This window comes from Cololabis saira, chromosome 8, assembly GCF_033807715.1.
Source record: "Cololabis saira isolate AMF1-May2022 chromosome 8, fColSai1.1, whole genome shotgun sequence".
Classification (NCBI taxonomy): Eukaryota; Metazoa; Chordata; class Actinopteri; order Beloniformes; family Belonidae; genus Cololabis; species Cololabis saira.
Window position 1 is genome coordinate 9,106,261 of NC_084594.1, and position 72,089 is coordinate 9,178,349.

Consider the following 72,089-nt stretch of genomic DNA (forward strand, 5'->3'; position numbering starts at 1 on the left):
TAAAAAAGTGAGAGGTGCAGCAGAGTGAGGCAACATGAATATTAAAGAGGGGTGCTGGATGATTTATTTATATTTTGATGATTTATTTTTATATTGCACGTGATTGGTTACTCTGAGACTTTGTTATTTGTGAGAGTTCATCAGAGCAACCGCTTGCGGGAAGAAACTGTCCCTGTGTCTGGAAGTCCTGGTGCACAAAGCTCTGTAGCGCCGTCCAGAGGGGAGGAGTTGGAACAGGCGGTGTCCCGGGTGTGAGGGGTCAGCAGAGATTCGACCTGCCCGTTTCCTGGTCCTGGACCGGTACAGGTCGTCGATAGATGGGAGGTTAGTCCCAACTATCCTCTCTGCAGAATATATTCATTGTAGTAAGTGGAGGATTAGCAAACCCTCCTTTGATTGTTTTTTTCAATTATTTTAAATTATTTTTCTTATCTCTAAGAAAAATAGACTCCAACAAAATGGCTAAAAAGATTTGTGACAATATATCTTGTTTTCTGCTTTTTTGATGCATGCCTCAGTCCTTGCTCCTCTTTTTGGCACTTTTGTTTGCCTGATTTAAAAAAAATACTGTGATACTTTTATAGTTTGCACTTTATAAAACCCCCTGTTTTGTCTTTTATTTCAATATATAGTTAATGTTTTTTTTCTATAAGCTTGTTTCATTGTGTTCAATAAAAAAAAAGAGCTCCGGGAGACGGCGTCAGAACCGACGAGACATCCGACTGAAGTTCCTCTCTGCTGCTTTAAATACAGATATTTTTTTTAATGTAACATTTCCAGTCTGCAGAAACAGATTTATTAAGTTTAGTTTGTGCCAGTAACGATAGTTGTTTTACAAAGCACATTTAAAGGTCAGTGAACATAAACGCACAAAGCAAAAGAAGAGGGGCGAGCAGAAAGGTTCACTAATACAGGTGTGAGATAGAAGTTCAGCAATAAAAATAGTTCCTAAAAGAAATAAATATGGGGTGACAATAATCAACCGGGTTAAAAGATGGGGAGAAGAAACAAGTCCTCAGCTGTGATTTAAATGTTTGACTGACAGTAGAAGTTGGCAGCTGTAAATCTCCACAATAAACTAACATCGACAATTCTGTGCTCAGTGGGAATCCCACTGGAGGAAACCATTAAAAATAATGATGTATATTGTCTTTTTCTGGAACGAACAGAGGCGTATTTTCACTAGAAAGGATACATTTAGGTTTGGCAATGGTCATTTGTTGCATCTTTGTGTTAAGTTTAAAGTTATGTTGTAATGACTGAATATTTGACTGATTTGGCCGTTTCTCAGAATGTTTACCATTAAATCTAAGAAAGGAAGAAAAAGCCTCCAGCAGTGGGAGTTTACCGGGGTGGTCGATGAGTCCTCCCGACTGGTTTCAGTAAAAATGTGAGGAAGATTTCTTCTCACCTTTAACTCTTGAAACGTCACTTCTGGTCTAAAAACAGAAGAAAAGTGTTGATGTTTCTGCTCAGGATTTGCTGCTTTAAAGAGAAGGAAAACCACTGAGTTCAACAAGCGAAAACCACAAACAGGGTTTTATTTTTTTTTTTTTTTTCATGTTGGTGTTTTGTGTTTTCATCTAACAGCTAAACTTCTGCAAATTTATAACATTAATGTTTAAAAAAAATCCATCATTGGTTAATTTGAAGTTCAGAAACATTCCTGGAGCTCCAACAGGTCTAATAATCGTGCAACCGGTCAAGTCGGAGAATAAATTACTACGACTCATTTCATTTGTATAAAGTTCGCATTTTGTCTAACTTGTCAAACTAATTTTCTTTTTTTCTGTAACATGTTTTATAATTGTTTGAAATTCGCTTCGTTGTTGACAAATTAAGAGAGTTGAGAGAAAAAAAATGCTGCTTGGAAAAACCTGTGACCACTAGTTGTTGGGCAACTATGAAAGTTTTATATTTGTTTTAAAAAGATACTTTTAATTTTTATGGAGGGCTGCAACTCTGGCGAGTCGGGAGTTTTTGTACATACAGATGTAAAGTGAAGAGGCCCATGTACTGTATGACGGTTGTACAAGTATTTTGCTATTAAAGCAGATGTCTTACTAAATGCAGAGATGATTGAACTCTTTGTGAGGTCGGAACATTTAACAAACGAATGTTTTTGTTCAGGAGTTTCAGCAGGAAGATGAATTTGACACAACTGACGTTTGAAAACGTGTCGGACGGCCAGTACTGGAGTTGAGGGGGATGAGGGGGGATGGCATCCCCCCTGAAATAAAAACGGTCAAAATCATCCCCCCTGTAAAACTGCCATCCTGCCTTTCCATCCCCTATGTCATTTCATCAATGAATGTGGTTTTACTGCTATTTCAACATTTAGAGTCATCACCAGAAAAATAACTTATTTGACCATTTTCACCTGTTTCAAGTAAATTTTCACTTGAAATAAGTAGAAAAATCTGCCAGTGGGACAAGAAAAAAAATCTTGTTCCACTGGCAGATTTTTCTACTTATTTTAAGTGAAAATCTACTTGAAACAGGTGAAAATTGTTGTTTTTTCCAGTGATGAGTCTTGTTTTAAGTGTAATGAGATTTTTTTTTTTACTAAAATGAGACATTTTAACTAGAAATAAGAAATATTCTTGTTAAGATTTTGAGTTTTTGCAGTGATCCATTTTACTTATCCTGTGAAGGACAGAGTCATATTGATAAGTTCAGAAAAGTGTTTTTTATTGTTGTGTTTTGATGTATTTGATGTAAGCCCAGTGGATATTTAAAGCTTACAGAAGCTGCATTTAACTGCTGCTATGTCATTCCTGCAGTATTTCTGCAGGTGTTTTGGTCACTGCTATTATTTTTAATATACAGTGGTGGACAGTAACGGAGTAAATTTACTTGAGTACTGTACTTAAGTACATATCCAGAGGATTTGTACTTTACTTGAGTATTAGATTTCTTTGGTACTTATTACTCTTACTTGAATACATTTCCAAGACAAATATTTTTACTTTTACTCAAGTAAATTTCTAGGAAGGCTGAAAAGTACTCGTTACTTTCAGGTCTGCTCTTTTTTCTTCTTCCCTAAAATCCTATTGGACACAAGCTGTTTTTGTCAAAGGAGGAGACCTATCACAGTGCACGCTCTCCACTGGGATGTACGTAAAGCGGAAATACATCAAGCCTCCTCAAAACGATACCGCCAAAGTAGCCTGCGTTTGTCAAGACAGAGCCGCAACAAGTCAAGACAGAGCCGCAACAATGGCTACGCCTGCGTCAGGAGAAGAAAGACAATCCGCTGAGTCGTCTGAGTCTGATAATGAGCCGGACTCGGAGCAGGGACTTTCACAAAATCCTTGGCCGTATCTTAACTCAATGTTTGAGTTCGACCGAGTAAAAAACGAGGGCACAGACAAACCACAGACAAAATAAAAAAATTTAATTAAATTAAAATTAAATTTAAATTTAAAAATATAGTAATTTACTGATGTGGAAAATAAGAAATTTACTCTTACTCTTACTTAAAGTAAATTTAAAAGCATTTACTTTTGGATACTTAAGTACCTTTAAAAGCAAGTACTTTTCTATTCTTACTCGAGTAATATTTTGACTGAGCTACTTTTACTTGTAACGGAGTAAATTTTGACCAGTAGTATTTGTACTCTTACTCAAGTACTGGGGTCGAGTACTCTGTCCACCTCTGGTAATATATTATATTATTTGTAATCAGCACAAATTATCTGTCCCCATATGATAAAATCCACCATCCCCCCTGATTTTTTTTTTACAACTCGAGTACTGCATGTAAATGTAAATGTACTTTATTTATATAGCACCTTACATCAACTTAGAGGTGAACCAAAGTGCTTTACATAACATACTGTAATGTCCCTCATTGACTGACACGGAGGCGTTAGCCAAGTTAACGTCGGTTTATTGTGGGTTTTACACAGGTTACTGACGGCCGTAACCTACATCAAAAACAAACCTAAACTGAGCACAGCACAACAGCAACACAGCGACCGTTACACCCCTTAATTACCGGAACAGTCAAACTTCCCCCAGCCCCGAGGCGTTCACTGACGCTCTGGGAAAAACAACACTCAACTAAACTCAACAGAACAGACAGCAACATTAACAGTTCGTTACATTACCCCCCCTTCTCAAAGTCCCTCGTCCCCGAGGGGACAAACAAAGTCTCTCAAATGTCTAGGCGGTCTGCGGTTTCTACGGGGCCGCCCCCGACCTGGAGAAGGGAAAACAGAAGACAGGTTAGTGTTTGAGGCAGGCACAGGGTCAAGGGGCAACAGTCCATTCTGGGGCAGGGTGGACGGGGTACTCAAGTCTGTAGGGGGCCCCTGGGATGGGGTCAGCACAACGGTAGGGGCTCCACCTACTCCAGGACCCGGCTCTGACAAGGTGGCCGTCCCCCGGTAGGGGGCCAGCCTATCCCGATGTAGAGCAACTTTTCTTCCCCTAGGTGGCAGCTGGACTCTGTAGACGACTTCGCCCATTCTCTCTAGGACTCTACAAGGTCCCAACCAGTCACTGTCCAACTTTGGGCACCTGCCTTTTTTTCTTTGCGGGTTGAACACCCAGACCAACTCCCCGGCTGCGAAATGCCGGCCCTTGCTCTGCAGGTCATAGTTCCTTTTTTGTTTCACCCCTGCGCTCCGCAGCTGGGCCCTGGCAAAGTCATGGGCGGACTCCAAGCGGTCCTGAAGTTTCCTGGCATAATCGGGTCCCGGGGGATCAGCAGGGGAGTCGGGTGGCTTGCCCTGCATCATTTCAGCCGGAGTCCGGATCTCCCTGCCTAGCATGAGGAGGGCAGGGGAGCAGGAAGTGGAGTCTTGTACCGCAGACCGGTATGCCATGAGCACAAGGGGGACATGGTTATCCCAGTCCTGTTGATGCTTAGCTGTCACTATTTCCAACTGCTGTGCTAGTGTGCGGTTAAATCTCTCCACTAGTCCATCACTCTGAGGGTGGAGGGGCGTGGTGCGAGTCTTGTGGGAGCCAAGTTTTTCGCACATGGCCGCAAACACACGGGACTCAAAGTTCCTGCCTTGATCCGTGTGAATTACTTCAGCCGCTCCAAACCGGCTGAACATCCCCTCCACCAGGGAATCCGCTATGGTCACCGCCTCCTGGTTCGGCAAACAGTACGCCTCAGGCCACTTAGTGAAATAGTCCATGGCAGTCAGGATGTAGCGGTTCCCTCTCTCTGTGCGGGGAAATGGCCCAAGAATGTCAATCCCCACCCTCTCCATGGGACCGCCCACTGGAAACTGCTGGAGTTGAGCATGAGATCTGTCCGTGGGGCCCTTCTTGGCTGTGCAGCTGTCGCATTGGCGGCAATAATCTTCCACGTCCCGTCTATGTTGGCCCCAGTAAAACCCCTGACGGAGGCGGCGGAGTGTCTTACCGACCCCGAAGTGGCCGGATCCTGGACCTCCGTGCACCGCCTGGAGCACCACCCCCCGTAGGGACTTTGGCACCACCACCTGCCACCGTGTCTCTCCTGTAGCTGGTTCCTTCCACCCCCTTTGGAGTATCCCTCCATGCAGCCGCAGGGCTTCAAACATCGACCAGAGTCCCTTAGTGGCACGAGAGCACATGCCGACCTCTTGCCATGAGGGTCTGTGTTGTGTTGCCACCCATGTAAGCACTGGTCTGATGTCGCTGTCCTCCTCCTGCTTGTGTCCCCACTCAGCTGTTTCTACAGTTATCAGTCCCCGCTCAGACGACAGTCCCTCTGGCCCCCCCGCTGCGCATATGACCTCGGTTTGTAGCCGCCCGTCCTCCCGGGTCTCCCTTTTCTCGCAGTAGTGGCAGCCATCGACGATGCAGGGCCGGCGAGAAAGCGCGTCCGCGTTTCCATGCTGTGTGCCTGGTCTGTGGACCACGGTGAAGTCATACGCCTGCAGTTCTTCAATCCAGCGTGCTAGCTGGCCCTCCGGCTCTTTAAAGGTCATGAGCCACTGCAAGGCCGAGTGGTCAGTCCTGACTGTGAAATGGAGCCCCCCGAGGTAATATTTGAAGTGACGGATGGCGCTGACCACGGCGAGCAGCTCCCGCCTGGTGACACAGTATCAACGTTCAGCACTGTTGAATTTCCTGCTGTGATATGCCTTCAGGTGTCCCCTGTGACAACACAGCCCCCGAGCCGACACCGCTGGCATCCGTGTCAAGGATGAAAGGTAAGGCAGGGTCAGGTGGGGCAAGAACCGGGGCTTCCACCAGGGCCCTCTGCAGTGAGGTGAATGCTACATGGCACTCCTCTGACCAGACGAAGACCTCCCCCTTCTGTAGTAGCCGGAACAGAGGTGCAGCAATGCAGGAGAACCCCTTCACAAATCTCCTGTAATAGGAGGACAGTCCCAGGAAGCTCTTTAGATCCCGCACGGAGTTGGGGGTGGGCCAGTCCTTCACAGCTTGCACCTTGTCCGCCATGGTGCTGACCCCACCGCCCCCAAGTCCGTGGCCCAGGAATGAGATCTCCCGTCTCATAAACTGGCACTTCTGGGGATGCAGTTTCAATCCCGCTGCCGCCACCCTCTCCAACACCCGCCTGAGGGCCCCGAGGGCTGACTCGAACGACTCCCCATGAACAAGAATGTCGTCCAGATACACAACGCACTCCTGGCAGGGAATACCAGCAAGCACCTTGTCCATGAGTCTCTCAAATGTGGCGGAAGCATTGCAGAGGCCAAACGGAAGGACCCTGAACTGCCACAAACCCCCGTTGGTGATGAAGGCTGTCTTACGTCTGGCATCTGGGGCAAGGGGGACCTGCCAGTATCCGCTACGGAGGTCGAGTGCAGAGAACCAGGAAGACCCCGCTATCGTGTCCAGGGCCTCGTCGATACGTGGGAGGGGGTAGGGGTCCTTTCTGGTCACTTTGTTGAGGGGTCTAAAATCCACACAGAACCTCCAGTTACCCTGTGTCTTCTTGGGGACCATGACGACAGGGGAAGCCCAAGGGCTGGTGGACGGCTCAATGAGTCCAGCCCGTCGCATGTCCTGCAGGGCCTTGTCTGCCACTGCCTGCCGGGCCAGGGGGAGGCGCCGAGGTCTCATCCTAATGGGCGGCGCATCTCCCGTTTCAATGTGGTGTTGGATGAGATCTGTTCGTCCCACATCATCCTCTGACAGCGAAAAGCAGTCTCTGCACTCCAGTAGGAGCTGCCACAACAGTTCCTGTTCACTGAGAGTCAGTCCATCACGATTTTTCTGCCAGACCTCCCTCACCGCCAGAACTCTGTCCCCCCTGTCAGGCAGTGTCGCAGCTGTGGGGGGTGGTCCATCAGGTGGGGTGGAGAGTGGTGTGGGTGGTTCATTACCGTTCATGCAGTTGGTGACTGTGAGCATGGTATGTGGGTGTGGCTCTGTGTCGGGCAGGTTGAGGGGTGGTGTAGGCAGTCTGTCAGGTGGGGTGGGGCAGGCAGCCATGTGGGTTGTTGTCTCAGCCGGTAGTGCTGCAATGGTGTGGGCCGCCGAGCAGCCCGGCTTTGTCGGCCGCCGAGACATCTGGACAACGTGCCCATCCGGAAATGTGAGTGTTCCCCTCTTGGGGTCAATGACACAGTCCAATGACTTAAGGATGTCCAGCCCCAGTATGCAGTCTTCCAGATCTGCAACCCACACTGGGCAGTGAACCTTCTTTTTTCCTAACCCCAGAGTCACCACTGCCTCACCCACCATGGGCGCCCGCTCCCCAGTAACCGTCTGTAGTTTCACTACGGTAGGAAAAACTGTCGTGCCCTGCCCCACCACATCTGGTCTTACCAGTGTTGCTGAAGACCCCGTGTCCACCAGTGCAGAACAGAATGTCCCCTCAACAGTCATTATGGCATACCAGCAATCCCCTACCCAGGTCCGCCCCAGCATCACAAGTCGCTCCAGCTGACCAGCCGTGTCAACTGCCGGCCACAACACTCCTCCTGGATTGAGGGGCGCTGCATCCCCGTCTATGTTGGGTCGGGACACCGTCCCAGGGGTCCGCATCGTCCCGTTTATGCGGTCCCCGTGTCGTTTCCCTGCTTCGCGGACACCTGGGGGCACTCCCGGATCAAGTGGCCAGGCTGCCCACAACCCCAGCAGGTCCTCAGCCGCGGTCTAGACTGCCGTCCTCCTTGCAGTGAGGCTGCCCGGACTAGCTGTGTCAGTTCCTCTGCCCAGGCAGGTGTTGTCGTGTCCAGTGCAGCCCCACTTGTAGCCCTCACCTTTGGTGAATTGTCTATGATGGTCCCCAGGGGCCCAGCACACAGCATCTCTCTCTCTGAGGCCAGCTCCAAAGCCTCCAGGAGAGACCTGGGGTGAGCCAGCAGCGTCTGGACACGCAGGTCGGTCGGCAGCAGTGCTTGGAGGAAGTGGTCTCGGGCTAATTCACTCTGTATGGCTGGGGGCATATGGCCGTAGGTGCGGTGAACCAGCCCCTCAATGTCGTTGGCGAGATCCCTCAGCGGCTCTCCGGGTCGTCGTTGTCGGCTGCACAGTTCAGAGCGGAGAAGGCTAGCCGCTGTGCATAGTCCAAAGCGCCTTTTTAACGCTCCTACTAATGCATCATAATCACTCCTATCATCAGGGCTTAATAGCAGCAGGCTTGACAGTGCATCACCGGTCAGACACATCGCCAGCCGGAGGGCTTTTACTTCAGTGGACCACTTGCCGGCCCGAGCTAGCAGTTCGAACTGAGCATGGAAAGCCTCCCAATCAGCCTTGCCATCGTACCTGGGGGTCTTCATGGAGGGCAGCACCAGCTCACCACGTGGCTCCCTATTCAAAGTCTCTGCTGCCGCCGTACCCCTATGCATGTCAAGTCCACCTTCAGGGCGGCTAGCCCGGCCAAAGCCCGCCTCAGCAGCCATTGTAGCAGTCATTCTCCTCACCCGCTCTCTGTCCTCAGGCACTCCCCAAGCCCCAGCAGTGGTGTACTGATCCAGCTCGTCAGCACACTCCTCCTTCTTAATTTTTGGACGGACCGTCGGCAGCATCCTCTCCCTGTTGTCCGTTGCGGCTAAATTAGCTGTTGTGCCGACACTGAGGCGACCTCTTTTGCTTACTTTTCTTCTGACACCAGTGTAATGTCCCTCATTGACTGACACGGAGGCGTTAGCCAAGTTAACGTCGGTTTATTGTGGGTTTTACACAGGTTACTGACGGCCGTAACTTACATCAAAAACAAACCTAAACTGAGCACAGCACAACAGCAACACAGCGACCGTTACACCCCTTAATTACCGGAACAGTCAAACTTCCCCCAGCCCCGAGGCATTCACTGACGCTCTGGGAAAAACAACACTCAACTAAACTCAACAGAACAGACAGCAACATTAACAGTTCGTTACAATACAACAAAATAAAACAAGAATAAAACATATGAACATATAAAACATCAAGTATAAAAAAGTGTTGCCACACTACTGGGTATTAAAAGCCACCCTGAATAAATAAGTTTTCATTTTAGATTTAAAAAGTAATGTAAAAAAAGTAAGTAAAAGTAATGTAACTCCCCAAGCCTACAAATCCGTGACACCGCCGTCAGCTCGGCTTGGTGGTGAGAGAGCCCCGTGCTAAAGGCTGATTTATGGTTCCACGTTACACCGACGCAGAGCCTACGGCGTAGGTTACGCAGCGTCGGTTTAACGCGGAACCATAAATCAGGCTTAACGGCAGTGGCCCTGGGCTGTATTTACTTAGTATTTACTTACTTCGCTTCGGACACACAGCTGACCGCCACCATAGACGTATTAAAGCCTTATAGCCTATATTTATGACCGCCACCATAGACATATATAAAGCTTTATATATCTATGACCGCCACCAGCACAGGAGTCCCGGTGTTTTGCCAAAAAGTGATTCCTGCCAGAATCTGATTTCTTCTGATTTCTGGCCGCGGGAGCGCGCACAGCAGCCGCGGGAGCGCGCACAGCAGCCCGTTGAGCGATAGCGCTAAAACGTCAGATTTTCAGATTATGAAGCTCAAGAATGAGATCAAGTCATATTTAGGCAGAAACAAGTTTTCATTAACTGTATTTGGCCTTCAATCAATTTTTGGCAGGTGAAAATGCCTATTTTGTGTTGTAATGGTCAATGACGTGACCTATATTTTCTGAAAAACTGATTTTTTTTCAATTAAAAAAAGGTTTAAATGGATAAAAAAATACCATATATGACCGACCTGTCCCACATATGGACTCACTTGAATTTTACAAAAAATACTAGTTATTTGTGATTTTGTTGTTGTTTTAAGCGTCAAAATGACATGTGGTGCGACCGTCCGACCATGACTCTTGTTTTGAAAACTTTTTTGAAATCACTCTAAATGTATTTAAATCAATCTTCTGCCCTATCTGGCATGATTTCACAAGTGTCTTGTAGTCCTGTGTAAGATCGCAACACATTTGTATTTATATTTCCATCATAATATACAAACAAAGTTTGACTGATGCCCATTTTATGAAATATCATGTGGGTTACCAAAAAAACAACAATTTTTTCATGTGAAGATGTTAAGGAAATTAATTTATTTTAATATGAATCATGGTTGCACCACATGACCTTTTTTAAGGCTAGTGCCAATTCATCTTGACAAAAAACTCAATTTAAAAATTGTCTATGAATGTATGTGTACACAAGATTTTTAATGTTTGAACTACTGCAATAGATATTCTTTTTTATTATTTTAAAATTGACCTGTTGAAAATCCTTATTCGTCATTGACCCTTATATATTCTAAAGTGAAACATTTTAACATGGGAGACGATGGAGATGGACTCTCTTTTGCACCCTCTAGCGGCCAGATGAGGAACTGGAACGAATCTTAGTTCTGCATTCGGTTCAACCCGAAAATTGGATGAAGTGCGCTCGCTAACGGTTGCTAGGCAACGGTTAGTTACGTTCGGAATAAACAAACGTCACCGTTTGTGCTTTGATGCGTCAAAGCGTTTGGAGATTATGTGCAACACAGTCGAGTTTAAAACTTAGCAGTTGGTATTTCTGACAGAATATCAAGCATAATCACAAAAGCCTTTCTGGAAAAACATCCCAGCTATTATTGCTAAAAAAATCATCTGAAGTAGCTTTGGATTTCCTTCCAAGTCTTCTCCTGCGACAACCATCACCAGGTTTTTCCTTACATACGCCATGGAGGGAATAGCAGCAGAAGAGTTATTGATCCTCATCAGGGACACAGTCAAACCTGAGCTGCCAGTCTTTTTGAACGCAGTTATTGCACACGACTGGCCTTGGTTGGCCCCCGATAACTGTGATGATCCCAGTGAAAACATGCTGGAAGAGCTGAAGCTCAACCTGACTGGATTCATTACTGCAGCTATTTTGGAGAAAGTAGCAGACAAGTGCGACGTAACTAACAAAGACATCCAGGACGTCAAAAAACAGCTCCACTCTGAAGTCCCTGACATTATAACACAGCTGATCTTCAGCCATGTGCAGGAGACATTTAAATCTCCCGTTAAGTGTTATCAGGACCTGGAAGCTCTCATCGTAGACCAGTTCACTGACTCTTACAGTTTTGATGAAACCATCCAACAGTCATCTGGCACGATAATAGACTTCATAATGATACTGTGTGGACTTAAAGCGTCCTGCAGTGAAGAAGCTGACGTCCCTCCTTCAACAGAGGACACTGATGAAGCTGCTGAAGTCGTCACTTGCAAGGGAGAACAACAGGAAAAAGTGATGAAAAACACCTGGACTGATCCTTCTCTCACAATGTTTTCTGACGTGCCGTCGGTCAATCCTGAGATGTCTGCACCTGAGGAGCACGGGCCAACAGCTGAGAAAGAACCTGTATCCCCACCGACTGCACTCAAAGAAGGTGTTGTAGATGAGGAGGATTCAGAAATCACTGTTGAACAGACAATAAAGGGAATAACGTCGTCAGAGATTGTGGACATCATCTCAGACGACGTCAGACCGAGACTCCTCAGCTTCTTGAACACGGTCATCACACACAACTGTCCAAGGTTGGTCCCCAACAACCATGATGATCGTGGAAAAAGCCTGCTGGAAAAGCTGAAGTGGGACCTGACAGTTTACATCATAGCTGCAGTTCTGCAGAAATATCTGATCAGATTTGCCTTATCAAAGGAGAGGATCGAAGCCGTCACACAAGAGCTCCGGCCAGAGATCTCAGGCATCATCAGAGACTTAATCATCAAACACGTAGAGGAGAGAGGTTCATCTTCCCCTCACGGTCATCAGAACCGTGCTGCACGTTTGGTCGACCAGATCACTGACCCCAGTTTTGATGATGCAGTTGAACAATCATCTGATGTGATAATACAATTCATACAGATGATATGCAAGCTTCAGCTACAGTCCCGTAAAGCAGCTGTGGACACCAAAGGACCTGCTGGAGCAGTTAAAGAGAGAGCAGGAGAACTGATGAAAAGGATAAAGAACGTCTTCACTAATCCTATTTCTACAGTGTTTCCTAAAACGCCGGCAGTCGTCATAGAGACGTCTGCACCTGAGGTACAAATGACATCTGTGGAAGATGCAGAACCTCATGGATCTGGACCCTCAACTGCACTTGCAGCTTGTGAGGAATCAACATCGCTCTCTCAAGTAGAGCATTTTGCAGCTTGTGAGGAATCAACATCGCTCTCTCAAGTAGAGCATTTTGCAGCTTGTGAGGAATCAACATCGCTCTCTCAAGTAGAGCATTTTGCAGCTTGTGAGGAATCAACATCACTCTCTCAAGTAGAGCATTTTGCAGCTTGTGAGGAATCAACATCGCTCTCTCAAGTAGAGCATTTTGCAGCTTGTGAGGAATCAACATCGCTCTCTCAAGTAGAGCATTTTGCAGCTTGTGAGGAATCAACATCGCTCTCTAAAGTAGAGCATTTTGCAGCTTGTGAGGAATCAACATCACTCTCTCAAGTAGAGCATTTTGCAGCTTGTGAGGAATCAACATCGCTCTCTCAAGTAGAGCATTTTGCAGCTTGTGAGGAATCAACATCGCTCTCCCAAGTAGAGCATTTTGCAGCTTGTGAGGAATCAACATCGCTCTCTCATGTGGAGCATTTTGCAGCTTGCAAAGATTCACCATGGATCACACCTGAGGAAGACTTTGACTTTGAAGAGACGTCCTCAGAGTCCACCCAGTCAGATGACTCAGACACCTTCACATGGGAGGACGAAGAGGAGCTGGACAGTCGCAAAGTTGCTACCAGCTCAGTTGTCGAAGCCCTGATAGAGCGAGCTGTTAAAATAGCACAGCTGCCATGCAGTCCGGAGGATTTTCAAGCCATCCATAACTGGCTTTTGGAGAAAATATGGACTCAAGTTAAAGGAGAAGACTTTGACATCAGCCAAGAAAAGATAAAGAAAATCCACAAGAAAATTTTCAAAGACATCTGTAAGAAATACGGCTGTCCAAAGAAGCTGGTGCTGGATCTACTTTCAGTAGAAGACTTCAGGCTGCTCAACATCACCATCTCCTCCTTCAGAGAGATAATCATCTCCAAGAGACGTAACTCACTGAAAGTGTTGTTCTCGTCCACCTTCTCCGGGCTCCTCAACATCCCAAGAAAGATGTTGAGGACACTGACACAATGTGTGAACCCACACGTTGCACACTGACCTGGAGAGTTAGTGAAACACTCGTCTGCATCAGATGCTGCAGTGGACAATAGGATCCATTACTGTTTGTTTTATTCACATATATATGACAGAAGAGCAGAGGACTCTGGTGAGACCAGCAGACTGGATTCATTACTGCAGCTATTTTGGAGAAAGTAGCAGACAAGTGCGACGTAACTAACAAAGACATCCAGGACGTTAAAAAACAGCTCCACTCTGAGGTCCCTGACATTATAACACAGCTGATCTTCAGCCATGTGCAGGAGAAATTTAAATCTCCCGTTAAGTGTTATCAGGACCTGGAAGCTCTCATCGTAGACCAGTTCACTGACTCTTACAGTTTTGATGAAACCCTCCAACAGTCATCTGGCACGATAATAGACTTCATAATGATACTGTGTGGACTTAAAGCGTCCTGCAGTGAAGAAGCTGACGTCCCTCCTTCAACAGAAGACACTGATGAAGCTGCTGAAGTCGTCACTTGCCAGGGAGAACAACAGGAAAAAGTCATGAAAAACACTGATCCTTCTCCCACAATGTTTTCTGACGTGCTGTCAGTCAATCCTGAGATGTCTGCACCTGAGGAGCACGGGCCAACAGCTGAGAAAGAACCTGTATCCCCACCGACTGCACTCAAACAAGGTGTTGTAGATGAGGAGGATTCAGAAATCACTGTTGAACAGACAATAAAGGGAATAACGTCGTCAGAGATTGTGGACATCGTCTCAGACGACGTCAGACCGAGACTCCTCAGCTTCTTGAACACGGTCATCACACACAACTGTCCATGGTTGGTCCCCAACAACCATGATGATCGTGGAAAAAGCCTGCTGAAAAAGCTGAAGTGGGACCTGACAGTTTACATCATAGCTGCAGCTTTGCAGAAATATCTGATCAGATTTGCCTTATCAAAGGAGAGGATCGAAGCCGTCACACAAGAGCTCCGGCCAGAGATCTCAGGCATCATCAGAGACTTAATCATCAAACACGTAGAGGAGAGAGGTTCATCTTCCCCTCACGGTCATCAGAACCGTGCTGCACGTTTGCTCGACCGGATCACTGACCCCAGTTTTGATGATGCAGTTGAACAATCATCTGATGTAATTATACAATTCATACAGATGATATGCAAACTTCAGCTACAGTCCCGTAAAGCAGCTGTGGACACCAAAGGACCTGCTGGAGCAGTTAAAGAGAGAGCAGGAGAACTGATGAAAAGGATAAAGAACGTCTTCACTAATCCTATTTCTACAGTGTTTCCTAAAACGCCGGCAGTCGTCATAGAGACGTCTGCACCTGAGGTACAAAGGACATCTGTGGAAGATGCAGAACCTCATGAATCTGGACCCTCAACTGCACTTGCAGCTTGTGAGGAATCAACATCGCTCTCTCAAGTAGAGCATTTTGCAGCTTGTGAGGAATCAACATCGCTCTCTCAAGTAGAGCATTTTGCAGCTTGTGAGGAATCAACATCGCTCTCTCAAGTAGAGCATTTTGCAGCTTGTGAGGAATCAACATCGCTCTCTCAAGTAGAGCATTTTGCAGCTTGTGAGGAATCAACATCGCTCTCTCAAGTAGAGCATTTTGCAGCTTGTGAGGAATCAACATCGCTCTATCAAGTAGAGCATTTTGCAGCTTGTGACGAATCAGCATCGCTCTCTCATGTGGAGCATTTTGCAGCTTGCAAAGATTCACCATGGATCACACCTGAGGAAGACTTTGACTTTGAAGAGACGTCCTCAGAGTCCACCCAGTCAGATGACTCAGACAGCTTCACATGGGAGGAAGAAGAGGAGCTGGACAGTCGCAGAGTTGCTGCCAGCTCAGTTGTCGAGGCCCTGATAGAGCAAGCTGTTAAAATAGCACCGCTGCCATGCAGTCCGGAGGATTTTCAAGCCATCCATAACTAGCTTTTGGAGAAAATATGGACTCAAGTTAAAGGAGAAGACTTTGACATCGGGGGGGGGGGGGGGGGGGGGGATTGTGGCTAGGGCGTCTCCGGGTCTCCCGGGGGAGGGCTGGGCCGTGGACGTGGGGGTCCCGCTCGGAGGGCCCGGCCCTGCCTGGGTGGGGGGTGGCTGTCTGCGCTGGGGGAGCATTGCTGCCTCGGTGTTCCGTCGCTGGGCGGGGGCCGCATGCCACTGCGTCTGTGGGGACTCCGTGACCTTTGGGGTGTCCGCCGGGGTGGCCCCGAGAGGGGGTGGGGCCGGGTCCGGGGATCGGACTTCCCCTGGCCGGGGGGTGCGCGGGCGGGTGCGGCGGCGGGGTGGCACCATTCCCAGGTGTCTATGTCTTATGTTGTCAGTATGAATGGGAGGATGTTGGACCGTTTCCCCCTCCGTCTGGGGGCTCCGGCGGCGCCGGGGGCGCCCGTGGAGGTACGGTGGGGCCCTGGCCCGGCTCGGAGGGCCGGCCCCCGTCCACTGGATGGCCGGTGGGGGGGCGCGGGTGTCTTACCAGGGCCGGCTTTTCTGGTCCTGCTTCCTGGCTGCGGCCTCTTCTCCCCCTCCTTCCCCCCCTTACACGATTCATACGCACATAGGCGAAGGGGCGGGGGGTCCGGGGCGTGGGGGGCATTGTCACGGTTTTAACAGCACTGTAGACACTGCACATTCAACACTTATTAAATACATTTGACAAGGACATTTAGTTCGGGAGGGGGGGGGGTCGGTGTCAAATTGATACCTTGTCCTCCCCCTCCCTGTTTTTATGGCATTAATCACATGCACTCAACACCAGGGGCGGGAGGGGGGCCCACATCACCCGCGTTCCCTCGCCGGCCTGGGACAGGTGGGTCGGGATACCCGGGCCTGGCGGGGCTCGCCGTGCAACCTGGGGTGCCTTCTGGCGGCGCTGGACCCCCCCGGGGAGGGGGAAACGGTGCGTGATTGTATGTCTGTGTCGGTGAGAATGCGGTATGGAAGGGTCCTGCCATGGAGGATTTGGGCCTCCATTGGCAGGACATCATAATGTCATAATTTATTAATATTATGTCATACAAAGATGGTTATTAATATTATTATTATTATTATATTACTACTATTATTATTATTATTATTATTATTATTATTGTGATAGTATATTATATTATTATTAGTATAGATATCGGATAGGTGAATGGATGAATGAATGGGATGCCTGGGTCTGGGGCCCTCCGTTGTCGGGCCTGCGCGGGTGTCGCCCTGTTGGGGGGTTCCCTCTCTCCGGGCCCGTCTCCGGTCCCCCCCGCTGCCTCCGCGGCGGGGCGCCCCTCTGGTCTTGGAGGGCCACTTTCGTGGGGGTGGGTGCTCCTGCCCGCGTCGGCGGCCGGGGCGGCTCTGTCTCTCCGGGCAGGCTGGCCCCCTGCCGGGTGGGGGTCGTGTCCGGCCCAGACCAGGTGGCCGGGGATTGTCTGGGTCACGGTCCGCCGCAGCGGGATCCCTGGCTGCTTCTTTTTTTTTCTTTTTTCTTTTTGTCCATCGTTCCCATAGTTTCTTGTGCAGGCCCCCTTTTTTTTTTTCCATTTGTGCATGTTTGCAGGCCAGAGGTTCAGGAGCTGCGTGCTGGCCTGCGGTCCCGGTCCCCCACCCCCGCCTCTGGTCATCCCGCTGCTTCTTCCACCTGCCTGCATGGATGTCTGCTTTTCTGCTGACGTCCCCGACCCCCCCAGTCTGGCCTTCGGCAGGAGGGTCCCCCTTTATGAGCCTGGTCCTGCTCAAGGTTTCTTCCCTCCTAAAGGGGAGTTTTTCTTGCCACTGTTTAGCTTAAGGCTTTTCTCCCACTATGGGAGTTTTTACCTGCCATTGTTTATGTAATAATTGCTCGGGGATTTATGTTCATGTTCTGGGTCTCTGGAAAGATCCTAGAGACAACTTTTGTTGTATTAGATGCTACACAAATAAAATTGAATTGAATTAAATTGAATTGTTTACCTCTTTCTTTGAGGGGAAAAGCTAAATCAGAAAATCCAGGTCACACAAAAGTTCAATTTGTGTTTAAGGTGTGTTAAAACAATGCTGCTACCAACAGTCTTACTGGATTAGATGATGACGATGTGTCTTTCACCGAAAAAGTCATATGTATCCATTAAATGTGGCAGAGGTTTTAATTGTTGGGGTTTTGCATGAAAGTTAGACTTTAATAACAAAATACTGCAGGTGAAAGTGATCGGACTGCAGGGGTTTTGACTGCTTTTCTTTGCTCACCTTAAAAGTAAGAACTTGAAAACAAATTGTGTCTAAAGTTATATGACTGAAAAGATGAAACCGGGATCCTCTGTGAAAAACTGAGTTGTTTTGTACTCCACCTGACAAGTTCAGAAGAGATCTGCATGCATTTTAAAGTGAATAATGATGAGGAGGCTTAGTGATTAGCACTGTTGTCTCACAGCAAGAAGGTTTCTGCTTCAACTCCCTGCAGGAGTCTTTCAGTGTGGCGTTGGAATGATCTCTGTACTTGTGTAGGATTTCTCCAGACACTCTGGTCTTCTTCCTGCAGTTCAAAAACATGCATGTCAGGTTAATTGATTATTCTAAATCTAATAAGAGGAATGACTGTCAAGACATGCTGCTTGGTCGATGCTCGTGTCTCCAATTCTACTGTGGCGATCCCTCCATCAAGGGAGAGGCATAGTTGAAATGGGATTACTTCAGTGAGTTTGTTTGTTCAGATGTGTCCCTGCATCTTGTTTAAGCTGTACGGGTCCAACAGATCTTTATGATTCTGAATTGGAGTAAGCAGCGAGGGATGGATATTGATGAATGTTTGGTGCCTCTAAAACACTGCACAAATTTGGACACTAGATGTCACTGGTAACTAACTTATCAGGTTGCTTTGAGGCCTTGATGACAGTGGAGGGATTTGAACCCACGCCTCTTCCGAGACTGGAGCCTAATTCCAGCACCTTGGACCGCTCGGACACACTACCACCAACTGTTGTAGGAAAACTGACTTGTTTTCACTTCATTTAAGTTTTACTTGTACGCAACAATTCACTACAGTCATGTCAAGCCACCATCCACTCATCCATTCATTAACTTCCACTTCTATTGGATCAGTACTTAAACAACCTGCGTGAAGCTGGCCCCCCACCCCACGCAAAATTCAGTGAAAATATTCTCAATCGTTTGTGCTGCGTTAGTGCTGGTTTGTGCAGAAAGACATTTCTTTTGTGCTGCTTTAGTTTTGAAGATATAACGGGTTAATTATGACACGATGACGTCACGCAGTCCCCCAACTTTGTCCAAAATTAACCAAAATGGTCTAGTTTGTTAGTGCTGTGTTAGTGCTGGTTTGTGCAGAGAAAAAAATTGTTTGTGCTGCTTTAGTTTTGAAGATATAACCGGTTTATGACACAATGACGTCACCGCAGGTTTTGAGAACCATTTAAAAACAATTTTAATATTTTAGAGCTAAAGAACAAAGACCTCCCGATGGTTTACGGTACAAACGCAAGTTTTTCCCGCACAAAAAAGATACAAACATTGTTGAAATGTATACAAAAAACTTTATTGAACATTGAGTTGATAAACAGAGCAAAAGCTGGATGATGACGTTGTCTATGAATTTATCATGAGACCACAACACAGTTCTTAAAACAATACAAAAGCTTTATATCTATGATTAATTATTTGTCCGGTTTTCTGTCTGATGGAATGTTGCACATTTGACAAAAAATAAAAGAAACCATTTCGGGGGTTGCATGAATTTTGTTGGATCTTTAAAAATTATGGTATAGCCTCTGTATATCAAAAACCAAAGCACAGTAGCGAAACTCCTTGAAATTGTGTTCAGCTAAAACAAAAATAGATCTCCTCTTACATTCTTCCTTTTTCATGAATGAAATCATTTCATTCACGAGAACGACGCTCCCTGCACCGCTTCACTTATTTTGGACAAAGTCGGGGGGCTGCGTGAACTTTGAATGACCTTTGAAAAATAACATATCTTCAAAACTAAAGCAGCACAAACGACATTTCTTTCTGTACAAACCAGCACTAACGCAGCACAAACGGTTGAGAATATTTTCACTGAATTTTGCGTGGGGTGGGGGGCCAGCTTCACCCAGGTTGGTGCTGGTGCTGCTGCATATCATGTAAAGATGTTATAAATGTGTTATAAACATGTTATAAACTAGTAAATAACTGAACCTACGCCCCCTTTGTGTTATAAACATGAAATAAATGTGTTATAAACTAGTAAATAACTTAACCTACCCCCTTTGTGTTATAAATATGTTATAAAAATATTATAAATTAGTAAATAACTGAAAAGACCCCCCCTTGTGTTATAAACATATCATATAAATATTATAAATTAGTAAATAACTGAAAAGACCCCCCCCTTTGTGTTATAAACATGTAATAAAAATATTATAAATTAGTCAATAACTGAAAAGACCCCCCTTGTGTTATAAACATGTAATAAATGTGTTATAAACATGTTATAAACATATTATAAATTAGTAAATAACTGAAAAGACCCCCCCTTTGTGTTATAAACATGTAATAAAAATATTATAAATTAGTAAATAACTGAAAAGACCCCCCCCCCTTTGTGTTATAAACATATACAAATATTATAAATTAGTAAATAACTGAAAAGACCCCCCCCTTTGTGTTATAAACATATAAAAATATTATAAATTAGTAAATAACTGAAAAGACCCCCCCCCCCTTTGTGTTATAAACATATTATAAAAATATTATAAATTAGTAAATAACTGAAAAGACCCCCCCCCCCCCCCTTTGTGTTATAAACATGTAATACATGGGTTATAAACATGTTATAAATTAGTAAATAACTGAAAAGACCCCCCCTTTGTGTTATAAACATGTTATAACACAACATGTTTATAACACCCCCCTTTGCAAACAAATGCTACTTTTGAGCAGGTTTTCTTCACAGAGTCGGTAACAGACTCCAACCCTGAACTCCAATCTCCACCCTAAACCCTCAAGCCCTGAACCCTCACAGACTTTAGTGACGTCAGCTGGAAGTGATCAAGTGTGAGAGGGTGTGAGGGCTCCAAATGGTAGAAATAGGAACGGGACAGCACTTAGCAGAAACCGGAAACACGTCAAATCAAGATTTTACCTACCGGTATTATAAGTTTGGGAATGATCATCCTACGGATGTTTGAAAACAAAGTGGTAGCCTATATAAAGGAGCATAAAATTCAACAAAGAACACAATCTAAACATGCGCACTGAACAATATGTATTTCCTTGTTAATGCAGTCTATTTCTTTCAATCTACCCATACCAGCGCATCCAGTATGCCAGGCTCAATCGCAGAGTAATTTCATTTTTGTAAGAACGTGTAAACTGATGGTATCCTGAGTTAAATATTCCAGCTGTGTTATGACCATCTAAGATTACTTTCCATTTTGAGCATGATGTCATTTCATTTTTGTAAGAGACCGTATAAATTGATGGTAACCTGAGCTAAATATTTCAGTTATATTATTACTATTTACTGCAACGTTTTTGTTCAACTTTCTGAAATTGTTTAAATTTTGTGGTAATAAAATAAATGACTAACCAAATTACTGCCTGACTTGTTTGTGTTGGATATAAAACTATCTTGCTAGTATTTACATGTATGCATTTATGTTAACATAGGGAATCTTAATTCAAACACTGTACTCAGATTAAAGAAAAGCAAGTCTTGTTTATTCAACACCAGGGGTCCGTTTCACAAAGCAGGTTTAGTGAAAACTCGGAGTCTGTTAACCCTGAAATGAGGGAAACTCTGAGTTTTCGGTTTCACAAAGGGAGGTAACTCAAACCAGAGAAAGAGGAGTAACTCTAGCCTGTTTCACAAAGAGAGGTAATTTAAGCTCTCGGTCAGTTACCGTAGTAACAGACGCTCTGAACCTAACCTGGTCGGGACCAGGTTTATCTCAATGAACCTGGAGTTTCTCTGCGTCTCCGCCTCTTTCAGAGCCGCACACACATTTCATTTCCTCATTCATTCAGTCAGCAGGCGAGTTTTGGTGAAGTTCTGCCGTCTGTCATTAAAAACAGAGTCAGTATATATATTAGAAGTCCATTGTCACGAACATGGCATGTCCTTTTGATGAAGACACAATTGATGAAGGTGCAGCATTAATGCGCAGAGAATTAAAAATTCTTTGGGAGATGGTTATCAGACCGCGTAATACATGTACATTATACATAGTCTCATTACAGGCAAAGAGCAATATCCTTTATTTGTTATAATTTTGATGATTGAATTGTTTAATGATTTCATAATATATTCTAATTTTTTTAGATTTTTTATTTGGGGTTTTCATAAACTGTGAGCCATAGGCTAATCATCAAAATTATAACAAATAAAGGCTTGAAATATCTCACTTTGCATGTAGTGGGAAATAATATTTGTTTCACCTTAAGTTGAATTTACTAAGAATGAAGTTTTGCAATATATTCAAATTTTCCGACCTCCACCTGTATATTATTACATGAATAAATAAGAGAATAATATGTTTCTGTATTGGTTCAATACGGAACGCAACTTTTGATTCCCAATTACGGAACAATTCCGTATTTCAAGGGACGAGTGGCAAGCCTACATAAACCTGTCCAAGCCATCAAGGAGTTCCACAGGATTGCAGGTGAATGATGTAGAGATCTGTTAAATTAATTTTATATTATTCTGTGCTGCGGTGTTACTCTTTTTTCGAAAAACATGTTCAAATTCGCCGTATGCGCGCATTAAAATCTCTAATTCCATTCTGGTGAAAAAGGACACGGCGTGAAGTAAGTGGATCTTCAGATGCAAACTAACGTTTCCTCAAAGGGGTTTTGTAAATTGAAATGATAAATAAAGTTTAAAATAAAAAAAAGAAAAAGTATGTCGCTCTTTTGTTGTCACCGGTTGCCATGGTGAATCCTTGTATCAGCGCTCTACTGATGATGGCTTTTTATTTCCCTCACGCACAAGCTTAACTCCAGGTGAAACTACTTAGAGTTGAGTAAATTACCTTAAATCCGCTGTTCTGGAACCGAAAACTCAGAGTTTCCGATCTCAGAGTAGATCAACTAAGAGTTCAGGATTAGACTCAGAGTTTGTTGAACCTGCTTTGTGAAACGGACCCCTGGTCAACCGAGGATTTGTCTAATATAAAATGAAAACAAAAGAAATTGAACCTCAAATTATGAATAAAAATATTATGAAGAAAACTACTTTTTTTCGATCATCTTCCCAAAAATGTCAATTAACTTAGATAACTGGTCATCCCTCTTCTATTCCCTCTCCTCCTCCTTTTCATCCAGCATCCGGATGATAGCCGGTTTTAGTTAGGACGCGTGCTTTAAACAAATTCAAAAGCTCAGACATAGGATCCAGGTAGGATATGCCAATCCATTTATTTGATATACAGCAGCACTCAAAACGAACATAAATCCACTGTTTAAACTTATAAACATAAACCTGTGACTGAACGCCACTGTCGGTCTTCCCCCTGTCGCACCTGAGTGCAATCACCACCCAGGCAGGTAATATAGGTTTCTATGACAACCACCCAACTGTGTCGATTACATCTGCAGGGAAAATGTGGCGGTTGTCTTCTGCTGTCTTTCGGAGGGCATAGCAAGCACAGCTGGGAGACGACACTGCCCCAAACAGATGCACATTCATCCTATATCCTGCTGATTCTTGGGATACGTCACCATCAGGCCACAACAAGAACCGCAGAAAGTCTCTGTCCACTGGATCAAAGAAGTCCTTGCATTTGAGATCTCTGGAGCTCTTTACCGTGTTTTCATCATCAGAATGCAGGTCCTGAAAATAGTCCAATTCATCCTCATACTCGGCTTTCTTTCCCTCTCGTTTGTCCATATCATCAAGAAATTTCACCATTTCTGACTGTATTTGATTTTACATCCTTCTTGAACAAATATTGTTTAAATTGTCATGCAGAATTTATAAAGGTTTATAAAGCCACCCCCCTGCCACTTCATTCATTTGATTAAAAGTGCTCTAATGTGTGGAGATATTGAGACAGCACTTCCTGTGTTAGTTATTGAGGATTATGGGTTATTGGATAAGAAATGTACTAACACGTTGATAAGTGCTGCCTTTAAGTCGAGATCATTTAACGACTATCACAGAGGGTTATATTCTGACACTTCAGTCTTTAAGTGTCTGCACTAGAAAAAGCCCACTCAAACCAAATGGCCCATTCTCCCCAAAGTCAAGGAAACTCATTTTAAATTGATCAATAACATTTGTCCAACCGCTGAATTTTTGAGACAAAGATTTAAATTTGAAGTTGACCCCTGTGCTTTTTGTAATGAATCTGAAGAATCACTTGATCACATGTTTCTATTGTGTCCTGTCTCACAAACTTTTTGGCCTGAAATTAGAAATTGGCTATCTTTAAAAATTAATGACATTCCAAAATTAGAAATCGCTAATATTATTTTTTATATAGATACAATTGACAAATCAGTGTCCCTCTTGGTTAATGTAATTCTCTTACTGGCTAAATATTATATAGAAAAATGAAGCCCTATTTCCAATGTTTTTTAAATGATTTCAAAAGTTCTTTTGTCTCTATAAAAAATATTAAGTCAAATAACTCTGCAAAAAAATTATTAACCGATATATCAAAGTATCTTTTATTTTAAGTCTCTTTCGGAATGTCGATGCTATTTGCTTTAAAATGCCTTACTGTTTTTTTTGTTATTAATTTTACTTGTCTACCTTATTTTTTGTGTATGTCTCTTGTTCATGATACCTCCCAAAATGTTCTATTTTCTTATATTGTATTTCCTCTACTAGCAGCTTGTAGAAAATGTGTTTTTCTTGTTTATAAATTGTGTTCAATAAAAAAAAAAGAAAAGAAATCACAACAACAACTTCCTTCTTTCTGACCCCATGTGACTAAACCAATCAGGAGCTAATAGTTTAAAACAACATTCTGGAGCACCTGTCATTGAAAAAGTTTGTTTTTCTTTTAGTTTTATCAAATAAAACTGTATTTCTCCCCAAAAGAATACAATATGTCTTCAGTGGAGTTTGAGAATGAATAAACAGAAACATTGAAATTAGTTGATAAACTGTTGAAAAGTGGAACATGTTCTAGAAAGTCGTGGTTGAACCTGATCCGGCTGCTGAGTTCGTTGTCTGGCAACAACTCAGTGAATAACGTTTTTTTTCCACCTTTCTTTCTTGTTATCTTATTTTTTATTTATTTCGCTTGTGGATTGAATTGTAACATATAAAAGTCGCAAAGAAGCAGCCTGACGCCACCTCCTAGTTTGAGAATGTGCAGTAGCTCCAACGACCACAAGGAAATTTCTTTTTCTAGAGAAATCTGTCTGTTTCATTCACGGAATAAATAACAATCAAATACAATAATTGCACAGTCTGACAAACTGTCAAATAACGGGGTACAATCACTGAGGCTGGTTTATTAAACATTTATTTTCTGTCATTTTAAAAACAGTCTGAGGACAATCAAAATATAAATACATCTCCCTTTCACTCCAACCGTCAGAAACGTCAGTCCACACACACACACACACACACACACACACACACACACACACACACACACACACACACACACACACACACACACACACACACACACACACACACACACACACACACACACACACACACACACACACACACACACACACACAGAGAGAGAGAGGGAGGGAGAAACTCCTGTCCTGATTGAGATGGTAAAAGGTGCAACAACAAGCCATCACGTGACTCCCTTCGATCCGCCGTGATCGATCCGCATCGGCCAGACGTCAGAGGACTTGAACGCAGACGTGGAATATTGTTCCATCAAGTGTCTCTTGACAGCCAAAGTACTGAACATCTGTTGCAGATGCAGAACAAACTTCATCATCCAGATGCTGCAAAAATAAACCCAGGATTATTCAGAAGAGGCGATGAGGAGACGCTGGAATCCATCACGCGTGACGAGGGTCGTGGTTCGGATAAATAGCCCAGTTTTGACGGACAGACAGCTGCGAGGCTCTGAAGCTTGGATTTCTGACTTTAAATATGACAATTTACTAAAAACGGATCTTCCAGGGGATCAAATCAAACTCAATAAGACAGATTGTGTTTTTATTCCTCATAATTAATTATATATAGCATATGTGTGTGTATGTATATATATATATAAAAAAAATATATATATATACATATACCATTTAAAAAGAATCTCAATAAGTGACCCTTCCCCATCATTTTAAAAAGCAAAAGTTTATCAAACATTGTTTCCTCGGAGGCGGTTTGTTTCTGGACACTAAAGCAGAAAACTTTCTCGTGTTTGTGAAACCGAAGATTTAAGTTAAAGACGGACGGACGGCGAGCTGAGGAGCCTTTAAGCAGCTTTTAAAGTCACTATTCTGGCATCTGTGAACTCATTTATTTGCTTCTGTAGTTCTTGTGCTGCAACTGCATGTTTGTCTTATATTAATGTTTATAGGTGGATGAGATGGCAAAAAAAAAAACAACAAAAAACGGGTGTTTGTCCAAAACAATATTTCTAAAAAATGTCGCTTGTTGCTTGTTGAGCGTTGATTCGGTCAGTCATCGACATGAAATGCAGGAAAAGTGGACTGTGCTGCGGATTAATGCCCACGCTGGTGTTCGTGGGCCGGACAGAACAGTCTGATGAAACATTAGACTCATTAACGGTTGAGTTGTTACAGAGCAGTGAGGTCACGTCCAGGATCCGAGTCTCCAGCGTCTCGGGGACTTTTCTCCCCACAAATAAACCTAATATTCCCAAATCTAGTCAGATGGTCCAATAATATCCAGCAGAAACACCTGCCATTGGGGCAAGAAAAGCTTTCCCGACTCGAATCCTTGAGATTAACTAAATAGTGTAACCACCACAGGAAAAGTTAGACTATTTACCGTATTGGCCTGAATATAAGACGGGGTTTTTTGCATTGAAATAAGACTGAAAAAGTAGGGGTCGTCTTACATTCGGGGCCTAGACGTTATACCCATTTACACCGCTACATGGCGCCAGATATCTTTAAAGCAAATGCTGAACTTAACTCCCCAGGCCAAAGCGAACCCCTGTCACGAAGAAGAAAAATAAAAAAATAGTATAAGAAAGAAAAGAGAAGAAAATAAGAGAAGAGAGAACAGAAAGTGGAGAAACGTAGCGACAATCTGGAGAGAAGAGGGTGGAAGTTGGGCAGATGAACCGGCAGCTGAGGAGAAGTTATGATGCAAACTTCAAGATAATGATTTTAAATAGTCAAAATAACATGCTTTTTCTCTCGAATATCTTGTTATAATCATTTGTTTCAGATGCACTGTAATTATTTTCTGTATAAAAATTGAATTTGGTGTTCAAAAAGTCTTTCTTCAAACTTGAGTCTTGAAAAAGAGGGGGTCGTCTTATGATCGGGGTCGTCTTATATTCGGGACAATACGGTAATTCAAACAAGGGCTTTTTTTCCTGTAGTGTAGTCGTGTAGATCTCCCTCCAGCTTCACACCGAGCTGCTTCTTCTGCACCTCTGAAGTGGCCGAGCTGTGAAACCAGCGGCGGACGAGGCTCCGAGGACGGAGCGAAGCGCCAGCCGAGCAATAAAGACGTGGGTGAAGAGGCTCATTTTGCTTCACTGAGCTTTTATCAAGAAAATCTGTCAACTTAAAAAAAAAAAAGAAAAGAAAAACACATTGAACTTGTGGACTACTTCCTGTGGCGGAGTGATACGGCGTTCATCGCAGTGACGTGACGTGGCTATAACGTGTTTCAATAAACCTTTACAAAAACATCCGAGCTGCAGCGCAGATCAGTAAGATTACACGGTTTAAAACTCCGGCAGAGGTGCAGTTAAATCACGGTTTCTCTGCTACTTTTCGTGGGATTTTTTGGCAAGAAAAAAACAAATTTAACTACATCCTTAAAACCTACAGCACAAATAAGCATTTTATAAGTGATGTCAGTTTGCTAGTGGTCACGCTGTGATTGTGATAAAAAAATTAAAAATAAAGATCAATGGGTGAAATGAGGTGAAATGAGGTGAATGATTGACGGTAATTGGAGCTCCGGCGTTCCTCGCTCTCCTGGACTCGACCACAGATCTTTCACAAACGTTCGAGGTTGTGATTCGACTGGCGTTCAGACGGGATGCAGGAAATCCAGCTTGTCTCTTAAGTTCCCGCTCAGACCTCCGGGAGACGGCGTCAGAACCGACGAGACATCCCGCCCCGTCCGGCTGCGTCTGTGTCCTCCATCACGCAACGAAGGACGATGTCCAACTCCTGCGTCCGCGCCACCCCCCACCCCCCCGTCCTCCCGTCTCTGTCAGGGTCTGTGTTGCACCGTGGAGGGTTGGGGTTGGGCGTCGTTAGGACGCCTTGCCCAGCTCTATCTTCTTCTGGATGACGCGAGCCGAGTGGTAGATGAGCGAGTCGATCAGCCCGGCAACTGTGCGGGTCAGAGGAAAAGTCAGCTGGCGCTTTAAATCTCACATGCAGGTTGAATGGAAACAAAGCGTCACTGACCTGTGAACACGCCTCCGATGATGGCGCAGACTCCCGTCAGGAAATGTGTGAACGACCTGCAGAGACAGACGTCATCTGGTTTCAGATGAAGAAATCTTCCATCTACAGCAAACTCCTGGTTCCAGATTTACTTAACTCGGTCACAGAAATTCTCAATTCACAAATCTACCCTGAACCCTAACCTTGAACCCTAACCCCAACCCTAACATTGAACCCTAACCCCAAACCCTAACATTGAACCCTAACCCCAAACCCTAACATTGAACCCTAACCCCAAACCCTAACATTGAACCCTAACCCCAACCCTAACATTGAACCCTAACCCCAAACCCTAACATTGAACCCTAACCCCAACCCTAACATTGAACCCTAACCCCAAACCCTAACATTGAACCCTAACCCTAACATTGAACCCTAACCCCAAACCCTTTCCCTATCCCCAACCCCCAACCCTAACATTGAACTCTAACCCCAAACCCTAACATTGAACCCTAACCCCAAACCCTAACATTGAACCCTAACCCCAACCCTAACATTGAACCCTAACCCCAAACCCTAACATTGAACCCTAACCCCAACCCTAACATTGAACCCTAACCCCAAACCCTAACATTGAACCCTAACCCTAACATTGAACCCTAACCCCAAACCCTTTCCCTATCCCTAACCCCCAACCCTAACATTGAACCCTAACCCCAAACCCTATCCCTAACCCCCAACCCTAACATTGAACCCTAACCCCAAACCCTTTCCCTATCCGTAACCCCCAACCCTAACATTGAACCCTAACCCCAAACCCTATCCCTATCCCTAACCCCAACCCTAACCTGGAACACTAACCCTAACATTGAACCCCAACCCCCAACCCTAACATTGAACCCTAACCCCAAACCCTATCCCTAACCCCCAACCCCCAACCCTAACATTGAACCCTAACCCCAAACCCTATCCCTAACCCCCAACCCCCAACCCTAACATTGAACCCTAACCCCAAACCCTTTCCCTATCCCTAACCCCCAACCCTAACATTGAACCCTAACCCCAAACCCTTTCCCTATCCGTAACCCCCAACCCTAACATTGAACCCTAACCCCAAACTTTATCCCTAACCCCCAACCCTAACCTTGAACCCTAACCCCGAACCCTAACCCTAACCTTGAACCCTAACATTGAACCCTAACCCCAAACCCTAACATTGAACCCTAACCCCAAACCCTAACATTGAACCCTAACCCCAAACCCTATCCCTAACCCCCAACCCTAACATTGAACCCTAACCCCAAACCCTAACATTGAACCCTAACCCCAAACCTTATCCCTAACCCCCAACCCTAACCTTGAACCCTAACCCCGAACCCTAACATTGAACCTTGAACCCTAACCCCCAACCCTAACCCTAAAATTGAACCCTAACCCCAAACCTTATCCCTAATCCCCAACCCCGACCCCTACGTCATCTGGTTTCAGATGAAGAAATCTTCCATCTACAGCAAACTCCTGGTTCCAGATTTACTTCAACTCGGTCACAGAAATTCTCAATTCACAAATCTACCCTGAACCCTAACCTTGAACCCTAACCCCAAATCCTATCCCCAACCCCCAACCCTAACATTGAACTCTAACCCCAAACCCTAACATTGAACCCTAACCCCAAACCCTAACATTGAACCCTAACCCCAACCCTAACATTGAACCCTAACCCCAAACCCTAACATTGAACCCTAACCCCAAACCCTAACATTGAACCCTAACCCTAACATTGAACCCTAACCCCAAACCCTAACCCCAAACCCTAACATTGAACCCTAACCCCAAACCCTAACATTGAACCCTAACCCCAAACCCTAACATTGAACCCTAACCCCAACCCTAACATTGAACCCTAACCCCAAACCCTAACATTGAACCCTAACCCCAACCCTAACATTGAACCCTAACCCCAAACCCTAACATTGAACCCTAACCCTAACATTGAACCCTAACCCCAAACCCTTTCCCTATCCCCAACCCCCAACCCTAACATTGAACTCTAACCCCAAACCCTAACATTGAACCCTAACCCCAAACCCTAACATTGAACCCTAACCCCAACCCTAACATTGAACCCTAACCCCAAACCCTAACATTGAACCCTAACCCCAACCCTAACATTGAACCCTAACCCCAAACCCTAACATTGAACCCTAACCCTAACATTGAACCCTAACCCCAAACCCTTTCCCTATCCCTAACCCCCAACCCTAACATTGAACCCTAACCCCAAACCCTATCCCTAACCCCCAACCCTAACATTGAACCCTAACCCCAAACCCTTTCCCTATCCGTAACCCCCAACCCTAACATTGAACCCTAACCCCAAACCCTATCCCTATCCCCAACCCTAACCTGGAACACTAACCCTAACATTGAACCCCAACCCCCAACCCTAACATTGAACCCTAACCCCAAACCCTATCCCTAACCCCCAACCCCCAACCCTAACATTGAACCCTAACCCCAAACCCTATCCCTAACCCCCAACCCCCAACCCTAACATTGAACCCTAACCCCAAACCCTTTCCCTATCCCTAACCCCCAACCCTAACATTGAACCCTAACCCCAAACCCTTTCCCTATCCGTAACCCCCAACTCTAACATTGAACCCTAACCCCAAACTTTATCCCTAACCCCCAACCCTAACCTTGAACCCTAACCCCGAACCCTAACCCTAACCTTGAACCCTAACATTGAACCCTAACCCCAAACCCTAACATTGAACCCTAACCCCAAACCCTATCCCTAACCCCCAACCCTAACATTGAACCCTAACCCCAAACCCTAACATTGAACCCTAACCCCAAACCTTATCCCTAACCCCCAACCCTAACCTTGAACCCTAACCCCGAACCCTAACATTGAACCTTGAACCCTAACCCCCAACCCTAACCCTAAAATTGAACCCTAACCCCAAACCTTATCCCTAATCCCCAACCCCGACCCCTACGTCATCTGGTTTCAGATGAAGAAATCTTCCATCTACAGCAAACTCCTGGTTCCAGATTTACTTCAACTCGGTCACAGAAATTCTCAATTCACAAATCTACCCTGAACCCTAACCTTGAACCCTAACCCCAAATCCTATCCCCAACCCCCAACCCTAACATTGAACTCTAACCCCAAACCCTAACATTGAACCCTAACCCCAAACCCTAACATTGAACCCTAACCCCAACCCTAACATTGAACCCTAACCCCAAACCCTAACATTGAACCCTAACCCCAAACCCTAACATTGAACCCTAACCCTAACATTGAACCCTAACCCCAAACCCTAACCCCAAACCCTAACATTGAACCCTAACCCCAAACCCTTTCCCTATCCCTAACCCCCAACCCTAACCTGGAACCCTAACCCCAACCCTATCCCTAACCCCCAACCCTAACATTGAACCCTAACCCCAAACCCTTTCCCTATCCCTAACCCCCAACCCTAACATTGAACCCTAACCCCAAACCCTATCCCTAACCCCCAACCCTAACATTGAACCCTAACCCCAAACCCTTTCCCTATCCGTAACCCCCAACCCTAACATTGAACCCTAACCCCAAACTTTATCCCTAACCCCCAACCCTAACCTTGAACCCTAACCCCGAACCCTAACCCTAACCTTGAACCCTAACATTGAACCCTAACCCCAAACCCTAACATTGAACCCTAACCCCAAACCCTAACATTGAACCCTAACCCCAAACCCTATCCCTAACCCCCAACCCTAACATTGAACCCTAACCCCAAACCCTAACCTTGAACCCTAACCCCGAACCCTAACATTGAACCTTGAACCCTAACCCCCAACCCTAACCCTAAAATTGAACCCTAACCCCAAACCTTATCCATAATCCCCAACCCCGACCCCTAACCTGGAACCCTATCATTGAACTCCAACCCTGAACCCTAACCTTGAACCCAAACCCTAATCCTGACCCCAATCCGTAACTCCAAACCCTAACCCCTAACCTGAACCTGGAACCTTAACCCTAACCCTAACCAATCCTGCCAACTGCGATGGTGTTCACAGCTACCGTGACGCAGTTATCAACTCAGGTTCAACTTTGTTCTGTCAGATGTTTTAAAATTACTGAATTAAATAAAAATCAAGATAAGAATGATTAAAAACTCCTTTCCAGCCTCGAAAATCCTGTAAAGACTGTTGGGGTTTTCCAGTGTTTTTATTTAGATTTAAAACATTTGCATTAGGATAAAAATATAAATTTACAGAAGAAGATACATAAATAAACATCATGTTGCAACCCTGGAAACCTAAACATCCCAGTTACCTGTGTTTTTCTGTGAACTTCACCATCATCGGCGACAGCTCGTACAAAACGAAGACGCCCGGCAGACCCTGGTCTCCTATCAACCCGTTGGCCACTTTCTCATGTCTGGTGACGGAGAACTGGTTTGTTTTTACCACCTGGAAACAACACGTGAAGAAACTGAACCTCTGGAGAAGACAGTCGCTCTAACGCATGACATGCACGGACATGCATGTGAAAATGCTGCAAAATCTTGCTAAAATCAAGGTGAATCTGTGGAACAGACAACACCACCTGGGACTCACCTCTCCGTCAGTTTTCACGTATATCGTTGGTACAATTTTCACAAAGTACTGGTACATCATCGACGCTGTGGAGAAAGACATGAATAGTTTCACTCATATTACATTCATATTTCGACAATATGATTGTTGAATATAATTTAGCAATCTGAAAATATATCTATCAAGACTAATTTCTGTTTTAAATATCTTTCACTGTGTGTTTGTGAATTGTCAACATATTTTTTATTTGTTAAAAATACTCTGCTTCTTAAAAAAAAAAAGCAATAATACAGGATTTTGTTTCCTCTCCAGTATTGGACTGAACGGCAGCACACACATCTCCCTTGTTTAGTTTAATCTAGTTTCTACTTTTTTTGTAGAAAATATACTAAAGAATAAAAGCTCTATTTTAACTATAACATCATGATTTATTTTAATATCTAACTTCATATCAGTTCCTGGGAACAAGAAGGTTTTTTTTTTCTAACCCTCACCAAAACTCATCTTGTTAATTCAAAAAAAGAGAAAATACATTTTTTTTTAAGCAATAAATGTAGTTAATTCAGAAAAAAAAAATAATTTAGTGAATACAATAGTCTTCCGCTGAAAACAAACAGTCACTTTTGGGGATTAATGATTTAACCCTGTCTTTGGGTCAAAATGACCCAATTCTTCTATCCTTCTTTCATCCTGCCATGCTCTCTCCTTCCTTCTTCTTTTCCTCTTTCCTCCTTTTTCTCTTTCTACCTCCCTTTCGTCATTCGTTCCTTTATTACCTTCTTTGCTTTTCCTTCCTTCTTTCCTTATTTTCTCCATTCCTTCCTTCTTCCCTCCCTTCTTTCTTTCCTTTTCTCCCTTCCTTCCTTCCTTCTTTTCTCCCTTCACCCTCCCTTGACCCAAAGACAGCACAAGGGTTAGCCTGTGGAGGTGCAGTACCGACCTCGGCCAGCGGGCGGCGCTGCTTACGTCACCGTCACCCCATGGATGTATTGCGTAACCCTGACTCCGCCCTCCCCACTTCCTGTTTCCGGTTATGGAGGTCTGACTGAAAGACATTTAATCGCAGCTGCGCTACAAAATACGACTTTTCCAGTCGAGAGGAGAAAAATACCGACGCATAATTCAAGGTAAGATCCCCCCACGCTACTCACGTCGAAATTATGGAGGAAAAAAACCCAAAACATTTCGTTGGTGGAGGTGTCAAGGCCACAGGTGAGGAATGCTAAGCTAAGACAACAAACGCTCCACTATTGAAAAATGTTACACGTTTGACTAATCTCAGGTTTGACGTTGTAACAATGATAAAATACAATATTTCATACAATAATAAGACTGTGAAGTAGGCATGCCCTGGAAACCCCTGACCAGGAACTTAAATGCTCCTGCTGGTTTAGTTCTTAAGTAATCAGCAAAAAAAGCTAAGAATTCAAGAATATAATTCGTCTAATGAGTCTGAAATAAAACCTCAACAGTTGATGCAAAAACTTTAAAATGAAATCTAAAATGATGCAATGTTACCGCAGCAGTGAAGCTGTAAATGACAGGTGTGACACATGAGTGGATCTGAGGGAAACTGTCATCATGAGCTTATGTTTACTGTGCAGGATATAGGATGGAAATTATATATATATATATATATATATATATATGGACTATTACAATGTAACCACTTTAGTATTAGCTCAGTGGAAAAATAAACCCAAGTCTTCCTTAAATAAAGGTTTTTTTTGGTAGTTTCTCATTAACATTTTTTATTTAGAAAAAAATCATACATTAAGGGAGAACAAAATTAAATAAATATTTAAAAAAAAATAAAAAATAAATAATGGCAGCAACAGCGATATCAAACTATATACAGTACTGGAGTTGAGGGGGGGTGGCATCCCCCCCTGAAATAAATACAGTCAAAATCATCCCCCCTGTAAAACTGCCATCCCCCCTTTCCACCCCTTATGTCATATGTCAAAAAAAACTTGAAAGTTGGAGGGGAATCATCTTTCTAAAGTAAAAGTATGCATTTCTTAGCGAAGTATGTGATCATAATTAATATCCTGCTTTTTTTCTGGTCTAACTGAAGATCCAGTGTATCATTTAATAAATACAAATTGGAGCTTAACTCAAAATTCATTTCTAAAACTGATTGTGTGAAGTAATTAATTGATTTCCAGAAACTTATTAAAAGATCACATTCCCAAAACATATGCACAAATGTTCCATCGATTCTTTTGCATCTTGGACATTTTGAAGAGATATCCTTTGACATTTTGTGCATTTTAATTTGAGTTAAATACAGTTTGGGAATAAATTTAAAATTAGCCTCTTTAATTTTATTACTAGTAAATGGAAAATGTATGTTTTCACATATATTTATATCATTAAAATGTAAGGATTTAATGAACAAAATAATCTAATATAAGAGAGCAGCAGTTGCAGCCTGACCACAAACCTTTTTTCCCCCACCCAGTGAGCCACAGACTTTTAACTGATAGCATGAGAGATGAATTAATGAGGAATAGATTCAACCCGAAACAGGAACCATAAACTGATCCTGGTCTGACCGTCCCCTTCCCGTTCCCAGATGCCGGTAGCTGTAGGTCCGTACGGCCAGACCCAGCCAAGCTGCTTCGATCGGGTCAAGATGGGCTTCATGATGGGGTTCGCTGTAGGAATGGCTGCTGGGGCAATGTTCGGCACCTTCTCCTGTCTCAGGTAACCACCAAGCCATCTTTGTTTCAACAGTAACTTCACGTATGACAAAGATCCAGAGCCGGGCTTCTGTTCTTGTTTTTTAATAGATGCATTTCATGTAATTTAATCAGGAAATATATGATTGTAAGAGATTGGTGCACATGATTGCTCAGCCACATCTGTGGAGATGTTTAACTGAAACAGTCCTCCAGTAGGACTGATCCGCTGACTTGTGCTTATGAACTGTGAAATTATTTTTATGAAAGAAATGAGGTGTTGCATCGTTGCTTGAGAGGCTTTGAAATCAGAAGACCAGCAGGCCAAGCGTGTCATCAACAAACTGCCTCTCTTTCTGCCTCCAGGATCGGGATGCGTGGCCGGGAGCTAATGGGAGGAGTCGGCAAGACCATGATGCAGAGCGGCGGGACCTTCGGCACCTTCATGTCCATCGGTATGGGCATCCGCTGCTGATCAGAGCCGGGAACCCTCAAACAAATGTACAGCAATGGGACTTTGGGGATTCCTGCTCTGTCTCTGCTCTACGCTGTCATCCTCTCAACCTGCAGACTAGTTTTCTCAATAAAAGTTCAGTTTTCTTAAACGGTTTCCGGAGTGGACGTGTTCTGTTCTGAGGCTGCCTCGTCCTGCATGAATGACTCAACCATTACCCAAAACTGACATGCTGTTAAACTCAGATATTTGCCTGAAGAAGCAAGCGAGTCCGTTTCAAGTGTCTTTCCCAACCCAAACTCCTGATTCTTAAGTCTTGCAGGATTTAATTCCAGTATTATTCCACTTTCTAAAGGGGTCGAAGGTAAAAACAAAGTTGAATTCAAATGTAGGAAATAAGTGAAGTCGAAAAATGCAGCTTCCACTAGATTTTTTTCATAAAAGCTGTTCCATGTAGGTCAAACTTTCAGAGTTCAGTAAAATAGTTTTAGTCTACTTAAGCGCTTCAGTAACGTCTCCCGAGATGGCAAATCTGTGGTGTAGAGCTGGGTATCGATTCAAATGTCAAGATTCAGAATCGATTATCACCATTTGATTCGATCCGATTCGATATTGATTTGGGTTAGTGTTGCCTGGATTATGACTGTAAAATAACTATTGAAATAATTTCACAATAATTACTGTGAAATAACTTAAATAGGCATTTCAATATCCATTTAAAGTGCAAAAAAAAGAAATTGCAACAGCTCAAGCAGTAAACAAATTATTTTAGCTTTTCTGATTTATTCTGTCACCAGACACAGCTGGACATGAAGCACCCGGCATTTTTCAGGTATTTCATGACAAACCGTGTCCGATAAAAGAAACCAAACAAGCTATAGTAAATATAGATAATATGAACTTCATTGAACTAATATAACATTTAGAAATTTAAGCTGAAATGTCCAGCATTTTCTCTAAAGAAAATTTCATTTAGTTCAGGAGTTTTCAAAACCAGGCAAAAATGTAATGATGGGAGGAGAGAATTTTTTTTATTTATTTATTTTTTAAATCGATCTTTAGACATACAAATCGATTTTTAGGAATTAATATGAGAATCGATTTAGAATCAAAAAATCGATTTTTTTCAACACATGCCTAGTGTAGAGGTTATATTACTGTCATCACAGCTGGTTTTGAGATGGTTTGGATTCAACATCTGGGATGTTTTTATAGAAGCATGGTCTTAATTAGGGATGTCCCGATCCGATCACGTTGTTTCAGACTTGATGGAAATCGGACGTTGCATCCCAACAGGGATCGGATATATATTTTTTTCTCATTATTTTGATCAGCGAATCAAACATGATGGAAAAACTGTTAAACTGGTGTAACAACAAGCAACGGCTTCACGTAATTTTGCCTGACAATGCTGCTAATATGCAGAAAGTTACGGGTGTGGTGGGGAGTGTCACGTAAAGTGAGTTCAATAAAGTTGTTTGTGGTGATCTGCGCAAAGCCGTGTTAAAGTGGAGGTAAATAAATAAAAGTTAAGTTACAATGGTGACTGAACCGAACGAAGCGTCTGTCGTCTTCTTCAGCTGAGCGTTCAGAAATAATTAATTCTAGCCGACGTTGCGTGATGGACACCCTGCTACCGCAAGGAAGATTGTAGGTCACCTCAAACACAAACCTTTTATTCTTTAAGCCATAAAAAGGACAGTAAGAAGAAATAGAGCAGTCTAGCATTGACACTGTTGCTCTTTTATTTGCTTACATGCCTGCTGGGTATTTTAAGTTGAGCTGCTGTTTTTATTTAATTCAAATTTGCACTATTTTTACTAGTTAATAGTTACACTATTATTACTTGATTGTTCAAGCTACCTCGGAGAAAACTGCAGTGTTTAAGTGCTAAATGATAAAATAAGAATAAAATAAAAAAGAGGGACAACCTGGATCTGTTTGTTTTGCATAATAGCATAATTTGTTACGAAAGTATCGGATCGGGACTTGGTATCGGTGGATACTCAAAATCAAATGACTCGGAATCGGATCGGAAAAACATCCCTAGTTTTAATGTTTAGATGTCGGCAGATGTTGCCGCTGTGACTTCACTAACCTTGTGGCGCAGTGACGTCTGTCCCGTCCAGAGGGTTAACGATGCCGGGGTAATCTTTACCAAACGACAGGTGTTTTATCCAGTGAGTCATGTTTATCTGAGGAACAGAAGGAGGATTTCAGGTCAACGTCTGCACAGAAAAACACCAACATTTTTGTAAATGTTTCTTTGTCTGGAAGCACAACTCAAGACTCTGCTTCTCACTTATTTAAACGTATATAAGGATAAGCAAAGCAAATTGTCAACTTTCACTTCTTCAGTTATTAAAAACTAGCAAATTACCAATAAAACAAGAAGTTAAAAATATGCTTTTGGAACTTGTAGGTTAAAACAAACTAATGAAAATGTTAACTTACATTGTCCAAACCGAAGCTCTGCAGGTCGTGAACTGCAAAAAAAGCAAAACTGTTTTAATTTGTTTCCTGGAGCAACGACAAATAAAAACAAAAGGAAAAAAAAAAGAAAGGCAAATGAGCTTTAATGAGAAAATGAAGAGCAGCAAATACAGTAGAGCCGAAGAGCACGGTGACACACACGTTTACACATTATAGTACCAAATATATTCTGGCTAAACTACAACAAAAACATCCTACAAAGAGGAAAACATTTGACTTTAAAACGTGAAACATGAAGGCTGGAGCAGGTGAGACTGAAACCTCTTCAGTTTTACATGTTGGTTAAACATTAACAACCAGCAGTCCGTTAAACATTACAGCAAAAACAATAAAAAAGCTGTCAAACTTTCTTGTTCTCGGGGACAATTTAGAAAAAACATTGTAGAAATATGCAACATTAGTGGAGGTGGATTAACTTAACCACGTCAGCACATTTATGTGACCTCATCAACCCCAACAGTCGTCCCCGGATCAATGTACTCTGGGTTTATTTACACTCGTTTACTTTCTCGATATATATGGGTCAATGACGAATAAGGATTTTCAACCGGTCCATTTATTGAGTTTTTTGTCAAGATGAATTGGCACTAGCCTTAAAAAAAAACTTGTGGTGCAACCATGATTCATATTAAAATAAATTAATTTCCTTAACATCTTGACATCTTTTTTTTTACAAGTTTTCAGTATTATACAAAAATTGTTGTTTTTTTAAATGGTCGCGCCACACGATATTTCATAAAATTGACAGTCAAACTTTGTTTGTATATTATGATGGAAATATAAATACAAGTTAATACGAGTTGCAATCTTACACAGGACTACAAGATACTTCGGAAATCATGCCAGATAGGGCAGGAGATTGATTTAAATACATTTAGAGTGATTTCAAAAACTTTTCAAAACAAGAGTCCTGGTCAGACATTTTGACGCTTAAAACAACAATAAAATCCCAAATAACTAGTATTTTTTGTAAAATTCAACTGAGTCCATATGTGGGACAGGTAGGTCATATATATGGTATTTTTTTATTCATTTAAACCTTTTTTGAATTGAAAAAAAATCTGTTATTCAGAAAATATAGGCGTCACGTCATTGACCCATATACAGATAAATTCAACCCAACAAAACCACATCTCTGAACCGGGCTGCTCCAGCTGTTGGAGCCCAAATGCAGGAGAGGAAACTGTGGTTTGACAAGATTAGCCGTTTTGTCAAGCCCAGATATTTTCTTTTCCCAAACGTAAGCATCACTTTACAACATTGTTGTTTATCGTCTGCTGAAACTCAGAGAAGCTCTTCCCGGCTTTGATGCTCAACTTTCAACTTCAAATAAACCCTCAACGCCTTCCTAAAGCTCAAGATGTTTCCCCGTCGGTGTAAACCGACCTCACTGGTGTGTGTGTTTGTGTCTCATATTTGATATTCTCAGAGTTTTACACACTGGAATCTGGCTGCTCTCGGGGGGGAAAAAAGAAAGAAACAAAAACAAATGAAAATCTGCAAAGAAAGATGGACTTACTTTCCACAGCGTGCACTGCAGAAAGAAGAGAGAAGAGTCACAAGAATGGTGCAGTAGACAGCAAAGCATGCAACGCTGACGTGTGCACGTGGGCTGTGCACGTGTGCAGGTAGGGGCTGCACAACCCGGCGGAGACGTTTGAAAAACAAATACATGATCAATGTCTTACACCAGATTCAGAGATATTAACGATGCATGAGGTCCATCTGCATGTTGGAGACTAAAGGTGCTTTGATCTAGTGATGCACCGAATGTTCGGTAAGGGAAATTGTTCGGCCGAAAATAGCAAAAAAAACACTTTCGGTGTTCGGTGGAATAAGTGGGGAAAAAACCGAACAATTAATAACGGCGTATGATGACGCAATCAAACAGCGAACAGCGTGGAGTGAGGGAGCGGTGTTAAATGCAGCAAACATGTCAGCAAGTCAGATCATTACTTGGATGTGGGGAAAAAGCAGAAGACACGAGAAATGATCCAGGCTGAGTTGGATTTGGGAAACCACTTGGTCATGGGAAGCACAGCAGAGAAAAGGGCCCGTACTACCGATGCGGTAACCCTCTCGTATATTGGAAGACCAATCAAAACCACTTTCCCGGCTTGACACAGATGGCACGCAGGTAATAATAATAATAATAATAATAATCTGTATTTAACAAAAGCAATAAAACAAATAAAAGCACTGAAGAGTGCTTACGAGAAATGGAGATATGATACAATAATATAATTAGGTAGACTACTTGTATGGGAAAGGGATTGATTTTCTTTCTTTATTTTGTTTTATCCACTTCTTTTGCACTTTTTTTGGTTTCAATTTGTTACAATTTTTCAGCAGTCAGTTATAGACCTAATGTAAGCTCAAAGATGGCCAAAAAATGTATTTTGCTAATTTATTTATTTTAGGTTATTGTGCTTTGTTGGTATAATGTCTGCTGGAATATTTAAAAAAATTATTCCAGCAGCTTGGAAATTAAAAAATGTTCAGTTGTTCATGTTCAAAAAACATTTCTACCTTGTAATGTTGTAAAGTATTTTTTTCTTTGAAAAGCATGCCTAAATCACATTTATTTGATTTATGCAAAAAACTGCGAAGAATCATTGTTCGGTATATTATTCGGTATTGGGCCAAGTGTTTATTATTATTTTCGGTTTTGGCCACAAATTTTCATTTCGGTGCATCACTAGTTTGATCCAAATGTTTCTGAAGCCAGTGATTGTGCAGCCCCCGACATGAAGAGCTGGAACACATGGAGGTCCGGGACCAGAACCAGGAGGTCCGGGACCAGAACCAGGAGGTCCGGGAACAGAACCAGGAGGTCCGGGACCAGAACCAGGAGGTCCGGGACCAGAACCAGGAGGTCCGGGACCAGAACCAGGACCAGGAGGTCGCCGTCCACGCGGCGTGGACAGCTCCATGTTTGGTGAGCAGCTATTTTTAATTTCCTGCTCTGATTAAATATTACGAGTTGTGGAAAACATTAAACACAAAGGCGACTAAGAGAGTAAAAAGACGGCAAAAGCAACAAATGGAAAAAATTAATACAAATGTGGAAGAATTAAAAACAAGAGGAAGTGGTGCATTTGTGGGGTTAGACAAATACACGACGGGGAATAGGGTTGTCTTTGTCCTCCTGAATAAAAATACGCTCTCGGCGGAGCAAATCTTACCATTTCATTTCTTTAACTCCTTAAAAAGCACAAATGTTAATTCTCAGTTAACAGACCCAATCATGACATTAAAGACCTTTAAAGTTAAAGACTGAATCATTTTAAACAGAATATTGTTCTAGTCATGAAACACCGATGGGTTTAAAATCACTCTGATGTAAACGAGGTGACACACGTTTTATTCTTATTTACATAAAAAGGTTGTTTCAACTCTTTAAAAAAAAAAAAAAAAAAAATCACATGAACCTCAATCCTTCTTTTTTTCAAGTGTTTAAGTCCTATTTGGTGTTTCATGGATAGACAACTATGACTGTTGAGTCCTAATTTTTGTAACTGGTCAGAGAAAGAGACCAGCGGACAGACGGACCGCAGCGATTTAACCTCCTCAGCAGCTCCGGAGCAACAGGAAGAGTCCCAACATTTATTCAGAGGAGCCTCTCGGGCGCCCAGATCACAGACCGTCGATAAAAAAAATGGACGAAGCCGCGATGACTGAAAAAAGTTCTGAACTGGCTTCGTCCATCTTTTATAAACAGTTCATGCTCCCTGGTCAGATGATGGAGTGAATGAATGAATTCGTGAATGAACATACACTTTTAAACATGCCAACCAATAAAAGGTTTCCAAGCACCCTTTATTCTGATATTCTGAAGTCTGAAGTCATAAAAACCAGCAAACTAAGAATTTGGGAGAGAGGACCAAACAAACAAGCCGTCTCCATTTCCAGTGACGGACCGGCAGGATCCACTGATTCAGTGAAACACCGCCCCCTACCAGCTGCTGGTGGTAGTGCACCACTTCTGCCAATCTGCTGATTGCTTTTGTTTCTTTTTAAAAACAGATGAAGCCCCGCCCCTTTGAGTTTAAAATGATTATATTAACTCCTCAAACATAAAGGGTGTTAAAAACCTTTATTTGGGTGTCGGTGTGAGAAGAGTTCACGAGCAGCTGGATTTTTACCGTGCACGTGAGACTGCTGAAAACTTTTTCCTGGAGCGAAGTGGAAATTTCCTGCCACCTAAACGACAAAGACGATTGAAAGATGAATTCATTATTGATAATCAGCAAAAAGGAACAGTTTATTCTGAATAAATAAAAAACTACACATTTTAAAGTCCTCGTGTAACGAGGATTTACTGATGACCCCAAACACATCTGGATGGTCTCCAGGTGTTGGGAGGGTTTGTTCTTTATTTAGGGCTGAACTGAGAAGAACAAAACATTTCATACGGGAAGAAATCAGCACAAAACAACACATCAGTTCCGAAAAACTGGATTATGTTTAATATGACTAATTAAAAGAGTTTTCGAGATGTGGTCATATTAATTAAAAAAAAAAGAAAAGAAACAGAGAAACAATGAGAAAAAGAAAGAATGAGTAAAAAGAGAGAAAGAAAGATCCTGAAAAAAGAAAAAGAAAGAAAGAAAGAAAGAAAGAAAGAAAGAAAGAAAGAAAGAAAGAAAGAAAGAAAGAAAGAAAGAAAGAAAGAAAGAAAGAAAGAAAGAAAGAAAGAAAGAAAGAAAGAAAGAAAGAAAGAAAGAAAGAAAGAAAGAAAGAAAGAAAGAAAAAGAGCATGAGAGCATGAGGGCAGTTGGAATGCATGACAGAACCCTGAGACCAGTAACCAGAGACGGGGCGGACTACCTTGTTGACCTCCAGGAAGCCGTACACCTGGCATCCCTCGTTCTTCTGCTCCTGCATCTTCTGCGTGAATCCTTCCCTCTTGCACTGCTCGATGGTGTCAGCGCTCTTGAAGGCCCAGCCGCGCCGCCGGTACGCCTCGCGCACGTCGTCGCAGGTGTTGCAACACCTGCCGGAGGAAACGGCGTCTCCGTGAGGACGGGGGCGTGAGCGTGTACGTGCACGTGTGTGTGCGGGTGCGTGTGCATGCACGTGTGTGTGCGGGTGCGTGTGCATGCACGTGTGCGTGCGGGTGCGTGTGCATCCACGTGTGTGTGTGCGGGTGCGTGTACATGCACGTGTGTGTGCGGGTGCGTGTACATGCACGTGTGTGTGTGCGGGTGCGTGTACATGCACGCGTGTGTGTGCGGGTGCGTGTACATGCACGCGTGTGTGTGCGGGTGCGTGTACATGCACGTGTGTGAGCGGGTGCGTGTACATGCACGTGTGTGTGTGTGCGGGTGCGTGTACATCCACGTGTGTGTGTGCGGGTGCGTGTACATGCACGTGTGTGTGCGGGTGCGTGTACATGCACGTGTGTGTGCGGGTGCGTGTACATGCACGTGTGTGTGCGGGTGCGTGTACATCCACGTGTGTGTGCGGGTGCGTGTACATGCACGTGTGTGTGCGGGTGCGTGTACATGCACGTGTGTGTGCGGGTGCGTGTACATGCACGTGTGTGTGCGGGTGCGTGTACATGCACGTGTGTGTGCGGGTGCGTGTACATGCACGTGTGTGTGCGGGTGCGTGTACATGCACGTGTGTGTGCGGGTGCTTGTACGTGTGTGTGCGGGTGCTTTACTTGAGCTCCTCAGTCTCGGCTCCGTAGCAGCTCTCACATCTGTTGGGGTCCAGAGAACTCGGGTCGAACGCTTCGCCGTCGTCGGCCTTCCCCAGTTCTGAGAGACAAAACGCTGACGGATGAGTCGGGTTTACCCATGATGCATTGCGTTTACACCGCCACCACAGTGTGGCCTCATGCGGCCCAGACCACCTCCAAATGTAGTACTCCAAAAAGTACTACAACTGAACCTAAAGTACTACAACTGGACATAAAAAAATACTATAACTGAACCTAAAGTACTACAACTGGACATAAAAAAATACTATAACTGAACCCAAAGTACTACAACTGGAACCAAAGTGTACTTCAACTGGACCTAAAGTACTACAACTGGACCTAAAAAAATACCATAAGTGAACCTAAAGTACTACAACTGAACTTGAAGTACTACAACTGGACCTAAAGTACTACAACTGGACCTAAAGTACTACAACTGGACATAAAAAATAGTATAACTGAACCTAAAGTACTACAACTGGACCTAAAGAACTACAACTGGACCTAAAGAACTACAACTCGACCACAACTGGGATGGAGGGAGCCCACTCAGGACCTTCAGTCCTTACCAACCTAAAACAGAAACAGATGTTTATATTTTAAAGATAACCTGAACTCACCGTGTTTCTCGGCCTCGAGCGTGACGGCGTTCAGGTCCTTATCCAGCCGCCGCTTGAACAGGTTGTGCTCGACGTCCAGCTGCTGCTCGCCCGCCACGTCCATGGCGTCGATGCTGAGATCTGGGGAGAAGCAGACGGGAGTCGTCAGGGTGACGGCCCCGTTAGCGTCGCCATGGAGACGGAGCAAGAAGAGGACTTACAGGCGCAGGGCATGTGAGGGAAAATGACGTCAATGTTAATTTTTAGTTTGTCTCCTCGCGACGTGTCGACGTACAGCTCAGGGTGGACCTGCGGGGCGACAAGGCAATGCATCTTCACGTAACAACATCATTTATGAAATGTTGTACAGGATAAACTTTATTTGAGCTAGTAAAAGTGTCGAGGCTGTAATGACCTCCAGATCATGATCCGATTAAAACCGGAGCTTTAACGTTACTAAAAATATTCCTCATTCCTTGTTAAAAGTCGGTTACTTGCTTACCAAATATTTTCATATTTCAAAGCAGTACTTCGCCTTCAACCCCAAATCCCCATATCCCTAACCCCGACCTCTAAACCCAACTCCTAACTCTGAACCATAACCCTAAAAGTTTTAAGGCATCAGTATGAACACAAACACTGTAAATAACAGAATCATTTCCATGTTCGTCCAACCAAGCTCCCCTAAAGGTGTCAAAAAACCTCAAATTCCAAATTAAATTCTTAAAATGCGTAAATCTGCAGCAGCTTTTCAAATATATCAGCGCCAGTTTGACACCGTTGTATCTCATCATATGAGAGGAAAAATAGTGTCATAGTTCTGTGAAAAAGTGCCTTAATTTCCATTTGTCACAGAAACCCCCCCAAAGACCCTTAATTCCTAAATGTAATTACAAAAAGGTTAAATAAACGAGGAGATAAATTAAGTGGCGATCACACAGGAGGAGGTTTGAAGCGAATTAGCGACAATCGTGAAAAAAGGATTACAGGTCGGCCTGCAGTGAGCTAGCCGGCCGCTGCGTGACAAACGTGCCTCAAACGTAAGACGTGAGAACATTTACGTCCTCAGCAGTGAGACAAAACAATCCAACAAGAAAACATGGACAGCTTAAATATGCATTTGTCTGGGAAACTTTCTTTTATATGGAATCTTGTTTAACTTAATTGGTTTCATAGTAAAGATTTCTGTACTTTTGGCTTTCTCCTGGGGCCTCATTTATCAACCGTTTGTACGCACAGATCTGTGCGTCAAGCGTGCGTACGAGCATTCCAAGGCAAAGTATGGTATTTATCAACATGTAACTGTGCGCAGAAATGCGTGTAAATGTAAGCACAACTCCGACCACATGTACACACAAAACCTAGTTGGTAGAACAGTGAAACTACAAATAGAACCCATTAAAGAGTCACAGTTTTCAGCGATCTCAGACTTCACACATGTTCCCCGTTTCCTCAAATTAATAAAAATTCTCCATTAGTAATTTAGACATTTTGAATAATTGGTGTGACAAGCTATAAAAGACAGCTTTGGCAGGATGACCTGAAAAGAAAATACAAGTACCATGGCTTATCTTGCACTGTTGGAGGATTTAGAGACCGTGCGCTCCGCAAAAACGCGCTCCGCAAAAACGCGTTTTCAAAGAGCGCGCTGATCCGTTCAGTGAGAGCACGGAGCGGCTTCTCAGCAGGAACCGCTTCCCCCAAAACATTCTGATGGATCTATGCCGTGATTTACAACCTACTGTATGTTGGAGCGAGAGACAAAACGCACCACCGCCATCCCAGTTAAACGAGGATTTCAAGCCATCGCCGGATTCCCAAACATAATTGGAGCTATAGATTGCACCCACATCGCCATAAAATCACCATCACACAATTAATTCAGTTACGTGAACATGAAAGGATTTCATTCAATCCATGCACAAATAATCTGCGATGCAACTAGCCTATGTATCTGTCAAACGTTGCTGAGGAACGCAACACTCATTTATTCTGCAGAACAGCTCTGAGTGTGAAACCTCCAAGCAAGAGCTGTTGACTCCAACCAAATATTAATTTATATGGATAATCTTCCAAGAAATATATCAAACATGGTCAGCATAATTATTTTACTTGGTAAATATCATAAATGCAAATAGAATAACAGCAAACCCTCCATTGTACATCTGAAAAATGAATGTAAGCTGTACTTAGCGTCTCTTAAACTGATGTGTGAAAAAAACGATATTGCCAAGCTTATATGAAACGATGTCTTTGTTTCTTAATTTTTACCCCCCCCCCAAATGTTGAATATCTGTAGATATTTGATTGTTTCGTTTCCTTTGCCTTTTGTTGTAAACCCTGCAGAATTTTGTTCAATAAAGTTTGAAAACCTCCAAGCTGTTGTTGCTCCATGTATGGTCAATTGGAGGCGTTTCTGTATGCAAATGACGGTAACCATTTACGAGCACGGCAGTTAAGGTGGGATTTATCATCACTGATGTGCGTACGACCGGTGTCCGCACGTTTGATAAATCCGGATTTTTTTGTACTTACACACATTCTAAATCTCATTCCTACGACAGAATTTAGAACCTTTTCTACGAACGGTTGATAAATGAGGCCCCTGGTTTGTGTGATCCAGCTCATCAGACCAGTTTGACTGGTCTCACCTGGGGCAGGTGAAACACGGCAGATCTTTACTTTTAAAAAGAAAAAAAGTGGAGAACGAAAAAATCCTTGATTGACTCTTTGATCTTGCATCTTTATATTTGTTTAGGAGCTCAAGAGTGTTTTTGAGGGCTCAATCTAAACAGAAAGTCTAAAAAAAAAAGGTTTAATTTGCCATCAAACATGAAAACATCAACCAAATGTTAATTAGTGAGCAGCTTGTACAATCAAATCTTTGTTTGAAACCACAATTACGGATCCATCGATTCAGAAAGGTTTTTTTCGCAGCTAAACACTCAAATTAAACCACAAGCAGAATCCGTTCACTCAATGATAGAGTTGTTTTTCCTGACCTTGTAGAGCCGGCAGCTTCCTCGTGTCTGGTGTCAACAACAGTTTTCAGGGCAAAACCTGGGCCTTACGTGTTAATCTGATGTGGATGTAAGCCGATCAGATGATGTGTGCAAACTCACCTCTTTGGTGAGATAGTACTGCAGCTCCGACACAAACAGGATTAACATGATGACGCCGCTGATGATCGTCACTGCAGAGACACACGGGACGTGCAAATGAGAGGTTCAGCAGCAGGAGACTGAACAGATATATTTCAACGGAGGGATCATTTTGATCTTGAAAAAGCTGAATATAGAGAAAAGTCTCTTTATTTTTCAATAGAATATCTTTATGAATGCAGTATACAGTTTAATAAAAGGCTAAAATCTTTGTAAAGTCAGGGAAATACTTGAGGAGGACATTTCTGGGCAGATCTGTGACCCAGCTTGCTCCTTTACTGCCGTCTGGGTTTGTTCCTACGACCTCCAGATTTGTACGCCACGTCCAGCCGCCCCTTAAGTTAATCTGAATAATGGCTCGTGTTATTTCATTGGACTGGAGTGTTTTTCCCTCTTTTACTGTATTGAAAACTGATGATTTAACAGAATCTATGCCTGAAAGGCATAGATTCTGCCTCTATGCATCTATGCCTTTATGTAATAATTGCTCGGGGGTTTATGTTTATGTTCATGTTCTGGATCTCTGGTGTCTAGAGACAACATCTGTTGTATTAGACGCTATATAAATAAAATTGAATTGAATTGAAAGTGATAAAATATTGTTACAAGTAAAAGACCTACATTTAAAATAATCTAAGTGGTTTGTAAAGATGTTGGAAATAGTACAAACTATTTAAAAGAATCATCTAAACAGTACTTACTACTTGACATTTGCATTTGATCCATTAACCATTTTGGGAGGTTTCCCACTGCAGCTGTATAAACTAAACTTATATTTTATTAATCTCTGAAGGGAAAGTAATGTAATATTTTTAAAACCCAATCTGCTTAAGTTTTGTGTGAAAACATTTCTTTAAAATTTGAGCTGAATAATGGCTCATGTTATTTCACTAGAGTAGAGTGTTTTTCACTCTTTTACTGTGTTGAAAACTGATGAATTAACAGGATTTATGTCCGACAGCAATAAAATATTGTTACAAGTAAAAGACCTACATTTAAAATAATCTAAGTGGTTTGTAAAGATGTTAGTATAAACTATTTAAAAGAATCATCTAAACTATGGTCTAAAGAGAACTACTTATGACGTTTGCATTTGATGTATTACTTAACTTTTGGGAAGTTTCCCACTGCAGCTGTATAAACTAAACTTATTTTTTATTAATCCCCGAAGGGAAAGTAATGTAATATTTTTAAAACCCAATCTGCTTAAGTTTTGTGTGAAAACATTTCTTTAAAATTTGAGCTGGATAATGGCTCATGTTATTTCATTAGAGTAGAGTGTTTTTCACTTTTTTACTGTGTTGAAAACTGATGAATTAACAGAATTTACGTCTGACAGCAATAAAATATTGTTACAAGTAAAATACCTAATTTTAAAATAATCTAAGTGGTTTGTACAAATAAACATTTCTTTAAAATTTGAGCATTTCAAGTTTATAATCAAGTGCAATAACTGAGCCAATGACTTCCATCATTGTAATTTGCCATAAACATCTTGATTTGATGTAAAAACGCGTTAAAATGAGGTGATATGATAAAAACAGATGAGAAAAGTGAGTGAAATGTTAATGTTAGTGAAATACAAGTCCTGGCTGCAACTGTAAACCTGATTTATAAACCTGCTGTGTCGTGGTCGACTTTTCTGGGGACATTTAATGCCAGCACATAAACGTTTGTTCAGTTTAGTTTTTCCCAACATCTGGAGGTTTAAAGTCTAATAAAAGAAATGAATCAGTCTTGTTGTTAGCCGCGGCGGCTAACGGCGGCTGCGCCTGAATGGACTGAAACAAAACCTCTCACCGGTCGCTCCTCCCCACGTCTTCACGCGAAAATCCTCCAGAGTTTTGGGATAGGCGTCAAAGTGCTTCAATTTATTCAGCGTGTCCATTTTCTCAGCTTAAATCCCAGCGGAGCCGCAGAAATGTCACCGACGGATTCCTCCACTGCAGAAACACGCCAGTGCCCCGCGGCCACTTCCGGGTCACGTGGCTCCCCAACGGACCAATAACAACCGGCCGCGTCATTTGCCGGTCCGTCACTCCAGATGTGCGAGTAGTTCATTATTAAATTCATTATAACGATCATTTAACATGAATTTCTCTGATACATTTGATCAGGTCTGCAGTCGAGTCGGTATTGATCAATTCTGAACCTTTTGTTAAGCACAAAAACGAAAAAAAATGTGTGCAAGAGTAGTGATTTAGACTTAGAGGGATGATGTTATGTGTATTTCTCAAGAATAAGATGCTGATACACTGACATAGACTAGATGAAAGCATTGTTTTTACCTATCTTTTATTATTATCATCAATATTTTATTTTATTTTACTTTATTTTTTCTCAAATCTGCAGGTTTCCTTGAACTTTGTTCGTTTTTCTTTTTGTCACCAGCCTGCAGCCCCAACCTATTATTATTATTATTATTATTATTATTATTATTATTATTATTATTATTATTATTATTATTATTATTATTATTATTATTATTATTATTATTATTATTATTATTAATTTCAATGACCCAATGAAATGTGTTTTAAGCAGAAAATTAGAAATCTAATGTCCCTTATTTTTATTTTTAACAGCTTGTGCTTTTTATTATTTTACTTATTTTCTTATCATTTTATTTATTATTTTACCTCCTTTTCTCATAATTGTATTTACTGTACAATTATGTCTTGCTGCTTTTAATGTCGATGTAAAGCACCTTGAATCACCTTGTGTTGAATTGTGCTATATAAATAACCTTGCCTTGCCTAGCCTTGCCTAATGTGAATCTAGAATTGAACGCATTTTATTTGGTCAATTCTCAAATCAAAAACCTTTAATGCAAACCTTTAAAAGTACAAACTAGCTAAATTTCATATTCACAGCAACGTTGTAAAATTGCAAAGTTGGTGTTTTAAAAACCATGTGAACACCTTCAATTACTGCACTAATTTTCAAAAATATGAATATGCAATTATTTATATATTAATTAATTTAACTTGAACCGTATTTTTTACGTTTTGGATGAGTTTACCTTTACCTTCTTGTTTAAGCTTATTTTTAGCTTTTATTCTTTGTTATTTTACCTTGGTGCAGCAGAAACAATGCAAATGTTATTGTATATCCTTTTTGTAAATAAAGTTTCGGAGTGGAAAAAAGGTTCACAGAGCTACATCAAAAGAAAAATATGATTTTATATTGATATTGATACAGAAAGATGTGGAAATAAAAGGAAAGAGGTTACTACAGCGGTGGTTTACTGGGTCCTTAGAATCAGAGCCTTCAGGACAAATTTGAACACTGGATTTCTGAAGATTTAGAGAATATGAGTAAAGCAGGCAACAATAGGTAAAACAATTGAGAAATTTGAAAAAAAAAAAAAAGAAAAAAGAAAATAATAAATTACAGGAAAAAATTATGGTATTTCATCTGTTAAAGTTTAAGGTGAAATTCATAAGACGGAGCTACACAAACAGGGGTGGACTCATCTTTTACTTTAACCCAACTTCCGAAATAGATAGATTAACATTGTACAAATTGTAAATAAAAACAAAATTCATTTATTTACAAATCTAATAAAGTTATATTTTTATTCGCAATAGAACACAGAAAACATCTAATATTTAAACGGAAGAAATGTGAAAATGTTTTAAGACTAAAAATGTCTGAAAACATTTTGCAGATGTAGAGAATCCAGATGACCACTAGGGGGCGCCAAAGTAACGCATACAACGCGCCCCTAAAACGGCTGGAAACGCTCTAGTGACACCAGAGTTGGGAATTTAACTGCAACTTTTATTCTTAAAATGAAGCTGTTTAAACATTGTGCAAACCCCGCAGCAGATCAAAGACCGAGCGAGTTGTTTTGAATGAGTCCTTGGTCTTTGTCAGTCCTCTTCTTCCTGGCCTTCAGGCCTGAGAGGAGCATGGAGTGGCTGCTTGTGGCCCGGCTTGCCTGGCCCACCTGAGTCTCTCTTCATGTGACTTATGAGGTCCTGCTGGACCCTGAAATCAGCTGCTGCCGTCTGAAGCTCCTGCAGCTGAGTCTCTCTGAGGGAGCGTCTCAGTTTGGCCCGCCGGTTCTGAAACCAGATCTGAGAGACACAGAAAAAGACTCATTCAACTTTTGGACATTTATTAAAACCTTAGATTTATGTTTTGTACAATATATGAATAAAACAGGATAACATGCTTGAAAGAACACAATTATCCATGTAAAGTTTAGTTTAAATCAAATTGTCACGTTTAGCCAATGCTGGGTTCGTACAAACGGCCGGTTGTAATAGTGGCTTAATCAATTATATTAATTAGAAATAAATGTAATGCTTTAAAGCTGGAAGTTAGATGGTTGGTGCACGCCAAGTGGGATAAATTAGTATCACAGGACATGCCGGCGCACCTTTTGTGCCCCCTTGTGGTCAGAAGTGTTATTGCTACTCAGAAGGTCTTAAAGGGGACCTATTATGAAAAACAGGTTTTTTTCTTGCTTTAACATATATAAAGTGGTCTCCCCTCAGCCTGCCAACTCAGAGAAGGAGGAAAGCAACCAAATTCTGCAGTGTCTGTACAGCCGCCCGGATGATCCGTCCAGTGTGATGTGGATCTACGAGCCGTTCAGATTCTGCTCCCGTCGTTACGTAACGAAAATGCAGTTTACATCGGTCGGCCTCCAATGCGTGAAACCACGCGCACAACTAACCCTGCCGGCCGGAGCTCCCGCCATTTTTTCGTAGCGGTGTATCGCGTCATTCAGGCAGCCAATCAGCACAGAGCCTCATTATCATAGCCCCGCCCACTGAGAAATCCCTCATAGATAATGAGCTTAGAGACTGGGAAGATAAATAAATGGCTCAGAGGCTGAATTTCTAATTTATCTAGCAAAAACAATCAAAATCTTGTTTTTAAGACATTCAAGGCCTGTTTAAAATAGACATTAAATGCCATAATAGGTCCCCTTTAAGAGAGCAAATTAAATAGTATATTGTGCTGTAAATGTCTGGCACCTACGACGGAGTATTAGGGCCAAACTAAAACAAAAAAAATGGGAAATTACGAGAATAAAGTCATAATATAATGAGAATAAAGTCGTAAAATTACGAGAATAAAGTCGTAATGTTGTGAGAATAAAGTCGTAATAGAATAAAGTCTTAATATTATGAGAATAAAGTCGTAATATTACGAGAATAAAGTCGTAAAATTACGAGAATAAAGTCGTAATAGAATAAAGTCGTAATATTATGAGAATAAAGTCGTAATATTACGAGAATAAAGTCATAATATTACGAGAATAAAGTCGTAATATATTATAAATATATAAATAGAACTTCACCAGATGCTCAATATATTATTAATATTACGACTTTATTCTCGCAACATTACGACTTTATTCTCGTAATTTTACTACTTTATTCTCATTATATTATGACTTTATTCTCGTAATTTCCAATTTTTTTTTGTCTTAGTTTGGCCCTAATACTCCGTCGTAGGCAGCAGCTCTGCAGCGATACAGTGTTTTTTTTCCCATCAGCTTCCAGGATCCATTGGGTCACGTGACCTAATGCTTCGTCCATTGTGTTTTTACAGGTGACAGGCGAACCCCTGCCCCCCCCCAGTGGTCCGGTTTGGTAATGCTGAACAGAGCGGCTTCAAAGTATGAACTTTGTAACCTGAATGCGGTCTTCGTCCAGGTCCAGTCTCTCTGCCAGATGCTCCCTGAGCTGGATACCTGGGTAACAGTTCACCTGAAACACCGTCTCCAGGGCGTTCACCTGCAGAACACACACACACACACTGCTGGGTGATACAGGAACCTGCAAAACAGACTCATATACTCACTGTATCACTGATTGTGATAAGAAACATATCTATTTTAAAAAGGCCATATGGTTTGTTTAAAAACCTCTCTTTTAGTGCAGAAAATCACTGTCACAAGACTAGACATGCAACTGTTGGAAATCTTACAATACCTAAGGTTAGATCTAATGCCCTCAAACGTACAGTCCTGTATAGAGGAATGAAAGAATGGAATTCTTTACCCAATCATGTAAAACTCTCTGTTAACAATAATCAATTCAGAATACTTCTTAAACAGCATCTATCCAAGTAATGGTTTCGGTATGTAATAGAGTTGTGTATTACGTATTGATTGTTTTGGTACATGAGATATAATGGTATTATTGTATAATAGTGTTATATAATAGGTATATGAGTGTGTATATATATATATATATATATATATATATATATATATATATGTATATATATATATATATATATATATATATATATATATACATATATATATATATATATATGTATATGAGGTATATGTGGGGATGATATGGTTGACTTGGTTTCTGTTCTTGTCTTGATTTAAAAAAACCTTGATTTTGTATATATATATATATATATATATATATATATATATATATATATATATATATATATATATATATATATATATATATATATATATATATATTTTTTTTTTTTTTATATTATATATATATTTTTTTTTTTTTTATGTTTTTTTTCTTCTTGGTCTTATTCTGTATTTTTTTTTATTTGTTTAACTTCTTTTCTCTATTTGTTTTCTTTTGTATTGCATTATCTTGTTAAGACCCCAGGAAGAATAGCTTCAGTTTCTGCTGCAGCTAATGGGGATCTCAATAAACAACCAAACAAACGAACCTGGCTGCTGGTGAAGGCCGTGCGAGGTCTCCGGCCCAGGTACCAGCTGGACGTGGGCCTGGACGAGCCCTCAGGCGGAGGCTGAACCTGCCCATGAGAACAGAGGTGGTTCTCCTTCTCCACTCTGAGATCTAGATAAAAGAGCAGGAACAAAACACGTTAAGCAGCCTTTATCTTGATATGATGATACAACTTAGTTGTGATGCCATAGGTTACTCTTTTACTCACACTTTATGCTATTATTCCTGTCAATAACATTACATTCCTCTAGTTTCTTTGTCTCATGGCAGCAATCTCCATTTCTGTTCTTTCTTCTAAGTCTGGTCATTTTTAAAAGCTTTGTTTAAGATAAAATAGACGCAGTAAAGGAGCACGCTGGGTCACGGATCTGCCCAGAAATGTCCTCCTCAAGTATTTCTCTGATTTTACAAAGACTTTAGCCTTTTATTACACTGTTTACTGCATTCATAAAGATATTCTTTAGAAAAATAAAGAGATTTTTCTATGTTTAGCTTTTTCGAGATCAAAATGATCCCTCTGTTGAAATATATCTGTTCAGTCTCCTGCTGCTGAACCTCCTTGTGCTTTCTAACATTTGCACTTTTAGAGACACAACTCTTAAATGAACCCCCATTGCAGTGGTGTCAATTCAGTGGAAGCTAAGGTATGGCAAGGTTACGAGTCACAGAACTTAACTAGAGGATCAGTCAACACGTCCAGCAAATACTCATCACACAAGTCTGCTATGTAGCTTATCTGTGTGGTCAAGAAAATTGGAACTTTTTCAAATGCAGTCTCGCTCACTGCAAAAACTCAAAATATTACCAGGAATATTTGTCTTATTTCTAGTTAAAATGTCTATTTTTTAGTCAAAAAATCTCATTACACTTAAAACAAGAGTAATCACCAGAAAAATAACTTGTTATTTGACAATTTTTCACCTGTTTCAAGTAAATTTTCACTTGAAATAAGTAGAAAAATCTGCCAGTGGAACAAGATTTATCTTCTCATTACAAGCAAAAAAATATTGTTCCACTGGCAGATTTTTGCACTTATTTTAAGTGAAAATCTACTTGAAACAGGTGAAAATGGTTGTTTTTGAGTCTTGTCTTAAATATGAGATTTTTTTTTACTAAAAATTAGACATTTTAACTAGAAATAAGACTAAGATTTTGAGTTTTAGCAGTGTAAAATAACTAGTGAAATCGATCGTTGTTCTGATTTGCATTTGTAGTTATTCTATATGTATTAAGTAATAGATAGACAATTGGGTATGCCGTACCTTGCCATACCCAATTGACGCCCCTGCCCCATTGTGATGTGGTAAAGTGTAATGTGCCAAAGTGTAATGTGCCAAGTTATCTTTCAGATATTTGCAGGAGGTATTGATGAACCACTGGAGCTTCAGTAAGAGTCGTCCTTCAGAAATGATGACTCCAAATCCCAAAACGTTTCCCCGCTCACCTGCCCAGGGTCGGTGGAAGTTTCTGGGTTTTTCCAGCTCCAGACCCAGAATCCAGTTGACAGAGAACCTCATCCCCTCTGCAGGAGCTCCGGTGGAATCCATAATCAATGATCTGAGCGACCGATGGATGAACAAGCGGTGCCGGCAGCCGTCACTCCAGTGCTGGTGGCCTCCGAACAGGAGTTGTTCAGAGGGAAAAGTCCTCCACTTCTGCTCCCTGGAGCCTCACGGCTGCAGAGGTGAAAGGTTGAGCCGGCAGGACGACCGGCGGCTTCGAGGGGGAGAGGAGGATCAACGCCGGCCACCAATTAGGAGGAAGAAGTTTGTTTCTGCATGTGAATGAGGCTCCCCGAGGTTCCACGCTGCACCTTCTCAGTCCAATCCAGCAGCTCTTCCTTACTAGTTTGAGTGTATTCCTGCATGAACGTGTGCTTTTTTTTTTACCCCAGGTGACATCCTGCACGAGTGTTTGTGACATTTAGATGAGAGAGAAAGAAAGATCTGCCACCGTGACAGAAACACAAAGCAACAGCGGCTCCTTTTCTTCCGATTTACCAAAGTAGAAAATCAGTTTACTCCTCACTCTCCCCCCGACCTCCTGCAACTCGTCGCTGACATTGTTTGAACTAATAATAATGATAATGATGGCAATAATACTAATGATCCGGGGAGATCCGGTAATGCCATTAGCCTAATCTGAGTGCGTTGTGATGCAGATGAGGCCCGCGGTGCCTGAATGCAGCGCCGAGCAGCAGGAAGGGAAACCCTTTCAGAGGCAGATTAGCTCCCAATAAAGGCCCACGCCGGCTTTAAACCAACAGCACGCTTGTTTATTTATCCCTGAATGAGAGGTGGGGAGGGATGAGACGACGGCGAGGAGGTGCAGCTGAACCTGGACACAATGAGAGGAGAAAAGCTGCTGGAACGGCGCCGAGCATCCTGCCGGGCTTCGCTCGGCCCGACGCAGAGGAAACGTCAGGCACGCGTTTGTTGGAATTAACGGGTTTAAACGTGAGCAGACAAGGAAAAACTATCAGTCCAGACTGATAGTTTTGACGCTACTGATGTACAAAATCAATCAATCAATCAACCAATCTTCACATTTGTTGCACTTCTGAACAACCAGGGTCAAACAAACTGCTTCACAATTGAAATCAAATAAAACATGGACTGTAAAAATAATCAGAAGAGACAAAAACTGAGAAAATGAAAATAAACACCCAAAAAATTTGAATAAAAACGTAAAACAAAACGGTGGAGGTGTTATATTGAACCAAATGTTATGTTGCTACTCTTGCACTTTAACCTGGTACAAGACAGCTGTTTTACTGTTTATTATTTATTATTTTACATGCTTAGTAGCAGATCTTAGTTGATACATGATTTGTATTATTTCATTGTGCTATGTTTTTTATTAGGGCTGGGGATCGATTCAAATGTCAAGAATCAATTCGATTCCGATTCTTAAGATTCAGAATCGATTATCAAGATTTGATTCGACCCAATTCGATTTAATTCCGGAGCTGCACCCCCCTAACTACCCCTGGAGCCACGCCGGACCCCTGTCCTCCCTGGACCATGGAAGGTGTGTTGGGTGTCCAAACATCGCACTGTCGTCGTTAGGGCTGGGGATCGATTCAAATGTCAAGAATCGATTCGATTCCTATTCTTAAGATTCAGAATCGATTATTTGATTCGATTCGATTCCGATATTGATTTGGGTTAGTGTTATTAAAACTGTTTTTTGAGCTGTTGCATGAATTATATGACTGTAGTTCTGCAACATATTAATACTAGTATTATATTGAGATTCAACAGCAAGTATTGCAGCTAATGATGCTGTAAGGACCAATCAGCTCCCAGAATGCTGATAGAACTGCTTTCAGAAACATCGTGGTTCAGAATTACCAAACAGAGACGGATGAAATCGGTTTTATTTTTTCCAACATTCCGTTTTTATTTGTTAAATTTTCGGTCTATTTTGGTTTTTAATTTTTGAGCATTTGGGTTTTAGCATTTTTTGCAAATGTAACCCCAAGACAGTAAATAAAGTAATGAAATATAGAGATTTTATGCAATTATAACCTTTAACACTTTAATGTTTTCATAGCTTTAAACATATTTAAAGGCAAAAACATGGCACCAGTTATTCTCGTGTCCAACAAAACATTACTTTTTTGGGGATAAACAAAAAAATAACCAAAAGTTGTAATGTAATGATGAAAAAAAATACATAAATACATAAAAGAAAAAAATAAATAAATAAATATTTAAAAAAAATGATCTTTAGACATATGAATCGATTTTTAGGAATTAATATGAGAATCGATTTAGAATTGGGAAATCGATTTTTTCAATACAGGCCTATTTTTTATGTTGTTGTAACACCACAGAGTTGCAATCTAATTTCGTTGTTCGCACTGCTTATACTGACATTTTTTTTTTTTTTTTGCCTTTTTCTCTTACCTTTTATACATGTTTTTATATTTGATGTAGTGTATGTTGTTGTCTTTATACCCTGTGGGACATTTGAGCCTGTAATAAAGTTTATATAATAAAGCAATTGAATTGAATTGAAATGAGTTATTGACTAAAAACTGTATTTTGTTTCTTTTTACTGTATTTTTTTTATTTTTCATACTTATAACTTATCTTTATCGTTTATTTAGTCGGAGTTCATGTTGTCCTGAACATGTATCCGACTTTGAGCTGCTGTAACACCCAGATTTCCCCTCTGTGTGATCAATAAAGGACTATCTGATCTTATTTTGACCCAAACATGACCAACATGTCTGGCCGGAGAACCGAGAGCTTTTCCTCGTTCTGCTTGAACAATGAAGAGCGATTGTTATGAACGGAGGTCCAGTCGGTCAGGAGGACATCGTCTCCTACTGTTAGAGACGCTACGACGTCTGCAGAAGCTCCAGCAGCTGTCGTGCATGGCGGTGGAGGAGTGATGGTCTGGGTTCACGCTGCAGCCACGGCACCTGACCTCATCGTCATTGATCAGGGAAAATGACGAGGATCAATCACAGCATCAGATCTGCAGCAGACTGAAACACCGCTCATGTCCTAGGAGGATAAAGGCTCCTAAACCCTCTTCGTTACATCGATGTTTAGAGAACACATTTGCTGTTTCGGTTTTTAATTTTTGAAAATTTGGTTTTTAGCATTTTAATGCAAATTTAACCCCAAGACAGAATATAAAGTAATGACATTTAGACAATTTGTTCAATTATAAATGAAAACTTTGTTTTCATACTTTTAAACATATTTAAAGGCACAAATGTGGCACTAGTTATTCTCATGTGCATCAAAACATTCCTTATTTGGACATAAACAAAAAAAAGTTTAATTTCTTCTGTCATCAAACATAGTTTGTCATGACGTAACCAGTACTGGAGTTGAGGGGGGATGAGGGGGGATGGCATCCCCCCTGAAATAAAAACGGTAAAAATCATCCCCCCCTGTAAAAAATTCAATGAATGTGGTTTTACTGATATTTCAACATTTAGTCATCACCAGAAAAATAACTTATTTGACAATTTTCACCTGTTTCAAGTAAATTTTCACTTGAAATAAGTAGAAAAATCTGCCAGTGGAACAAGATTTATCTTCTCGTTACAAGTAAAAAAAATCTTGTTCCACTGGCAGATTTTTCTACTTATTTCAAGTGAAAATCTACTTGAAACACGTGAAAATTGTTGTTTTTTCCAGTGATGAGTCTTGTTTGAAGTGTAATGAGATTTTTTTTTTACTAAAATGAGACATTTTAACTAGAAATAAGACAAATATTCTTGTTAAGATTTTGAGTTTTTGCAGTGATCCATGTTACTTATCCTGTGAAGGACAGAGTCATATTGATAAGTTCAGAAAAGTGTTTTTTATTGTTGTGTTTTGATGTATTTGATGTAGCCCAGTGGATATTTAAAGCTTACAGAAGGCTGCATTTAACTGCTGCTATGTCATTCCTGCAGTATTTCTGCAGGTGTTTTGGTCACTGCTATTATTTGTAATATATTATATTATTTGTAATCAGCACAAATTATCTGTCCCCATATGATCAAATCCACCATCCCCTCTGGTTTTTTTTTTTAACAACTCGAGCACTGGACGTAACTGACGTTTTTCAGGTTTCATGACAAACTGATACAGAAGAAACCGAACAAACTGTATTAAATATAGATAATATGAACTTTATTGGACTAATATAACATTTGCAAATTTAAGCTGAAACATCCAACCCACTGAACACTGGTTGTGCTCGGTTGTGTGTCCGTGTGTCTTTTAGGTGTTCCACCTATTACAGACGTCGCTGTTAAAGTACATGATCATCAGCCTCTTTGTTCTTTTCACTCTAAATGATCTTCGCACATATCCTTTCGTGTCCAGTCAAGCGCAGACAAAGAAAAAAAAAAAAAAAAAAAAAAAAAATCTTATCTATTTGAAATAAATTCAGCATTCATGGAAGGGGCAGAGAAGCGCAGTGTCCCCAGCTTTTAGTGACCCCTCTTGGAGAAGTTCTCAAAAGAAAAGTATATTTAGTCCAGGAAAAAAAACAAAAAAACTTTCACGCATATTGCCATTCAGTTCTGTTATATTGCGCGTTTAAAGTGAATTCTTTTAATCTCCAATTCCACGATTCTGTGATCGCGGAATCATTTCACTTTATTTTTTTATATCTTGATATTTTATTTTGTACATTTTGTTCTAATAGTTACTTATTCTTATCTTATATGTTGTCCACCATCACTGTGTGTAAAGCTGCCGCTACAATTTCCCAGCTTGGAATAAATAAAGTCCATCTATCTATCTATCTATTCCACAGGGCTCTACTTTTACAAGCTGATGGATCCTGGGGGGGGAACCTGATCAGCTCATTGATCGACTCCAGTTCACCAGCGAGGGTTAACCAGCAAAGCAGCCGGCGTCCTCTTATGTTTGTAGTTTTCTTTTATTCACACCTTTTAAGATTTAAAAATAAAGAAAAAGAGGGACAAGACCAGGCCGGATTCTCGTCTTTAACCTGGGAAGTGGACTGGTTTCTGGTGCTTTGTTATCTCTTATAAACCTTCTGATGTTAAATGTTTCCCTACTTTGGCTTTATATGGGTTGATCAGGTCCCGGACCTGGAAACATCTGAAACCGTCTTCTCCTCCGGACCTGTGTGGATGTGAGATGTAGATAAATCACGCCATCGCATAGCCGCTGTACCGAGAACAAAGACCTCCGGGCCAAAGCTTTCCGTTAAGATAATTTATTTTGTACAGTAAAACAGGGGTCCAGGCCATGCTTGAGGGGGACACAAAAGGATGAATGTACAGACACCCGAGATGTTACGGACTTCACGGCCGACCATTTCCCAGCATTTATTCAGGGTTTTTAGAGTATCTTACAAAGATAGCGAGCCAATAAACTTGAAATGAGACTTAAGCCGTGAACTACCACCGATGACTTCTTCCAGAGGAGTGTGTTCAAGAACGCCACAAACCTCTGACGGACCTGCACCACAACGTTTCAGAGGCGGGGAAACCCGCCACACGCAGTTCTACATGCCAATAACTAAAAGAAAAAAAAAGGCATTTTGAATTGAAACCAGCACGGTGTGTAGTTGTATATCTGCACCCCTCTTCAAAGGCATGTGTGTGTTTGTGAGTCGTGTTTATGGGTGGAGGCGAGCGTTGTGGGGTCCTTGAACACGGCCCTCCCGGTTCTGGGCCCAGGTCGGGGGGGTGGGTTGTCCCTTTACTTGGGAGGCCTGTAGGCGATCTTCCTGCTCTTCAGCACAGACCACCGGTGTCTCTTCATGTAGTAGAGCAGCGGGATGATGATGCCGGCGCCCATCAGCAGCTGCAGGACAAACACAGCAGACAGAAGTCCTTAATACCTCGGCACGAAAGAGCAACGGTGTCGGCTGCAACTGTTCAGCCCTTCACTGAATAACAAACCGCTCTAATGTGCACCCCCCTCATTTATATCACCCTTGAAATAGGGCTGAACCATTATTTCTAAAACGATTAATCTGACGATTATTTTATCGATTAGTTGACTAATTTAAAGAGTAATTGGCCGATTATTTTTCTGTTCGATTAATAAAAATCATAATATACAGGACTGTCTCAGAAGATTAGACTATTGTGATAAAGTCCTTTATTTTCTGTAATGCAAAAATGTCATAGGTTCTGGATTCATTACAAATCAACTGAAATATTGCAAGCCTTTTATTATTTTAATATTGCTGATCATGGCTTACAGCTTAAGAAAACTCAAATTTCCTATCTCAAAAAATTAGAATATTCTGTGAATCTTAATCTTAAACTGTAAACCATAATCAGCAATATTAAAATAATAAAAGGCTTGCAATATTTCAGTTGGTTTGTAATGAATCCAGAGTGTATGACTTTTTTTTTTAAATTCCATTACAGAAAATAAAGAACTTCATCACAATATTCTAATTTTCTGAGACAGTCCTGTATCAAATATTAAAAAAATCCATAACCCTTTATGACCTACAATAGAACAAGTTCACCTGAGCATGTTTTTACATTTCTGCCTGCTATTCTGCCATTTTTAGAATATTTTTATTTGCTACGCATCAAAACAACCCATATAAGCCAATCTTTAATAATATGGATGTTACAAGTCCATACTAACTAAATAAATTGATAAGAAGTGAAAATAACTACCAACAAAGAAATGTAAATCGTTTTTTTTTTATTTTACACATATTTTTCTAAATACAGAAATACTACAGCTAGATCCCTAAAAACTGTCGATGGAAAAAAAGTAACACAGAAGCCTTTCAGACCACATGAAATTTATCTGGAATGAATTCATACTTAAGTTTTTGAGATGTGTCATTTTATATATCGTGTTTAGATATCGCGTCTTCATCCGGCGCTAAAATCGGCTTCCCTCACGGTAAACCGTTAACATAATATGTGTGTGTGTAATCTTTAGTGAAAATCTCTGATAAAAAGAACGAACATGAGCGCAAATTCACACCAACTAGTTTCCCGGGGGAATGACGTCACCTCCCCTTTCACAGGAAGTGGCGGGAAAAAAATACAACTTCACGACACACTGACAACATGATGATGTACGTGTCAACGTACGTCAGCGTAGGACGTTTAATTATCGTTATCGTCAGATGACCAGCATTTTCACTGCGTCTCGTTTTCCTCAGGCGATAAAGGTTCGTTGAAGCCGATATTTACTCATAATTTTCGTTGATGAAAGCAAATTCACTGCGCGTGTGTCTGCAACATGCACCGTACCTTCAGGCCCATGCGTTTGCGTTGATCGTGCTCCGGCTCGGAGGCCCATCTCAGGAAGGTGCACACATCCTTAGCAACCTGACTCATGGTGGCAGGAGTTCCTATAGCAACAGGAGAAAACCTTTCAGTGCCGTGCTCGTGTGTAACTTGAGGGTTTTGTAGGTTACACAAAGTTTCCTCACCATCGTCGAACTCCAGCACCTCGTTGTAGATGGGCGGCGCCATGCCGATGGCCTGACCGGGGAAGTAGGGGTTGTAGTAGAGCCCTTCTCTAACCGCCACTCCTGCAGGCGGCTCGCAGTAGCCCGTCAGCAGGCTGAACACGTAGTCCTCTCCACCATGTCTGCAGGGGGAAGGGGGATGGGAAACCAGTTATATCAACTAGGAATGGGCGATATTTTACCGTTCACGATATACCGTCAAAGAAATTCCCCACGGTAAGAATTTTTCATCTCGCGGTAAAAACAATGAATTCCCGTTGACGTTTTTGTGTAAAGCCTGATGGTTTGGATTTAAAAAGAGTGACGAGGAGCAAACATAATCTATTATATGCAGAGTCTGCAAAAAAAACAGTGAGTGCAAAGTATGGCTATATATTTTTGTTCTTCATCATGTTGTCTTTTGCACTATTTTGTTACTCAACAGAAGGAAATGGTTGTTACATTTTGATATAACGTTTGACTATTACGAAAAAAAATTGCAATAGTAATAATAATAATAATAATAAACTTTATTTATATAGCACCTTTCCTGTCATAGAATGCAACTCAAAGTGCTTTACATGTCAAGAGAAGATAAGCAAGCAAGCAAAATAAAAACAAAGCAGTTTTAAGACAGTGAAAAAAACAATATCGCAAACAGAATAAAACCAGCAATAAAAGCAATAGCAAAGAGCAAAAAGAGTAAAACAGGCACGGCAGTAAGCATAAATGGGGTCACACACAGGTAAGAACAAACCTTTAAAATTCAGCTAAAAGCAAGAGTAAAAAGGTGGGTCTTGAGCTGTGCTTTAAATATGTCAACTGAGGATGCCCGTCTAAGGTGTACTGGAAGTTTATTCCAGGCTGTCGGGCCGTAGAAGCAGAAAGCTGCCTCGCCATGTCTTTTAGTTGCCATCCTCTTAGGCACTTGGAGCAAACCAGCGGTTGTGGACCTGAGATGGCGGCCTGGGACATATCTAGGTAGGCAGTCGAGGAGGTAGGAAGGTGCTAGTCCATTTAAGGCTTTATAAACCAGTAAGAGAATTTTAAAATCAATCCTAAAAACTACTGGAAGCCAATGTAGTGAGGCTAAAACAGGGGTAATGTGTTCTCTCATTTTGGTTCTGGTTAAAATTCTTGCTGCTGCATTCTGGACTATTTGAAGCCGGTTTGACGTTTTTTTTGGTAAGCCACAAAATAGTGCATTGCAGTAATCAATGCGGGAGAAAACAAATGCATGGACCAGTGTTTTTGCATCAACCAGAGACAGATATGATCTAATGCGTGCAATATTTCTAAGGTGAAAGAATGCGGTTTTGGTAATGAAATTCATATGCGCATTGAAATTTAGGTCAGAGTCAATGATAACCCCCAGGTTCCTTACTGTATGGTTATTTGCTACAGTAAGGTTACCAAGTCTGTTTTTAATTAATTCTTTCTGCTCATTGGAGCCAACTATGAGAACTTCAGTTTTGTCCTCATTTAATTTGAGGAAATTTTCACTCATCCAGCATTTAATGGTAGAGAGACAGGTCAACAATGGATCAAGGGCAGAGGGGTCATCCGGAGCTACGGAGAGATAAAGCTGAGTATCGTCAGCATAAAAATGAAAGTTCACTCCATGAGCACTAATAAGCTCTCCCAGGGGCAGTATATACAGAGAGAACAAAAGAGGGCCCAGAATTGAGCCCTGTGGAATACCACAGCTAATTATGTGAGTGTCTGAGACAGAGTCAGCTAGATTGACAAAATATCTTCTTCCCGACAGGTATGAGGAGAACCAGGATAGGGCTGTGCCTGATAGACCTACCCAGTAGTTCAGACGTTGTATGAGAATTGAGTGGTCAATAGTATCAAACGCAGCTGTTAGGTCTAGGAGTAGAAGAACAGACACATGTTTCTTATCTGCGGATACTCTAAGGTCATTGAGTACTTTTAGAAGCGCCGTTTCGGTGCTATGTCCCTTCCTAAATCCAGATTGCAGTTTGTTATGAACCATATTTTCCTGAAGGAAGACATCAAGTTGATGGTAGATTATTTTTTCCAGAACCTTGCCTAAGAAGGGCAAATTAGAAATCGGTCTGTAATTGCCAAGCACAGTGGGATCAAGGTTGTGTTTTTTGAGGAGGGGTTTAACCACAGCTGTTTTCAGAGAATCTGGAAAAACACCTGAATGAATGGAACTGTTTACAATTCTGAGGATGTCACCAATAATACTGTCTAAAACTGTTTTGAGAAAGTGTGTTGGAATAGTATCGAGTGAACATGAGGATGATGTCATCTGTGAAATTGTATTTCGAACTTCCTCCTCATCAACTGCAGAAAAAGATGCAAGGCTTCCCCTTGGGGGATCAGTAGGCCTGCTTGCACTCATGGCAGCGTGAGCTCCATTCACAATGCCAGCTCTGATGTTAATAATTTTGTTATCAAAGAATGATGCAAACTCATTGCATTTGGCTACAGAGGCAGGTAGTGACTGTTTGTAGGACTGAGGTGGGTTGAGAATATGTTCAATGGTGGAGAATAGGACCCTGGGATTGTTCTTGTTCTCATTGATAATGGCAGAGAAGTGTGCCTGTCTTGCCGAGCGCCGGGCTTTGTTATATGCAGCTGTTGATGACCTGAGAATTTCTAAGTTAACAGTGAGTTTGTTTTTTCTCCAAGCCCGTTCTGCTCTGCGACACTCTTTCTTGAGTGAGCACGTATGCTCATTTATCCAGGGTGTTACTCTGGAGTGATGTTTCTTTTTAGTTTTTAGAGGAGCCACTATGTTGATAGCAGATTCTATTTTAAGATTAAAATGTTGTACCAAAACGTTCACTAAGGGGGTAGAGGGCAGGGGAGTGGCGCATGCGAGATGACGAGAAAAGTCATCAGCAGCAGATGGACTAAAATAGCGTTTTTTGATAGTAATTTCTGTGTTATTTTTCTCTAAAGCAGTGGCAGTCATGTTAAAACACACCAAGTAGTGGTCTGATAGCTCTGGCCTATAGATGGTTTGGTCAATGCAAATATTCAGACCTCTAGAAATTATCACATCCAGTGTGTGGCCGTGGTTATGAGTCGGACCCACAGTGTGCTGAATAAAATCGAAAGAGTGCAGGAGCTGAATAAAATCGATAGCCATGGTATCTGTGGCATTGTCCAAATGCAGATTAGCATCACCTGTGATCAAAGTTCTGTCATAATCCATGCAGCAGGTTGATAAAAGTTCTGACATTTCTGTTAAAAATAGTGCTTTACTTGAGTTTGGAGGACGATAAATATTAATCATTGGCACAGAGTTTTGTGAAGCCAGTATGGTGGCCTGGTACTCAAATGATGTGAAATTTCTAAACAACAGAGGCTTGAATTTTAAACTGTCCGAAAAGATGTTGGCTAGGCCTCCTCCTTTCTTGACCTTGCGTTCTTTATGGATAAAATTAAAGTTTGGGGGACAGGCTGCGGCTAATATAACAGCACTGTCCGAGCTAAGCCATGTCTCTGTCAAGAAAATTATGTCTAGCTTCTCTTTAATAATTAAATCATTTACAGAGGAAACCTTGTTGGTCAGTGATCTTATGTTAAATAAGGCAAGGTTTAGCTTGACAGGTGATGGGTTAATTGTGGTGGGTGGGATCAAGATGTGTGTTAAATTAGTGGCTACAACAGAGCGTTTTGAGTGCTGGGTGTGTCTGGCAGAGATTATAGTGGGAATATGGTGGGTGGCTGTAGTGTCCGTTTTTTGGTAAAATAACATAGTGATGGTGGATGGGATATTGTCCCACAAGGGGGCAGCAGTAGCACTGAGGGGAGTTTGTTGACTTTCGCTGGGCTGGGGGGAAGGGGGGCACATTAACTGTCACTTCTCTGAAAGTGAGATCACCGTTTCCTTTCTGGATGTGAGAGTGGAGGGGGGCGGTGCCGTTGTTTTCATTCGGCTGTGTTGTACTGCGTGACGAATGTTGTTAGCCAACATGTGGCTGCCCAGTTGACTGGGATGTAAACCATCACGGGAGTAGAAGGTTGGGCGATTCCAAAATAGATTAAAATTATCAATGAAATTTACATTGTTTGCAGCACAGAAGGCGGGGAGCCATGAATTGAGGGAAAGAAGTTTGCTAAAACTACCCATCCCACGTCCCAGCGTGGGAATTGGACCGGACAAGTGGATGGATTTACCGCAGCTGCTGGCCATATCAATCAACTTTTTGAAGTGGACTTTCAGACGCTCCGAGTGGTTCCGTGCAGTGTCGTTTGTGCCGACATGGAAAATGATTTTATCGATCGTCGTTGGGAGAGAAGAGAGTATGTTTGGGAATTTGTTGATGATGTCGGGGACTGTGGATCCGGGAAACGATTTTGTCAGCGTGTTTGCGAACCTGACATTTTTTAAGATCGAGTCCGCAATGATCACCGCAGTCAAGGGGATTAAAGGAGGCACCGGAGACGTTTGGGGAGTGCGGGTGCTAACGGTGGTGGGAGGAGGTGGTTTAAGAACTGACCGCTGGCGGGGGTCACCCCTCGATCGTCTAGCCACCGCCGCGCGTAATAGCTCGCGGCGGGTAGTGGAGGGTGAGGCTCTAGGCCTAATAGGCAGGTGAACTGCAACACCAGCCGGCTCAGCCGAGGGAGTAGAACCAGAGGGGATCAGGGTGGGCACACTGGACCATGGTCCGGTGGGAGGCGAAGGGGGAGAGCGATCAGGCTCCGAGGGTACCGGGAGCCTGCCATTTTGGGGCAAAGGGGGGAAATTGTTCATGTCCAGAATGGAAAAAGGATTGCTAGTGGATAATGGAGGTGCAGGCTGGTGTGGACGAAATGGTCGGGTGCAGGATTTTCCAGTGGATTTATGAGTGACTACTTTCCAAGGGACAGGAGTGGAGCTGGCAAATGGACGAGACTTAGGTCGCGCACCGAGATTGGACCATTTATTGGTGGTATCCAGGTGAGGGACGGTGGAGCCTAGCTCAGCGGGGGTTTCGTTCCGAGCGGCTCGTTCGAAGAGAGCGTCCATATCTGGGGGGACAGTGGCGTCCAGTTCAGTCGCCACAGCGACGGCACCAGTAGCCCCGACAGAGACCTCCGGGTCCAGTGACTCGGGTTCGGGGACAGATGCTATGACTTCAGGATTGAGGGAAAATAACTCGTCGAGAAACAGCTCGTCGTCCCGGATCTGGTAAAGGACGGATATTCTTCCCTCCAGCTCCGAGATTTTCTGAGTCAGGCGGAGACATCTGTCGCAGGATGTTGTGGTGAGTGAACTCATGGTGGTGGAGAAAGCTTGTGCAAACTTGTTATTCCCACCAGTGTCGTCCGGTTCTGTATCGTCCTGTTCTCCACCAGAGCAGCTTGTTGCACCAGGTTACAGCTGGACTCCGAAGCGTTCCAGGTGTGTGGCCCAAACCCGCTGCAGCACCTCTTGGCCCTCGTTTCCAGCGTTGCAGAGGTGCTCTGAGTGACGCATGCGCTGGAGGTAATAGCAGCTTCAGCTAAAGGCAGGGGCCCAGACCAGTGCTGGTAGCTGCTGCTGCTGGAGATGGAGGCCCAGCCCAGTGCTGGTAGCTGCTGCTGGCTGGTGGTAGCCTCTGCTGCTGCTGCTGGCTGGTGGTAGCCTCTGCTGCTGCTGGCTGGTGGCTCGGATGCCAGCTACTAGAGCTGGAGGTGAAGCCCGAGTCCTCCCCGCAGCGCTGTCTGTCACACACATACAGATCTGGCACAGACGCAGCAGGTCCTGTTCCTAATTTAGTAGTACCTAGTACCTAATTTGTGGCATGTTCCAACAGGTTAATTTGCACATTTTATTTATATTAGAAGAGGTCATCACTGATTGGATTTTATTTTCAGTGAACTTTTATTTATTTGTCCTGTTTATTTATCAGGTTGTATTTTTTTTCCTACTTTGTGATTTTATAAGCTAGGAAAACTTGAAGGACAATGGTAATTTTGCTGTTTGCACTGTTAACCCACTGTTTAAGCCATACAGTTTGAATAAATGTCGAATCTGTTCTTACATTTCAAACTTGTTTCATTCGAGTCATTACAGTTTTGCAGTACAGGTGTAACTAATTTAATTGGTTTTTATTAATTCAATTTAATTGGTGTAGTTTAGTAGCATTTAGTATCTTTTAGAGCAGTGTTCTTGGGGCTCCAAAGACTGAATGTGTTGATAGATTTATAGTTAAAAAGATGGAGTTGAATTGGTATTTTCTTTATTGTCATTTTTATCATTATAGATGCCAGAAATTATCGTGATACATTTTTAGTCCATACCGCCCATCCCTAATATCAACATTTGAAATGATTTTGGGACGTTTGAAATCTCACTGAAAATACCTGGCGTTGATGATGTAACTGAGATCTGGAGGGAGGGCTCCGTTGTTGGCGACGCGCGCTGCCTCCGGGTTCGGGTAGGGCTTGGGGAAGTAGTCAGACAGCTTTCCTGGCCGGGTGAACATCTCCCCACTCTCATCAGGACCGTCCACCACCTCGACCTCAACACATCACACAAGATCACTGGTCAAAAAGATTCAAAACGCATCAGGAGACACGAGCAGGCGTCGCCCTCTGCTGGCAGAACCTGGTACTACACATGCAGTCCTTTCTGTCAAAGAGCACAGTTTTTGATGTATAACTCACTCATTGTTCCATACATGACTTATTGTGTGGAGGTTTGGGGTAACACCTATAAAACAAATACAAACCCTATTTTCCTATTACAGAAAAGAGCGTTAAGGATAATTAATAGATCTGACTATTATAAACCAACAGATAATCTCTTTATTAGATATAATACTTTAAAATTCCATGATATAGTAGAGCAGAAAAATGTTTTATTTGCCTTTAAAGCACAGCAGAAACTGCTACCAAACTAAATTCAGGACCTGTTCCAGATAAAAGAAACCGCTATGACCTGAGGGGGAAACTCATGTTTGAGACGACGACAGCAAGAACAAATATTAAAAAGAGATGTACATCAATTAAGGCAAGAGAAATTTGGAATAGTTGTAATAACAACCTAAAAATGTGTAGTTCTATCGTCAAGTTTAAGGAAATGTTTAAAGAAAATACTGTAAATAAATATAAAACACTATAAATATAAAGTATACTATACAAAAACATTCTAGAATGTGAAACGTCAATTTTATATTTTGTCTTACTTATTTTTGTCTTTTTTATGTATTGTTTGTTTCCACAGAGTAAAGTTAATGTCTCATATTTAAGCTGATCATAAGAAAAAAAGGGTAGGCACTATAAGCTACGGCTTCAGCCTACACCTTTTTGGCAAAGGAAATGTTTTTTTTTTTACCTTTTCATCTTGTTTTGTAAAAAGTGTGTACAAGCCGAAATAAAGATTCATAACAAGTCCTAAAACCAGCTCACCTCCTCCGCTATGGTCTTGACCTCCTCCTCTGTGTGGGACACGCCAACCAGGTTTCTGAAGGCCAGGTACTCCATACTGTGGCAGGCTGAACACACTTGCTTGTACACTTGGTAACCACGGCGAATGCTGCAGGGGCGGACAAAGAAAGACAACGTAAAGTGGTAAATGTGGCCATCTTCGTCCTGCCGCGCCACTAAAAAGCTCCCGACGAGGCGGTAAAACTAACGACGACGGTGCGATGTTTGGCCACCCAACACACCTTCCATGGTCCAGGGAGGACAGGGGCCCGGCGTGGCTCCAGGGGTAGTTAGGGGGGTGCAGCTCCAGGTCTGACGCCTTCACAGACTGATGCAGCATCAAGGCGAGACCGGCTCCACCAGCGGCGACCACGCCTAGTGTTGTCAGGGCAACCCTCCTCTTACTCGGTAGACTGGCAAACGACATATGGGCCTATAAAGGGGAAGAAAGATGAGCAGAGTTGGTTTGTGCTAAATGAGACGCTGAAGAACATCTAACCTCTTCTTATGAAGCCGACGGGCTACTGCAGGACTTAAGCTTGAGTTATGGTTCTGCGTCAAAACGACGCTGTGCCTATGGCGTGTGGTACGTGTCGACGCAGACCACACGCCGTCACTGACGTGCACCTCCCGAAAATTGTAACTACACGTCGAGGCGACGCATTTTAAGGCTTTACATGACTCTTAATAAACGTTATCCATTGAACACCAACCTTGTTTTCTTGGTGTCAACTGTGCACAAGACAAACTCTGCAAACCTTTGCAAATAAATAAATAAATAAATTAACTGCGACCCAAACACAATGTTTGCATAAATGTTGGGCAGCTCTGAAGTGTCTTTAGTGGTCTATATGTGTATTAAATATTCAATAAAAGAAAGGGTACATTCATGGTTTTGTCATTCCATCATGTTGTAAAGCATACAGATTATGTCTCGGTATAATTCCTATCCACCCTCAAAGGTCACCACGTCCCGGTGTGGCTAAACCGGTCTGATGAACTGCTGGGATTATTTGCGTGTGATTCTTCGCAAAAGTGAGCTAAGTTGCCACACCATGTGGTCACAACACAGACAACTAATATCATTACTACCATGTTACAGTCAAAAGCAGATTGTTTTTTTATCTAAAGCAACTTGGCCGAAGAACAAAGCTTCATAACTGAAAATGTCCTTTTTTGAGGAAAAAAAGTATATTCTTGCAGAATGCCATTTTTGGACTATATAACTGTATTATGTTTTAAAGATACCGACTCGGTATTAGTGTCTTTCAAAGTGCATATTTGAGACCCCTGAGCTTCCGCATTTCAACCTCTAAAGTGAACAACAATCAAGCTTCAATAAAGTTAAAGACCCTTGC

At 42.1% G+C, this 72,089-nt stretch overlaps 3 protein-coding genes across 3 annotated transcripts in view; 1 reads left to right on the forward strand and 2 right to left on the reverse strand.

Annotated features, from left to right (window-relative positions):
* Positions 1-24,961: 24,961 nt before the first annotated feature.
* On the reverse strand, positions 24,962-49,692 carry LOC133448297 (endoplasmic reticulum-Golgi intermediate compartment protein 3). The gene is made up of 13 exons (XM_061726691.1): positions 49,532-49,692; positions 47,693-47,763; positions 44,792-44,879; positions 44,592-44,711; positions 43,933-44,029; positions 43,095-43,260; positions 42,410-42,467; positions 38,226-38,257; positions 37,870-37,966; positions 32,655-32,719; positions 32,371-32,507; positions 28,053-28,108; positions 24,962-27,975 (listed from the first exon to the last, which is right to left on the reverse strand). The coding sequence occupies exons 1-13, from the start codon at positions 49,617-49,619 to the stop codon at positions 27,896-27,898; spliced, it is 1,155 nt and encodes a 384-aa protein (XP_061582675.1). The 5' UTR covers positions 49,620-49,692; the 3' UTR covers positions 24,962-27,895.
* LOC133449264 (reactive oxygen species modulator 1) lies at positions 33,629-35,927 on the forward strand. Its single transcript, XM_061728396.1, has 3 exons — positions 33,629-33,760; positions 35,212-35,342; positions 35,684-35,927. The coding sequence occupies exons 2-3, from the start codon at positions 35,212-35,214 to the stop codon at positions 35,790-35,792; spliced, it is 240 nt and encodes a 79-aa protein (XP_061584380.1). The 5' UTR covers positions 33,629-33,760; the 3' UTR covers positions 35,793-35,927.
* An 11,423-nt stretch (positions 49,693-61,115) lies between the features above and the next one.
* LOC133449265 (cytochrome c1, heme protein, mitochondrial-like) overlaps positions 61,116-72,089 on the reverse strand; it is a 15,354-nt gene continuing 4,380 nt past the window's right edge. Inside the window, exons 2-7 of the mRNA XM_061728397.1 lie at positions 70,974-71,164; positions 70,714-70,840; positions 69,667-69,824; positions 63,334-63,494; positions 63,152-63,252; positions 61,116-61,724 (exon numbers count right to left, since the gene is read on the reverse strand). Coding sequence (XP_061584381.1) covers positions 61,620-61,724; positions 63,152-63,252; positions 63,334-63,494; positions 69,667-69,824; positions 70,714-70,840; positions 70,974-71,164 — 843 coding nt within the window. The 3' untranslated portion in view covers positions 61,116-61,619. The remainder of the gene's footprint in view (positions 61,725-63,151; positions 63,253-63,333; positions 63,495-69,666; positions 69,825-70,713; positions 70,841-70,973; positions 71,165-72,089) is intronic.

Bases quoted from the DNA above. Each gene is read 5' to 3' on its own strand.
- LOC133449264 (XM_061728396.1), top strand. From the start codon at position 35,212: ATGCCGGTAGCTGTAGGTCCGTACGGCCAGACCCAGCCAAGCTGCTTC. The intron at 35,343-35,683 runs GTAACCACCAAG...TTCTGCCTCCAG, and splicing joins GGCACCTTCTCCTGTCTCAG to GATCGGGATGCGTGGCCGGG.
- LOC133448297 (XM_061726691.1), bottom strand. From the start codon at position 49,619: ATGGACACGCTGAATAAATTGAAGCACTTTGACGCCTATCCCAAAACT. The intron at 44,712-44,791 runs GTAAGTCCTCTT...GCTTCTCCCCAG, and splicing joins CCCTCACATGCCCTGCGCCT to ATCTCAGCATCGACGCCATG. The intron at 37,967-38,225 runs GTAAGTTAACAT...TCTGTTCCTCAG, and splicing joins AGAGCTTCGGTTTGGACAAT to ATAAACATGACTCACTGGAT.